We start from the raw sequence: 72,089 nt of genomic DNA, 5'->3' as shown, positions 1-72,089 counted from the left end.
ATGTGCGGTTATCGAGACACATGCTCCGGCGCTACCCGTCCGTCCATCTGCCGCCCACCATTAAGCACCTCGCCGACTGGCCTGCCATCCAGCCGCTATTTAAACACCAGGCCCGGTAACAGTTGCATCTAACCTCCTTCGCTCCCTATATCCTCTTGGCACCACACCTGCCATGGCCTCCTCGAGTTTCAAAGCTAGGTGAGAAAGCCTCTCGCCCGAACAGAACAAGGAGATCGCTGCCATTGCGGCCGGCTTGGAGGCCAGCAGACGGGCGAGCTATTCGGTGGACATTGTCGCGGATGAACCAATGGACGCGCCAGCGCCATCCTCCTCGCCAGCCCATGTCGGCATCACCTTGGGCGAGGCGCAGGCTCACTACACTGACATGGTGTTGGAAGAGCGGGAGGCCGTGGTCCGGCAGGCGCAGGCCAACCTGGCCTACAATCTCTGTCTCCTCGACAAGCACCGACGCGCGGGGGAGCATCTCCCTGCCGCCACGACGATGAAGCTGGCACGTCCGCAAGTGCCGCCAGCAAAGAGAAAGAGTAGAGAATGGGAGGCCGCCGGTGCTCGCGTCCCACGAAGGCCACCACTCCTCCCCTCTTATTGAAGCTCAGCTCGGGGGGGGGGGGGGGGGCTCATCATCGTCATCGATTACCCGCTTGCAGCCTGCAGAGGCGCAGCTTTAGTTTCCAGAGCTCATGGCCGGCTGGCGATCATTTATACCAAGTTGGTTGAAAATCACCTGGTTGAATGTAAAAATTATCCAATTTTCAATGAAATTCATCCGATTAGTTTAAATCTGTATCGAATTTTTTTTTATTTCCATTAAATTGCGTTTAAAATGTCCCCGCACAATTGTGGCTACGGTTGGATGGCCGGCATCAATGTCCGCGGATGGGTCTTCACCGGTCCATGTCCAGTTTGAGGGTCATTGTTGGAGAGGCCCTTAGCGGCGGGTGTGTGGTCGTGGTGGTTACTGTGTGAGTAGCACAGAAATTTGGATAGAAACAAAAGGTCCGGCTGTGAGAGGCAGCCGACCACCAAAATCTTTGTCCTTCTTGTTCGTGAGTGCTACACTAGAAGAGAGGAAGAAGAAGAGCGAATAAGGCCTTTCCTAACCTTTTTTTTTTTTGAAATAAAGGCCTTTCCTAACTGGTTGCACAGCCAGTATCATCGCCGTCGCTGCACGGGGAGCTCCTATTGAGCGCTGTAGGCGCCGCTTTGCGCCGCTGGCACTCGCACGGATGCGAAGTGGGCCGGCCCAGCAACGTGCTACAAAGCAAAAGGAGAATACAAAATGTCACGTTAAATTCGGGGAGACGTGGGACTCGAACTCCAGACGCCCAATAGTGCCCACACCAGTTAACCACTAGACCATGTTTAGTTTCGTTGATTACTTAAGGAAAACAGAGCATTCACATAAACCATGGATTATTTGACTAAAGAAAACATAAATATTAAAAAGCATTCACATAAACAATGAATTAAAAAAAACTTCACAAAAATGGAAAAAGTTTGTGAATTTGAAAATTTTTCATCGAATTTAAAAAAAGTTCATTGAATTTGAGAAAAGTTCACCAAATTTGAGAAAGAGTTCATCGATTTTGATAAGAGTTCATCGATTTTGAAAAAAAAGTTCATCCAATTTGAAAAAAGTTCATTGAATTTAAGATAAAGTTCATGAAATTTGAAAAAAATCATCAAACTTGAAAAAAGTTCATCGAAAATTGAAAAAAGTTCATTGATTTTCATAAAAAGTTCAATGAATTTTAAATGTTCATTAAATTTGAGAAAATTTCATCAAATTTGGAAAATAAGTTCATCAATTTGGAGAAAAGTTCATGGATTGTTGAAAAAACGTTCATTGATTATGAAGAAAAAAGTTCATGGATTTACAATCGCGCATTTCAGAAAAAGAAATAAATAGAAAAAGAAAAAATACAGAAAAATAGAAAAAAGAAAAGGAGATGCGAACTACTCCCTCCGTCGCATAATGTAAGACATTTTTTGACACTACAGTAGTGTCAAAAAATGTCTTACATTATGGGCCGGAGGGAGTAGCAAAGAACAAAAAGGACGGAAGCACCATAAGTTCACGATGGTTCTAGTGGTTAGGTCGTTACACTGAGAACTAAGAGGTCTAGAGTTTGATTCTTTGGCTGGCACCATTTTTGCACTTTAAAAACAGACAAAAGGAAATGCTAAATGGGCCGAGCCCAGCTAAGGAGCCTGCAGGCGCCGGTTTGCAGAAATAGAAGAAACCGGCGCCTGCAGCGCTAAATAGGATTTGCCTCGCTGCACCTTGTGGATCAGCGCGCCCAGGCCCACACCAGGTCCCAACCCATATTTCTCTTCCCCACGTATATGCTAGATTCTCTATGGCCCACTGTACAGCTAGCAGAAGCTGCAGGTGCCTATGCTATCAGCTCTTCAAAACAAAATTGCACTACAAACAAATATGTCACCACATCTTTTTAGTGCTTTTGTGAAAAAATAAATTCATTTATTTATTTGACTTTTTCATGGCGAGCTCTTTGAAACAAGCCCAATATCAACACATTTAAATTTAGAGATGGGAATTACTATATATCAAACACATGACAAAGAAGAAAAGTTTATTGAATTATACCACAATGTTCTTCAGAATTTTCATGCAAAGTGCCAGCTAGGTAAATGTAATATTTCGTAAAAAAAATCTCAATTGGCAAAAATGACCAGCACATTCAACCATAAAGTTTTTTGACTTATACCAGAAAGTTCTTCAGAATTTTCATACTGTGAGCTAGGTAAATGTAAAATTCAATATTTTCCCCATAAACTTTGTCCCTCCTTCCATATATATATAGGGCCTAATCATTTTTCGAGGTTGCCGTTGACTATTGATAAGAATAATAATATATGAGATGTATAATGTGAGAATTATATCATTAGAAGCTCCTTCCACGTACAAATTTGATGGTGTGATTTGTGTAACTTGCATGTCATATATTATTGCTCTAACATGTGGTTAAAGTTAGCCTCGAAAAATATATTAGGCCCTATATACATGGAAGGAGGGAGTAGGATTTGAACATTCACTTCAAATTAGTTATGCATCTTAATTTTGACTGGACTTAACCATACACGTATCTTGATGTAAACCAGACTATTTGAAGATAGATATCGGCATTATGCTTGTGGGCTATACGGAGCCTTTTTTTAGTTTTGTAAAAAGAACTTATTTATTTCCACCTGTAAATGTAGATTTATTGTACATATATTAGAATTTTCATAAGGATGTACATTAATTTTAAGCTACAAAGGATGTTATGCATGTATATCACAAATGAAAGATATATTGAGAGTTCTTAAAAGTACATGGTTCACTTATATATGTACATGAAATGTTTTCGGATATTTTTTACATTTCGTAATACTATTTTGGCACTAAATTGCAAAGCGTTTCATATAGTTAAACTATTATCTGGTTTGTCAAATAGAGCGACAATTCATCCACAGATATTTTTTACATCATAAAACACATATGATATTCCTCGGGCAACAACTTTCCGTCCATGCATCATGCATAAGGACCCCTCTAGTGCTATAGCGCATCACATGTGTACCCAGTAAACTAGTTTGTGATACCTAACATCATACGGTCATACCATGGCAAAAAAAATGTATAGGCTAAAAAACCTAAATTATTGGTGAATGTTCGCGTGACATATGTCTATTATCTCTAAAAAAGTATAGGTTTAAAAACCTAAATTTTTGGTACAATGGAGCAGCGAAAATCCTGCACCTACGTAACTTTTTTTTGCGGATGAAAACTTATACTCCCTCCGTCCTAAAATTCTTGTCTTAGATTTGTCTAAATACGGATATATCTAATACTAAAACATGACTTGCTCATTTATCCTTATGCGTCTGAAGCCTCTACAATGGAAGCATTGGCCATGAAGCATGGTCTGTCCTTCGTTTCTTCTTTGGGTATCAACCAAATCATTGCGGAATCTGATTATTCTGAGGTTATTGATGCTTGCACAAACACTACATGGTGGAATGAAAGTGCTCCAATCTTTGCTGATTGCATGGACTTGATTGCTTCCATTGGGAACGTCCAGTTTTGTCATTGCTTACGGGAGGCAAATTCTGTCGCTCACAAGATTGTTAGGCATAGTTTTGAGAACAATTTTTCTTGTAATTGGGTCGATTCTCGTGAACGATGTAAGCCTTATTTGATTTTCAATAAAGTAAGCCATGAAGGCATTTCCTTTAAAAAAACATGATTTGATATATCTGTATTTAGACAAATCTAAAACAAGAATTTTGGAACAGAGGAAGTATTACGTAACTAACTTACAAAATTTGTCTTAGTCATGCTCTTATCAATCTCTCCCCTCAAATTTCAGGTGGGCCCGCCTTCCCGCAAATCAAGAATTGCCAACTATTCGTAACTATGTTATGTAGGTGTAGCAAAGCTCATGGAGCAGTCATCGCCGGTCGGTGGTGGTCGTTGTGGCTGTGGGCGACGTACAAGGCAGTAGTGGTGGCAGCGGAGCTGATGGCATGCGGCTCGTGCAGCTGCTGGTCGCCTGCACCGAGGCGGTGGCGTGCCGCGACTGCGCACAGGAAGGCGGCACGGCTGCGGAAGGTGCAGGTCGGCGCACCCGTTCACGGCACCGCGTTCCAGCGCGTTGCGTCGTGCTTGGTGCAGGGCCTGGTGGACCAGCTAGTCCTGGCGCACCCGTCGGCACTAGGCCCGTCGAGCATGAATCATTTGTTGAACGTTAGTTTAAAACTCTCAAAAGAGAGTTAGCAACAAATGGTTATGTATGTTGCAGACTTAGAACATCTTCAACAGACGCGCTAAACAAGCGTCGCGCCGTAAATATACCCACTTTAGCGCGCGCGTAACCTGGCGGATGGCTCCAGCAAGCGCGCAATAATCGCGCGCGCGGTATAAGCAATTGGGCGAGCGGCAGGAAGCGCTACCTCGCGCGGCAGGAAGATGCCAAAGTATAGCTTGCACTATATGTCTGAAAATTTTGGCGCGGAATGGGACAGCTGAATTAGTCGTATCGTTAAGACCGAAGCTATCACATGCATCCATCTCTAGTCTTCCTTTTCGTCAGTTTATCACAAAATCAAGGCATCTAATTACCCCCTGCGCCCATGCATGCATCTAGGCAAGGACATTACATGCATCACAGCATCGGTGTGCATGACTGTTTCTTGATCGACAGGGCTAAAGCAGCTGCGTGCCTACCTAGCTCCGGGAAAAGGAGATTAAACTAGCCAAGGATTTGGGCGCTTTCGGCGGAACGTCACCAGGGACGCCATGTCCATTCGTCCGCATGCACAGGCAGTGCACACAACAGCACGGCCACACGCTCCTCGTTAACCTTTTTTAGTTGCCCTCGTTCTGCCTCGTCGACCGACTAGATTTTTATCCATATATTGTACATTTTAACTACACTAATAAAGAGAAAAAGAAACCCATACCACAAGTAACCATTGACAGAGAGGAGAGAGGTGTGCTTACGGGCCGGAGTCGGAAGGGTGATTGTACGAGGCGGAGGTCGATGGTGGAGGCGTCGGCGGACGGCGAGTTCGGCGGAGACGAGCACGACGTTGTAGGTTTGCAGCTGTAGGCCCGATGATTGGCAAGCTAGCAGTCTGTCGATGTAAACCAGATCGATCAGGTTACTGCGTGTGTAGTAGAACGTAGAGCGCCCAAGATTTCTAGCGATCATATGCGTGGAACGAAATGCATGTGCCGTGTATGTGGTGAACTGCACGGATCCATGCATGCAATTGCTTGGCAGGGATATACTTTTTTTTGAAAGCAAAGACTGCTTTATTACTCAATAGACGTGGGCACTATCGCCCGATACAATCACAGCAAGTTCAGCTGGCACATCATCATCATACACATCCACACCCCCCAAAGTGGAGGTTAAGCCTAATTTTGCTAAACAGTGTGCTGCATAATTCACGTCACGGGGACAGTGTGTGATTTCGCACAGTGAGAACCACAGGTTCCTCTGAACCTTGAGATCTTCAATCAGCTGCGCCTCCTTCGAGAAGTCTGGCTTTCTCCGGTTCACCGCCTGCGCTACCAGCAAAGCATCTGTCTCAATCTGCAGCCTGACCACTCCCAGTTTGGCAGCCACTCCCATCGCCATCTCCACAGCTCGCAGTTCTGCACCAAAAGAATCGAAAACCCGAGGGATCCGTCCTGCCCTGGCCGCAACTATCTCACCGTGTTCGTTTCGTGCTATCACACCCCATGCTGCCATAGCTTGATCACAGAGGAAAGCCGCATCCACATGTGGTATACTTAGCAAAGATAGTTAGGACTTAGGAGCGGTTATTGCTGATACAGACGAGGTTTACAAAACACAGCTAAATTAAACTTTGGCCATAAATTAAAGCAACCAAATGTGGGTTATATGTGACAAAATTTATACCCTTGAGGTATATAATTATAAAGCCACACAATATATGTTTTTGATCTAAATCATGATAAAAGTTGGATTTTGTAATGCATGCATGCATGCATACCTTTTTTTTTAGAACACAGTACATGCACACTTTCTTCATTGAAATGGAGGGAGTACTCCAACTGCTGGAGGCGCCAAGCAGTCCAAGCTAGCTGCACTTTGTCCCCCGAAATCTCACAATTGGCCCTGCGTCTCCTTTTGCCTCCCACATCGTTTCCAAAAGGGTGTGATAATTATATTCGTGTTGCTTTCAAAGAATTTTGCAATTTGTTACGACTTGATAATATTTGGCGTAGCTTGGTGCCTGTTACAAACAAAAGTGAGCTGGACGTGCAAGTGAGGGTAAGGTAAAAATTGGCATGTACTAGGTGAAACACCAATTACAACTGACAACCCGTTAAGTAAGTTAAATCCTTCAACTTTTAAGTAACTTGAAATAAAGAAATCATCAAAGTTCCATTCCACGATCCTTTGGTACGTTTGCACACGTACAAGCAGTAGCTTACATTTTTCGTTGCTAATTAAAATGCACGGAGATTTGGTCATCCCTGAAAGAGAGAGAGAGATTTGGTCATCATGTGCAATGGCTGTGCATGAATCCGAGATTTGTTGTCTTGATGAGTTCTCTTATGCTAGTGAAGCAGAAAGTTAACAGCTTATTTAAATGCACTCCATTTGACATTTTTGATTTGGTACGAGTTGGTCCAAAATCACAGCTTTATTTGGCGCGTAATACTACTAGTAAGTTTGCCAATTAGACCCGTCTCGAAGGAATATGCCAAATTAAGTCGTACTTTCCATAAGCATAGAAGCACCTTTCGAGGCTCCGTACCAAGAAGTGTATGAATGTAATGATATTCCAATACTTAATTACATGGATTAAGATACCTTTGCCTAAGTGTATCATTGTGTGTGTGTGTGGGGGGGGGGGGGGGGGGGGGGGGGGCAAAAATATTGTTTGTCAGGGCATGTACAATGCATAGCCCTAGGGTGATGCCTCGCATGCCATGTATCAGGTAAAGTAGGTTCGAATAGGGAAGTGGGATCCTCTGCAGAAGGCGGGTGCTTGGAGAGAAAAAGTGTGGTCCGGTGCCAAAAGCTGAAAAGGTTGGAGTGAAAAGTAGATATGCATGTGTATTAGAGTCTTTATTTTTTATTTCTTAATGAGGCCCACTAGTTGTAGCTTGCATTGGGAAGAAGAAATAAATGTATGTGGCTCAAACTACTTTTTATCATGGGACATATGTATCCATATGCCATCATTGTACATGCCCTCATGTGAACAGTAAAAGATCATGTATGATGACATTTCTTTCTTTCTTTCTTCTCTTGGTCCAAATTGCCTGCAAATATCTATTGCAACTTTTTTTTGAAAAGAAGGTTTATCCCTGGTCTCTGCATCAATTCAATGCACATGCATTATTTTAAAAAAGTTCAAAAGCCAGGATCTTGCAAGTATAGTCACATGAAGCGTTATTTACAACATAGTGCAGATGGTTGATAAATTAGAGAATAATAGTACCTTCTTCTTTTTCTGAAACGACAGAGCAAGATCATGTAGTCCAAACCAAATATTGTACATAGCAAAAATATCTATTATAGGCGAGCTGGCGCTTCTAGAGATATCTTCATACCGACAAAATAAATATTCATTCATATGTATGCTTGGTATATTAAACTTGAAACGATTTTGCTAGAAAATTTTGATCACTGTGCTTAGCGTTAGGATGCAGGGGGGACATCGACCGCCCGTCATTTTCGCTATAGAATTTAAAATGCACATTTCTTGTTACCATGACCATGTTAAGTAAGAATTTCAAAAACACGCAACTAGTCCTATTCTAAAATGTAAAGTAAAGCTAGCTCCAAGTAGTAGCAACAAGCACACGGCCATCACTACTGACGATCGACGCAACTCTCTTCAGCCAATCATGTATTCATATGACGCGAAGGACCCAAACATGCATTGATGCATCATGCATGCATGCATTAGTTAGTCGTTTTTTTTTGTAATTATGCATTAGTTAGTCGTTGCCCGTTGGCATTGTCAACGGATCTATTGATGACATTGTCACTTCAGTGTCACGGTAAACAATACGCATGCGATCTCCCGGATCAACAGTGGACGCATGAGATTCATCCCAAGTTCCCAACAATGCACGGGTTTGCACCTTTACTTGCCCTAGACATTGTGGACCAGCTCCGATTTTATTAATCAAGTACGGGCATCTACAATATACTAGACACTAAGAGCAAGTATAAGGCTGGTCGTAATGAGAGTATTATAGGTAGTATTATGCATGCCAACTAAGCAATTTTGATGAGGTGGCATAGAATTAAATGAAGAGAGAGAGGCTTGAGTATCATATCATGATACTGTATCATATTAAATGATGTGCTACTTTGTGTCATGCATGACAATAAATGTAGTTCTATATGATACCAACATATGATACCATGCATTACGGACATAGTATCATACACTAGTATCATATGCATGATACTAGTATATGATACTCCCATTACAACCAGCCTAATAGGATGACATAAGGGCATCTCCAACAGTTTTGTATGTTAACTTGTTGGTAAAATATGCCATGTCATCAACCAACACCTTAACATACAACAACTTCAATGGGTTGTATCTAATTTGCCCAATAAGATATGAGATAATAAATAAGGTGCTCTCTCATTCTACATTGGAGCTTGTGCAAGAGGTGTTGGTTCATGTACATACAACCTTTCTCTCTTTCCTCATTTATTGTATGACACATCATCAAAAATCCTATGTGGCAAAGTTTACCAACAACTATCTTACAACCATTAGAGATGCCCTAAGCGGGCTATAAGTTATGATGATGTGGAAGAGAGAGGGAAGAAGAGAGAAGAGGGGTGGGTCGTAAACTTGTAGGCAGCTGCAGCACAAGCTCCAACGCACTTTGTGAGAGAAGAAAGTGGGGTCAAGCATTAATTACATAGTGTATAGAGCCAACAACTATTATATGAATGGGCTTTTAGGTTGGCTATAAGTAATGTGGCATAAAGATCGAGCTAGCAGCCGGCTATATTATTATACCAGAAAAAATAAAGATCATAAAATTAATAAGAAACACCTAAGCGCATAGGCTTGCAACGGCAGCCGCTCATTGTGTTTACTAAATTAAACTACCGGGGCGCTTCGAACGGGCACGAAAACACGCAAGAGCCCGATGCATGCTCTTGCGTCGATGCCTAACATAGCACCGGGATTCAACAAATTAACCGCTAATTCGCCGGGAATCTGACCCTGGACGTGCCCTAAAGATAGTGAATAACATAATATCATAAAAAGACACAACTAACAAAGAATCTATGAACTCAAAGTTACACCATAGCATTCTCAAGTCACTAGGCTAGTATGATTTTCAATGCAACTTTGTTTTTTACCGGCCGTTCTGCAGCCAGTTGTCTTTCCATTGTTTCGCATGTTTTCCTTATAATTATCAGATTTATAAGATGCCCTTTCAGTGTGTCACCATCTCTGACTCTATCGGTGGCATCTCAATAGTCTTAAATTTGCCCGATACATAATAAATCATGCATAAGGTTCACTAACCTCGAAGGATTTGAATAGATGCATTAGCCGTCGGCCATAGAAACTTAGACTTCTGAATATGTTGTGTCACGTTCAAGTACATGTCCTACTCCCACAAGGCAAGTTGTCACACCGTTGCTTCACCGACATACCACCGTAAGACAATATCATGGTCAAGAGAAGAAGCATCAGAAAACAAAATGGCAGTGCCCCCCTCCCACTCACGCGCAAACATCGGTGTGAAGATCCTAGCGGCGAGAGGTGGGGGCATTCTACTCCACACAACGTTGCATCCACCATTTAGACACCGCGACCAAAGACACATGAGTAACATACAAAAACTAATCTGTACGTGAAGCAACCATATGAGTTGGTTCCACCCCACCTTCCAGGGGCAAGAAGGCCGCCTAAGATAAGGGTAACTGATGTATGTAAATGGTGGTGGGAGATGTTGGTGGCTAGTTCTTTTACTATTATTTTGCACTAGAATTATTTGGTTATATAGTTCTCATTTCTTTACCTAAGAAAATGATCGGACTTTGTTGGTTAACTAAGAGAGTACATCAGATCAAAGACAGCAAAATACAAGCGACCAACAAATTTTTGTTATCAAACAAAAAGTTACATTAAAGACATTTAAAGTGGTCATCTCTAACTCCACCTTTTGCGATTAATGTCCCTCCAAACCTCCGGCGGAAAGACACTGGAGACAAAAATGCACAAGCAGGACTAGCCTCGAATGCTTCAAATAGCTGCTTGATTCGCTCATCCTAATAGGCGAGAACCTTAGATCGTTGGACCCGCTATGGCTGGGGACAAAACCTTTGCTAGGCATGTGGTCTGTGGTGGGAGACACGCCCCTTACAAGGCAGGTTTTCGAACCGTCGATCGATCACTATACCACTTGGGAAGAAGTTTGCGAGAATAAAACAACAAAAATATGAGAACCATTGACAGAACAAAACTTCACATCACGGACAATACTGCCATCGCCAATACATGTTGAATCGTCAAACGAGAAATGATCAGATCTATGCTTATCGATCTGTGGATCCAACACATCACCGACTTTCCAATATTGATTGTGTTGACCGTGATATTCACAACCAGATGGGATTAGCATCACGAGACTTTTATTCTAGGGACAATTGCATTTTTGCCCCTAGTTGGAACCTACCCACGGGTCTTGCCCTTACTTTTCGACTCTGCTCAGTTTTGCCCTTAGATTTGCCCCCGAGGTCACCCAAATACCCTTTGACCGTTTGACCAATACTTTGAAAATTCATAACAAATTCATATGAACTCGAAAAAAATTCAAATAAGATATCAAAATGTTCAGACGAACATTACCTTTATGTGCATATCCATTGCATTAAGGACAAAAGTATCATTTGAACTAGCCAAGGTTATTAATGTTATTAACATTATTAAAAATAAAAATGTATAAAAATTATTTTTTCAAGAATAAAAATTACATGCAAATGCAGGTGAAGTTTTCTAAACATCTTGATATCTTTTTTTGCATTTTTCTGAGTTCATATCAACTTGTTATGAATGTTCAAACAACTTTGACCATTATTTGGAAACTTCATAACAAGTTGATATGAACTCAGAAAAATGCAAATAAGATATCAGGATGTTCAAAAAATGTCACCTACATTTGCATGTAATTTTTATTCCTGAAAAAAGTATTGTTTATACCTTTTTATTTTTAATAATGTTAAAAACATTAATAACCCTAGGTAGTTTAAACGGTACTTTTGTCCTGAATGCAAATGACATACACATACAGGTAATGTTTATCTGAATATTTTGATATCTTATTTGCATTTTTCTGAGTTCACATCAATTTGTTATGAATTTTCAAAGTATTGGTCAAACGGTTAAAAGGCATTCGGGTGACCTCAGAGGAAAATCTAAGGGCAAAACTGAGCAGAGTCGAAAAGTAAGGATAAAACCCGTGGGTAGGTTCCAACTAGGGGCAAAAATGCATTTGTCCCTTTATTCTACATGACGACGTCTCCAGCTTTATAACACTGGTACTAATAACATATTGATCTAACATGGAGGAATAAATATAACATACTCTAGACGTAGATTTAGGGTTCCATGTTCTAAGACATAACTATATTATAAACGAAGAGAACCAACACAAAGAGAGTAACGGTGGCCTTTCTGAGAAAAGACTCCGAAAGGACATCGCATATTTATCAATGAAAACAGTAGACAATAAGCCGAAGGACAACAAGACACAAAAGTAAAAAAACAAATAACATCAAAATCATATTGATCGTATTCTTCCTTCGATTGTTTATCATCCGCCGGAGCTTGAAAAATTCAGCGAACAAGCAGGAAGATATAGAGCCACCTGCAAATGCCCTTGCCATACTAGGCTTTGAAGATCATAATAGCCACTCAACGGTAACAACGACATCTAGTAGCTGCCTCGCTGACGCTGCTAGGAAAACAAAAACAAAAAAAACATGACCCACTAAGAAAACAACAAAGAGGATTGGTCCCCGCTCCTCTGGGCGTCGGCGTGATCGCCGTAACGGGGACCGAGATGGCGGCATGGAAAAACCCTAGCGACTACAGTTGTTTGTAACACAAGACTGATGGAGCAATACCCGTGGCTAGATCTTGCTAACGGGTTCGGGGACATTATATTGGGTGTTTTACATTTTTGCTTTAGTTGGTTCCCATCAGTTTTGCGCTTCCTGCCTCTCCTCCAAACCCTCTATGCGCTCTCTGGTAGCGCGAATGCGCGCTTTTACCCCTAATTTTCGATTGTGCTCAGTTTTGTTCCAAAACTGTTAGGTGCTTTTATGAAAATACCCTTTCGTGTTGTTTTCATCTGGTGGGAGGCGTTTGACTATGATTGCGCCAAGTTGGGGATTGTGGTGTCCCTTCGTGTCGCTTCAATGACAAAACTATTGTAGTCTTGGTTTTGAAACCTTTCGGAGTAGAGTTGCTTCGAGATTTCGAGCAAGACAAGGCGCTGTTTCCTACTCTTACTCTATTGCGTTACATAAATAGCATGAGTTACTCCCTCTTGACAGGAATGTTCATCCGGCACAAAGGTCTTCAGTTTAACTAACAAAACATAATACTTCCTCGGTAAAAGTAAACGCTCTTATATTTCTTTACGGAAGGAATATTTTATTAAAATATACTACGTTTTAAATTTTGTTCAGCGACAAGTGTAATGATATACTTTTTTACAACATAACACATATATTTCTCAAAAGAAGACGTTAAAATATGTGTCCAACTTATAAACCCGGATAGAGGAAGTACTGACTAATCACCAAGCGTTCGAAATTTATTGGTACACAAGCAATCAGCAGTCTTCTTGCTGTTGTGCCACCATGCGAAGGGCAGGTACGCGCGGAAGTTGCCGACGCACAGCGTGGCGAAGAAGTAGTCCAGGACTCCAGGTGACCATCGTTGATGTCGTCGGGATCCACCACAAGAGGGAGAAGCGCCGAGCTCGCGTATTTGAACAGCGCGATCGCCGCGCAGGAGATCCGCGCTCCGCAGGGCGTCCCACGCCTGCTCGTAGAAGAACTCCATTTGCCCGATGAACGCGAACACCTCCACGGCGCCCACCACCACGTACACTGCGGCACTTGCCAGAAGTGAAAGTGTTCCGAAAGCGGCCGGGCGGCGAGCAGCAGTGATCGGCGTCTAGCATTTCCAGCACGAGGCGGCGATGACTGGCTTGCCCTTCCATCCAAGCACGAGGCATCCCTTCTCCTCGGCCACGGTGTATCCGCTGCCGCCGGCGTTCTCCTCCAGCCACTCCCGCGCCTTGGCCGCCATCTTGAAGGGCATGGCCTGGAAGCCCGCGCGGCTCATGCGGCGCCGCCACTGGTCCGCGCGCTCGTGGCGCTCCACGCGCGCCGCGCCCTCGCACCCGACCACGTTGCGGATCTCGGCGCCGAAGTGGAACTGCTCGACGCGCGCGCGCCGGGCGTCGTAGCGCGGGAGCGCCGCGTCGAGGGCGTCGAACAGCGCGGCGTAGTAGTGGAGCGCCTCCATGAACCGCCCCAGGAAGAAGGGCCCGTTGTGGCCGGCGTCCTGCTCCACGAGCACGAACGCCTTCGGCGAGAGCTTGCGGATGGTCTGCAGCACCGAGTTGAGCGCACCGCGGCTCTCCTTCACCACGCAGTGCAGCTCCAGGACGCTGTTGATGGCCACGGCCTCGTCGGCCTCGACGCCGAGGTCGTCCACGTGGAGGCTCTCCAGGGTGCGGTCGACGGCCATGAACTCGAGGGTCATCCCGAGCTCCTCCGCGTACGCCTCGAGCTCGCGCCCGACGGCTCTCATGGTGTCCACGCGGGCGCCGACGCCGGTGACGCGAACGCGCGCCGGCTTGCCGCAGGCCCGTGTGGCAAGGCTGTCGAGCAGGGCGCGCCACTGGTGGCCGCGGTTCAGGCCCATCGTCATGCCGAGGTCCACCACGTGGACGTTGGTCTCTCCCTCGAAGGCTTCCAGGATGGACGTGTTCGCCACGAAGTGCGCGAAGCGCAGGTACGGGCACAGCTCGTACGCCACGGCGAGCGCCTCGCCGCGCGCCCCGTCGAGACACGACGACCGCGGGACGCAGAACGCCATGCTCGCCGGGCCCAGGGCCGGAGGGTGCGCCAGGGCTAGCCGGTCCGCCAGGCCCTGCACGAAGCACGACGCGACGCGCTGGAACGCCGTGCCGTGCACGGGAGCGCCGACCTGCAGCTCACGCAGCAGCGCCGCCGCCTGCGCGCGGTCGCGGCACGCCACGGCCTCGGCGCAGGCGACCAGCAGCTGCACGAGCCGCATGCCATCAGCTCCGCTGCCATCACCACCGGCCCGGACGTCGTCCACGGCGACCACCGCCTCACCTTGTTCCTCGAACCCGCCACTGCCGACCGGCGATGACGACCGTTCCATGGCCTCCATGGCTTCCACCTTCTGCTTGCAGGTCTCAAGAACGTCCCGGAACTGCTTCGTCTTCCTGACGCGCGACGACTCGAGGTCGGCCTGCGCCGGTGGCCAAGACGCCTGGTACGGCGAGCTGAGGTAGTCGACCCTGGTCGCCTTGTGAGCCCGGAGGCCGAGCTCCAGTTCGTCGGCGTCCACGGCCACCTCCTCAATGCCGAAGTAGTAAGGATGGTCGTAGTCCAGTTCTTGGTTAGTGCAAATCGAGGACGCATGTTGGTGTGATTGCCATGAGGAGGAGGTGGTGAAGGAGTTGGGCAACATCGGCATTTTCGCGTGTGGTGTCTGATGCACTGGGGTTAGTATAGTTAATTAGATCTTGTTGCAAGGCAAATGAGCTAATTAACTTGGTAGTGGGTTCAATCTCAACCACTATATATAGAGCTAGCTGGGTGGCATACGACGGCATTAGGGCTGGAATTCGAGCCGAGTCGAGCCAGACTCGCTAAAGCTCGTATCATTAACGAGCTAACTCGACTCGACTCGTTACTATAACGAGCTTGAATCCAAGATTGGCTCGACTCGTATAACTCGCGAGCTGGCTCGTTTAGCTTGCTAAGCTCGTTAATGATATGAACATAAAAGCTTGCAAATATGGTAAAAATGATTACTTGGGAATGTAAAATATACATATTAAACATGTACAATGTTCACAAACAAGTGTAAGCATGTACGAGTTTAACTTACAATTGTCAGTACCATCAAGTCAGTACCATGTACATGACCATTGACCAGAAATAATTGTACATGACCACAGTGATCAACAAGTTAGTAACATATACATGACCAAATAATTGTAATTTCCTTTAACATCTAGGCGTTGTGTTGTGCGCATGGAACGAAGGGTGCTTGGGTGACCTTTTGTACCGAGTCTAACGAGTTAGACGAGTACTCGTGAGATTGGCTCGTTTAACTCGTTTTATAAACGATCTTAAATTAAAGCTTGGCTCGACTTGTTATTTTTCGAGTTCGAGTCGATTCGAGCCGAGTCACGATCCACTCGTTTAGCTCGCGAGCTTCGAGTTTTTTTTCCAGCCCTAGACGGCATAATTATTAGTTGATTAACAAGGGATCTCGTCTGTTCCGCTAATAAACTAAAAATGTCTTTGTCATACAACTCAATCAGGTCTTGCCTAGTCTCTATTTACGTGTTCTTATTTCTGCGAGGTGTGTCCCTCTTTTTCAGAAAATGTGTTTCAGTACACATCATCGGCCATGAAAATCTTTGTTTCATTATTCATTGAGAGAAGCAAGAGTGCACTTGTTGCATTTTCCCTGATTTGTAAGCATATTAACTGCTTCGAGAATTAATGTTCAGAAACGTCAATGTGCACACGGGCGCCATACACACTTTCGATGGTAACATTGTCTCCCACTAAAAGAATGATCGTCCTTAACCAGACACTTAGGGCCTGTTCGGAGCCCCTCCGCTCCGCGAGGCCGCTCCCGGAGCTGACAGAGTTCTAGTTAAAAAGTGGAGAGCCAGCGAAACAGTACTCCCGAGATTCTCAATTTTCACGAAGCGGGCGGACTGCCGAACAGCGCCTTAGCATTTGTTAAACCTATGGGTTGATTCGTAGTGGACTAGAGGTATGACCATCCTCATAATCATCTGATCACATGTTGTAGTATGTTTTTTTTTGTAATTCTTTCTAAGTTTAGTACTTCCACTTTTTAAATTTGTGATAGGAACGGCGAAAAAGAGAAAGTGCTATACTATTCAACTACGACGATACAGATCCTAGAGCCTAGTTAATTTTAAATAAAAACAGTGTTTAAAAGTCTCAAAATTATCTGAAAGAATTTACATGTACATAAAAATGTGATCTATGTACTTTAAAAGTTACATCTTAATTTTTTTCCTTGTTGGGCTAAACTAATTTCTCATTGTACCTTGTAAACCAAACATATTTTATAATAGGTGGTCACAGTAATGTATAACCTTCTCTACATATGGGAAAAATGAAAAGGAGGGAATTTTGCCTCATCAATTAATTAAGAAGAAGAGAATTGCCTAGTTAATTTACGGAAAACCGAATGGATGGACTACAAGCGGACTACATAATGTTGCTCGAGAACTAAAATGTCACTCTCTGTCCAAATACTCCTACTTTATATCAATATGTGTGTATTGAAGGTTTATGCGGTAGTACAAATTAAAATGCACAAACATGTTATTGAAAGTGAATGTTCAAACCTTTACATTTACACTTGGAAAAACAAAGGAGGGAGGTTCATATTAAATTATTGCGAAAGAATTAGCAACGAATCCTTCCATTGGAAAAGCATGGAAATGTTGTAAGGGGATGCTTTCTCATTGTGTATATCGACGCTTAGTCTGTGTTGTTCAATTTGATGTGCTAAACTCACTGTTTGAAGAGTTGGCGGCATTTCCCCCCTAACTTCCACCTGATATTTATGCCATTGGATTTAGATCCAAGGGTGCACCTATCTTCTTCCTCTAACTCTTCTTGTTCCTAGTGAACCGCCGCCGCCGTGATCCAACCTAGACTCTAGCGGAGTGGCAATGCCACCAACTTCACATCATCATTGTCTTTAGCTTCTCATATCAGGTTGTGCTCCACACGAGCTAATCAGGATCGCAATCTAAGCCGCAAGGGTGTGAGGTGCGCATATAGCTACGGATGGAAAAAAGAGTCTCTTGATGGATAAGTAGTATGTTAAAAAAAAATCAATAACCTGCTCTGGACGAACCAAAGTTCAATGTTACAAGAATTACAATGTAGTGCCGGTGCGGGTGAAGAGGTTGTAACACCAAGACATAGTGTGTTGCAAGTTATTGGTTCCAAAGCATGAAGTCAAGTACAATGGTGAGAATTGTGACTCGTTGTGGAAAACTTTACCATTGGGTGAGTCCCAAAAGAGGATGTACAGGAGGAGCGGTAACGTCCTAAACCTGCCGAACAGAGGTCGGTGCAGGTAACCCTAACTACCCCGTACTTGCTCAGACCGCGGAGAGGTGGTGAAGAGTGGATTGTGTTCATACTTTACAAATGCTTTTCCAATTCAATGAAAGTTGTTTAAATGTTTGAACTTACAAATCTAGCTCTCACCTCAAACTTTTGGCCGCCACACAACTTTTATCCTAGGTCCGTGCCAACTGTATGCTTACCCCTGTTTGTTTCAGCTGCAAGGACCAAAATCAACGTTGAAAAAGCTGAATATGAAACAAACAACTATTTCGAACCAGCTTTTCCAGTGAAGCTAATTCAAGCCATTTTCAGTGTATTTCCTTGAAGCATGTCCCGGTGTACTTCAGTGGCAAAGATGATTCTGCGGATCAGGTTTGCCAGTGAAGCGAGTCCACAGCTAATTCGACAACAGAAATTGAAACTGAAACAAGCAAGGCTTATAAAGGTGTGCCCACAGTTTCCTTTTTCTTTCAAGAGAGTTGCATGTGCTATATATTTTTCTCTTAGTTTAGCACACGGATTTACACTGCCTTTAGCGAGCCCTGCACCAAAAAGCGCAAGTGGGCGACGGTAAGCTACAAAAACAGATGGCGGGATGGCATTTGTCCCAGGAAAGGTGCCCGGGATATTAGTCGGTTTTTGCTTGGCTGGAGAGATAAGCTGGCAGAGCATATAGCCTAGCGGCATAGATTATAGAAACCTAAACCTATCGGGTTAATTAGCGCCGGATGCGACAGCTGAATTAGTCGCATCGTTACGAGCAAAGCTCGAATCCATCTTTAACTATCACTTTTTCTTCTTCCCGAAGCGTCTCTGATCAGCTCGTGCGTGCGCACCGCGGCCGTATGCGTACGTACACCGTGCGAGGCGACTGTTTCGTCGCGCGCTAGCTGCTGGTTCAATTGATCGGGGTGCGTCACCGACAGGGCTAGCTGCCTATAGCTCGGAGAAGATTAAACAACTGGAGAAGATTAAACAAGTAAATTAGGCAAGGACATTTCATATTTGGAGCCTTTCAACAAAACGTCACAAGGGACGCCATGTTGGCTCGTCTGCACCGGCACAGCACGATCAGGCGGCGAGGAAACCCCCGTGTTCGATCGTCGACAGTTAATGCTTTACTTCTCTCCCTCCATCGTGGACAAGAGCAAAGCATCCTGTCGATGTAAACGAGAGCTGCTAATATGCCGTACGACGTACGTACGTATGCAAAATGCATGCATGCATGCATGCATGCCAAGCGATCATGCCTGGGAAGGAAATGCATGTGTGGCGTACGTATGTGTTGAAGTGGCCGGACACGTACTACTACGAGTACTTTAATAATTATTTACTCCTACGTACAACGATGGTACTCCTACACGGTTTTACGTAGAGTAGTGTGAAGTACAGGTGCTATAGAAGGGCTTTGCTATATATATCTACGTAATAGTCCAACATAATCTTACGTGAAAGCTAGTTTGGCATGATACGATTGGATGAAAATATGGCCCAGGCTCCACCCGCGAAATGGGGGTAGGGTGGGGGGCGGCGAGAGAGAAGTAGATTAAGAAGGTTACGTAAGGTTAAGTAGATTTTTTTTTTGCCAAAGACTTTTCCCCTAGGGTTACCTAGGGTCTACCTTGTCCTCCGGCGGCGCCGTCGGAGTCCACGTACTTTCACCACCGATCTGCCGAGTTCTCGCGGGCGTGGGTCTCCACAACCGGGGCCTTCGAGTTCGGAGGCTGCATGGGCGATTCAGGAGGAGAGTTTCCTGTGGGAGGGATGAAGGAAGCGGGGAAGGAGATACGATCTGATGAGGAGGTCGCTGGTAGAGGGAGATCGGGGCGTGACCAATCCACAGATGCAATCGGTGGGGAGGCTGGGGGACTGCAGGGGAGCCAGGCGGATGAGGATCTGAAGGAGGATGACGGGTTGGGCTGGGATTACTTTGCCCCTGAGCCAACCATAGAAGACGCGTTTGAAGGCATGAATCTGCATGGAGAGGAAGAAGAGGATTTAGACCTATCGGGGGAGGTTGATGATCTGATCAGGGAGGTTCGGTGGTTGGCCTTGTTTAGGGTTCATACCTTGAGAACCTTTAGTCATGATGCTCTGCTAAACTCTATGCGGAATGCTTGGGCATGTGCACAAGGGGTGACTTTCAATATTAAGGGCCCGAATCTATTTTTGGCTCAATGTCATTGTCTTGGTGATTGGAAAAGGGTGATGGAGGGAGGGCCATGGCAGTTTCGAAGAGATCCAGTTGTTCTTGTGGAGTACGATGGTTTTACAAATGTTGCTGAGTATGCACTGGATATGTATCCATTATGGGCTCGTATCAAAGGATTACTAGATGGTCTCACACGGAAGAAGGAGCTGGCGGAGAAGGTAGCAAAGAAAGTTGGAAATCCCCCATTCACTGTTATTGTTAATGAAGGGAAGATAAATCCATCTAACCACCTTCGGGTGAGAGTTTTTGTGAATGTTAAGGAGCCACTCGTGAGGTTTGTGCCAATTACTTTGAAGGAGAGGAAGAAGTACCCTGTTAGTTACGAGAAGCTACCGGATTTCTGTTTTTTCTGTGGCTGTATGGGACACGTGGTGGAGGAGTGTGGGGATGGTATTCATGATCCCAGGTCCTGTGAATGGGGTGATTGGCTGCACTGGAGTAATGAACCCACTGGGGGCGTGGGTGCTGGCAGAGGCGGGAGTTGGGCGGGGTCTGGGAGGGGAGGGGGAAATACAGGAGCAAGGGGTCGCGGTGGTAGAGGAGAAGGAGCGGGGGCGGAGGTAGAGGTGGCCGGACTTCAGATATGGGGCAAGGGAGTGGAACAAACAATGGGTTCACGAGCGTTGCCTTTGGTCAAGAAGCTGTGAGAGGAGATGGAAAGAATGTGCGGAAAAGACTGATAAATGGTGATGGATCTATAAATGTCAGAGGACAAGAAGTACCCAATCTGAAGGGCAAAGTGTCTAACACAGTCTTATTGCTTGAGAATGGCACTGTAGTGGGGACTTCTGAGGGTACGGGAGCTGGTAACTCAACTCCTGGGAAGGTTCCAATAGTCAAGAGACGTCAGGCATGGCGTTTATTGACTAGACCGGACAGCTTGCGTGCCCAGGTTCTAAAGGCTAGATATTACCCCCATGGCAACCTTGAGGACACGGTTTTCTCAGGTAATGCTTCGTCTTCGTGGCAAGCAATAAGTCATGGGCTGGACCTTCTGAAGAAAGGCTTAATTTGGAGGGTTGGTAATGGACGCAGTATAAGGGTGTGGAGAGACAATTGGATCCCAAGACCGTACTCTTACAAACCAGTGTCGCAACAGGGCCGATGTCGCATCCGGTTTGTGTCCGGCTTGCTTAATGACAATGGTTCTTGGAATTTGGAGATACTGCGACAGTATTTTGTTCCAGCTGATGTGGAAGAAATCTTAAAGATAAGGGCGTCGCCCAGGCTCGGAGAGGACGTGATTTCATGGGGCCCTGGAAACCACGGAATTTTCACGGTCAAATCAGCTTATTCTTTGGCCTTTGATGAAGCTAACAGAGATAGGGCAGAGGCGTCCAGTTCATCACCGGACGGTAGTAGACAATGCTGGCAATTCATTTGGAAGTGCAAGGTACCCCCTACAGTGCGTAACTTTGCTTGGAGATTGGCGGTTGATTCTTTATCGACGTGGAAGAATAAGCATAAAATTGGTTTGGAGCATCACGGTACATGTCCTGTATGCGGCATGGAGGAGGAGGACAACTTCCATCCTTTTATTCGTTGTCAGTTTGGACATGATCTATATGTTTCAATGGCTGCGAGTTGGCGCATCCCTGCACTGGAGTCTATACAGAATGTTGGGAAGGAATGGATTCTTCATGTTTTAGCCCCGCTGGATGAGGTTCAGAGATGCATGTTGCTGTTGATTTTTTGGAGAAGTTGGTTCGTTCGTAATGAGGTAACACATGCGAAGCCTGCTCCACCGTTGGCAGTATCCGTCAGCTTTCTTCAGAGGTATTTGGACGAGTTAATTGGAGTTAGAACTAATGCCCAGTGTGATCCAGTAAAAGGAAAACTAACTATTTCTTATGACCTAGTTAATCTTAAAGGAAAGGCTCCTGTACAGGAGTCAGCCTGGGTCCTGCCGCGCCCTGGATGGGTTAAGCTGAATACTGATGGTGCTTTCTCGTTGGTCGATGGAGCAGGTGCTGGGATGATCTTACGTGATAGTGCAGGCAGTATAATTTTTTCAGCCTGCAGATCCCTGTTCTCTTGCAGGGATGCATTGGAATCGGAGCTATGCGCATGTATGGAAGGATTGTCTTTTGCGATCCAAAGATAGGACCTTCTGATAGAAGTCGAGATGGACTCAAGTACTGCAGTGGCTATGATCACAGGAGTGGAGACGGACCGGTCGATCTATGCTTCTCTGGTGGCAGAAATTAAGTACTTACTTAGTCTTCGGATTTCTTGTGTTACTCTTGTTCCTCGGTGTCAGAATAAGGCGAGCGATAAACTAGCTAGTTTTGCTAGAGCCGAGGGTCGGACAATTACGTGGGCTGGGTCAGGCTCGGATGAGGTAGTGTCGATTGTCCGAGATGATTGTAAGAACTTTATAATTGAGTAATGCAAGTGTTTTTCCCGCACAAAAAAGTAGATCTTTACGTAGATGTAGGACTACTGGCTGTAGAATGCTTATCGCTGGTACTATTACGATTTACGTGGGAGGACTGGTGGAGTAGGACAAGAGAGCTTTCACGCAAACATAAAAAAAGAACTAGGACAAGAGCATCCGTGCAGTTTCTTATTGGCCTCGCACATCGTTTCCAAAAGACCGGGCCTGGTAATTCCATCGTGTTGCTTTCAAGGAATTTTGGGAATTTGGTATAGCATGATGCGACATGCATGGCAGTATGGCACATGCTAAGAGCACGAGTGAGGTACGTGGACGTGCAACCATGGGGTAAAAAATGACATGCACGTCACTGAGTGAAACAAACATCAACACCGGCAGATAGATATGGTGGGAATATGGCAAATCATCGGTGTAAAATTATACAGCCGCGACCCGGTCGATTGCGCATGTACGTACGAGAACGCACGGAGATTTGGTCGTGCTTCCAAGCACACGCACGCCCGGAGAGGGAAAGGTTTGGTGGTGCATGCATGGCCGTGCGTGTGCATGAGTCCGAGATTTATTGTTGTCTTGATGAGTTCTCTTATGCTAGTGAAGCACAATTTTCATGGCTTTGTTATAAACTAGTACGTTTGATTTGGTACGAGAATTGGTCCATTCACGACTCTATTTGTCATCATGTATCACAGTGTACTAGTTTTAAACTTTTCCGATTCGACGCAGGGTCTCCACAAAATATGACAAAGCGGCCGAGCTACTTTTGTCGGCATAGTAAGCATCTTTCGAGGTTGTACAAGAAGAAGAAGAAGAAGAAGAAGAAGAAGAAGAAGAAGAAGAAGAAAAATAAAATCGCATGCTATGTTTGAATGTGATGCGCTTGACGTTCATTAGGTTATGGTATGCCTTCCACCAATGCTACGCCCGTGTGTATGGAATAAACTTGGTATGGGGCACCTTTGCTCAGACGGAGCGTTGTATCCATGATGGGGGGAGACATTTTGTGTTGTCAGGAGATGACTCGCCGAAGCGATAAAGCCCCTAATAATCCATAGAACCCGCCAAACTCTTATGCTTCTTCTATTACCGACTCAACAAATCAGTCGGGGGAGAGCGTAAGTTTGTGCTAGAGGAGGGTGTTAGTTAAAAACACAATAGCTATATGTAAATTGATTGAATTTGCAATTTGGATATGTTAATTTTGTGAAACGAAGAAAGTTGGAGAAAAAAGAAAGGGTGACTATTGGATCTTAATATAATGGCCCAGAAAAGTGGCTTACCTAAAATAAATTTTCTCCGAATTTACATATACCTGGTCCTGTTTAAAATTCAAGGGGCAGGGGGGGTGCGTACATGCAATCCTATAACCTCTTTTTCGCGACTGTAGCATTACCGATTCAAGACCATACTCGTCTCATTAGGGAGATCTAGCAATAGCCAAGCTCTTCTTGCATCTACCAAGTTGAATGTCCCATGTTCCAAAACCATAGGCTTCATTCGGACTTTGGTCAGATCACCTTGTGTTCACCGTTTTCCACAACCCACCAATATTATTGTGTCTTCTTTGTCAGGTCGTCACAAAGCGGTAAGTTAAACACACTTATGACACAGGTGGTGCAATACTTGGGGTATGGTGGCTGAGCCACAACTTCCATTAAAACCATTTTGTCACCATGTACCCCCCCCCCCCTCCCCTCCTGTCTTTTGCTCAATTTAGCATCAGTTTTTAAAACCTGCCCTTATTCATTATTTCTTGAGTAACAAGTAGCCCATGATATTTAGGGCAAAAGTACTTCCTCCGTCCAAAAATTAGTGTCTCAACTTTGTACTAACTTTAGTACAGAGTTGTACTAAAGTTGAGACACTTATTTTGGGATGGAGGGTGTACATTAATAAAGGCTCAACACCTCTTTATGTCAATTAAAAGAAACCTGGGCAGCTGTCACCGAACAAGATGGAGTATTTACAAGGGTTGATAAGTTGCAACATGGCTTTCTGATATATGTATTTGGGTCATCCTTGATGATGGCAGCTTGATCCACATTGGCTCTAGGCAAATGCATAGTCATTTCTAAAGAGCATGTGTAAGATCTCATATGCATTTCAACAAACTTTGCACCAACTCCAAACTAGTAATCTGAACAACACAGTGCACTAAACAGAATACGACATCATGCTGCTGAAAGTGACAAAAATGGAGACAATGGGCCATCTTATTGTGATTTGGATGAAGGAATTATTGTAGAAAGTTCCAGTTAAACTTCGCTAAGTAGTGCACTCATGTCATACACCTCATAATCCAAAAATCCACTTCGATGGGAAACTCGGGTTGAGAAATACATTTTCAAGAAAAATCTAGTCCACATGATCATAGACTTTAGACAAATGAAGTTTGTACTTTAAGCACATTGAGATGTATTGGGGTTTCTTTTTGTACTGAATATGATGGATAAAATTGAATGCAATGAGCATCCTTTCAGAAGACATTCTCCCCGCTATAACAACATCGATTCTTAAAGATGAAATCCATCAACATCAGTCGGAGTGGGTTGACGGTTAATTAGTTATATATGACGCACATTGTTTTACCGTGTAGACAGCGATCGATCGACGTAACGTTATTTTCATCCATGGTTTTTATTGAACTAAAGAACAAGATTATCTTGTGCAAACCAAACACATATTGTGCACGAAAAAATTGTCTATGCGAGGCTCTAAAATAATATATATGCAAGGCGAGCTGTCATTTTTATATACAATGTCTTCATACTGGCAAGAATTACATATGTAAACTTGTATATTTAGTAAAAAAAAGTCTGCTATTTTGGTCACCATGTTTAGAGTTTTGGAGGCAGGACAAAATCGACCTGGTCGCTTTCAGGATATAATTAAAACTGCGTATTTCTTGTTAGCATGACTATATGTAATTCATAAACACGTAACTGATCCTTTGTGTAAATAAACTAAGGCTAGTAGCAACAATCACACTGCCGTCACTAGTGACGCTCGAAGATCAACTATGCAGCCATTCGTATGCCTCAAAAAGGACCCAACCATGCAAGCATATGTTCGTTACTAGTTATCCGTTGGTACCACCAATGTAAGCAGTTTATTTTTATGGAATCCGTCTGAGTTTCTGACCTCGAACATTGCAGTGCAATGTCACAGTAAGCACAGCCCTTGGATCACAATTGGACGCATAGGACGATACCAATTCGATGCAATATTTCCTTTAGGCACTTAAACTCATTGAGGCCATTTCAGTGCACCATTTACTTGTACCCAGTGGCGGACCCAGGAATTGTTGACGCCCCAGGCGAACAACTAATGGCTAAAAACTACCCAGAAAAAACTTCAATTTCAAGGCATACAAGAATCAATCTATGTTTTGCATAACTAATAAGAAACCAAACATGATATTCAATGGCAGCATTTGTTCCATAATGGGTCAACTAATAAAGCAAGACAAATCAAAAGACAATATGTGGTATAGATAAATGATACAGAAGATTGATACCAAATTAAATGATTGGTTGATCCGAACCTCCCATGACTACATCTTCAAGAGCAGACATCGCTAAACCTTCAATCATCAATTTTGAAATGCGAATCAGTGCATAATATAGCAGGCAAAACTAATTAACAATAGATGCAAAAAGTGAAAACTTACGTGTAGGACGAGGCAAAACACCTTTACGTGTGCGATAACCTTGAAATCGCTCAATGATCTTGGATTCTTCGATACTAACAAATACATCTCTCTCAATGTAACATACCATTCTATGATTCATCCAATCATCACCTATTTTGTTCCTCAATCCGGTCTTGATAATGCTCATTGCTGAGAATTCCCTTTCCACGGTTGCGGTTGCAACAGGTAAAATCAATGCTAACTCAACCAGACGGTAAACTAAGGGAAAAGTTGTGTGCATATCACTTTTAACCATATTCATGGCAAGATGACCAAGATCATTGCAATTCATCAAATGTGGATCACCTCTTGCTTCCCGAATGAATGAGTCTAGTTGGTTTCTAAGGACAAAAGTAACTTCATATGTAGAGAAATCAGCAGCATACATATTAGCAAGATCTACTAGCTTGTCTTCATTATAATTGGCAAATGAATTCTTGGGGTCAAGACAAGCAATGCATCTCAACAATTGAGTAGACCTTTCAGCAAAGCGGTTGTTCAACTCCACAATAAGCTGATCATGCAACACATTGAATATTTCAAATTTGAAATGATGGTTGTAAGTTACCATTTGCCCACCCCAAGACCTTGAACGGCCATTAGCAGTTCTTGTATCTTCCATATTTGGCACTACAATGTTGAATTTGACACAAAAGTCTGTTACCTCTTTGAAGAGCTCATCCCAACCATTCTGCCTTATCTCTTGAATATCCTCCAATGTGGTTTTAATCAATCCCACAGCACGTACAATATTTTGATTTTTCAATTGCAAGCATTGTGACAGATTGTTAGTCTTGCCCAATAATCTAATCATAAGATGCAATATGAGAAAAAATTCAAAAGACTCCATGTGCTTTATCAACCCCGCAGCTGTGGTTCTTTGGGCAACATTATTTGCATCATTGTGTAAATTTTCTAATACCTTTAGAACTGGTTTCCACATCTCAACAAGACGACACAATGTTTTATGATGTGATCCCCACCGTGTATCACCAGGTCTTGCAAGGTTAGTTAGTTGGTTTTTCCCTTTTCCCTCAAGAAGTTCCCCGGACTCTATTTGGCGTACTATTTCATCATGTTGCTCTTGGGCTAACTGATCATGTCTTTTACAAGAAGCATTAACAATGTTAACAACCATGCTTGTGTACTCAAAAAAATCCCTTACTGATGAACAACACTTGGCAACAGCAACAACCACTAATTGTAACTGGTGGGCAAAACAATGTATATAATGAGCATAAGGATTTTCCTCCAAGATCAATCTTTGCAACCCATGAAATTCCCCTCTCATGTTTGAAGCCCCATCATAACCCTGCCATCTCAAATTAGACATAGATAAGCCAAGATTACCAAGCATACCATCCAAAGCTACCTTCAGTGAAGTTGCTTTAGTGTCAGGAACATGCTCAACTGCCATGAATCTCTCAATCACCTCCCCTCGTTTGCCGAGATACCTACAAAAGACAAAGGACCATGATTAATATATAAGAACTTTAAGAAAAATACACCTATAAGGCTACAATAACACACACACAAGCAAATGTACTGACCTCAAACACATAGCCATTTGCTCCTTCATAGATGCATCTCTGGACTCATCAACAAGTAATGCAAATTTACTATCTCCAATCTCCTCAAGAATGGCACTGGTGGTCTCTTTTGCACAAGCCTTGCATAAATCCTTTTGTATCTTATGTGATGTCAGCTTATGGTTATCTCCCGCATCCCCAAATAATTTTGCCACCTTTGGGTCTTTCTTTATGAACAAGTCCAACAACTCTTTAAAGTTACCCTTATTCATTGAGCTAGTAGACTCATCATGACCACGAAAAGCAAGAGCTTGTAGTATCAAAAATTTGACAATACCCAATATAATCAAGAGACGGGCTTTGTATTCTTCTTCTTGCTTCTGAGAACCCCTATCAAAGACATGTGAAAGATTTTGTCTTTGATTTTTGAAATCCTCATAATGTTGCCTAGATTTATTATGAGCACTATCATGCTTGCCAACATGTTGATTAAAAACTTTAGGTCCATCCTTCCAAGATTTGAATCCATTTCTCGTGAATGCTTCAATACCATAGTTTTCAGCTCTTGGTTGCTTAAACAGAAAACAATAAAAGCAAAAGGCTGATCTTTTTTCAATGCTATATTCCAACCAGCCGCGATGATCATTGAACCAATAGTTATGAAAGCTCCTACCATTTATCTTTTCATATGTATGATTAGTTGGTTGGCAAGGACCCATACTAATGTACTCCCTTCTAGCAAGATCTCTAATGTCTGGATCTAACTCCTCAATTGGTATTCTCTTACCGGGGTCAGATTCAACATCACCGGGTTTGAGTTCAGCTCTAACATTAGGGGAAGATTCAACATCAGTTGTTTGAGCTGAAGGACCCGTTTCTGCGGCTTCGATGGTTCGAACTTGAAAAAAAGAATTCAATGTCTTGTTTCTTTTGCTCATCTTGAGCTCCTGTAAAAATTTAGAGAAACAAAAATTTCTCAATGTCAATATTGGTATCTATCAAACATCTAACAAACAGACAAACAGTGGCATTTAGCAACTAAAATCATCATCATCCAATCAAGACAATGGCATCTATAAACAAAAAAAGGGCATCAGGCCATCAAAATTATACTGAGAAAGTGACTACCTCGCTGGACACCGGGCCGGGCAGCCTGCAGGCTGCAGCTTCGCACGGCCGCGCCCTAGCCGGGTTCGCTGCCTCGCGCTCTCGCCGCCTCCCAGGACGCCGGACACGGCGAACTGCACAGCAGCCGCAACCCGCAGCGCCGCAGCGGCAGCGGCACAACCGAGGGGGCGGGGGAGGGGGGGGCTGAAACGGGGGGCGCTCGAAGGGGGATCCGTGGGCACTGCCGGACGGAGGCAAGAAGCTGACCGGCGATGACGGGTGGCGACCGGCGACGGCGGGCGGCGACCGGTGATGACTTAGGGTTCATCGGGTCCAGAATGAGTCGGGGGCAGAGCGTCTGGTCGTGCGGCCGTGCGGCGGTGCGGGCGAGTTGGCCTGGGCGGCCTGCCGGCTGGGCCTTTTCGCCTGGGCTGCCTGGGCTTGGACCTGGGCTGCGCCCCAGGCCAAAGTTTTTTTTAATTTAGGCCTACGATTTTTTCCACGCCCCAGGCAATGGCCTGGGCTGCCTGGGGCCCAAATCCGCCCATGCTTGTAGCCGCTCTTGTAAGTTTGCAGGGTTTATCGACCTTACATTTTTCTCCTAATTTGTTATTCTCACTTTTATTCGTCTCAGTCAACTGATTAAATTTTGAGGTATATTAAATCGCCAATGGTTAAAAGAAAGTTGGTCAATGCATGTAAGTGTTTCTAATCATTTAGTGCCCATGCATGCATGCACTGCGGTTTTTGACCATACAAGCACGCTAATTGGGTAGTTACGGAAACTATGAAATTTGTTCCCCCGGCCGTGATCATCTTGGTTGCTGAGATTTTTATTTGTATAGGCCTAACAAACCAGAAAAGGTGAAGCAGTACCAAAATCATATCCTTCACTTACTCGATCTAGGACTAAGATTTAAGAAGATCCGACAATCATGTGTTTCGAGGGATTTTATTATAATTCTTAGTTTTGAAAATCGAACTTGAATCTCTGGGTTTTCTTAAAGCACGTGCATTTATTATAAAACTAAGAATTACAATCAAATCCCTCAGAAACAGCTTCTCGACGGTAATGTGTTTTGGAAGACAAAATTCTTCCAAGGCTTCAATAAAGACACCACAATTGGATCAGAGCGCTAACCACTCGGACACTTGCACAGACTTGATTACTGATAGAGCTCGAGGGAACCCCTTGAATCACTAACCTAAAAAGACATACTTGGGCTAGGGATGATCCCCTAGAAGTGCATGTTGTCGACACAATAACTTTGTCATATTGCTGAAGAAATATTCTAATTCACAAAAAATCAAACCAAAGAGGCATGACGACATACTGACGAAAACTCAGCAAATCCAAAAGATCGTTTCTACAAGGACACAAATATAAATTCCACACAATAGCAGTTGCACCAAACATACAGAGAAAACATAGCTCTGCCTCCTTACGTAGCATTGACCGGTAGAGCATCGCCGCGCCAGGGGAAGAAACATATGACCGCATGTAGACTGTCGTTGAGGACCACACAAATCATCGAAAAAGACTACTAAAAATCATATAACGGGCCTAACAGTTCACTGGTAATAAAAAGCCTCTCGAACTGAGCCCCCCCAAGTCGTCCACATATGTTCGGGCTGTCTGCAAACACCAAAACTCATCCCATATGTAGGAAGAAAATGGGGATATCCGGACAGCCCATCATGTCGGACCCAGCCCACCCCGACCACTTTCTCTCTTTCGTTTTTCTTTATTTTCTCTCTGTTTCCATCCCACCAATCATATGCATTTTCCAGACAATTTAGGGACAAAGGGCGGTACACTTTGTGCACGCGGACAAATGAGGCTTGCGCGGCATGTTTGTCAGTCTGTGGGCACAACTTTGAGGTAGTTGGGGGTCAAAATGGCCAATCAAATTAAACATGGGGAAAATTTTGTTTTTGCCACTCTAGATTTTGCCAATTTTTCTTATGCCACTCTAGATTTTGACATTTCACTTTTGCCACTCTTAGATTTTGACAATTATCGCAATTGCCATTTTATGGCAAAAGCAAAATAATTTTATTTCATTTTTTCTATTCTTAGTTTTTGACAATTATCACAATTGCCACTGAAAATTTTGCTTTTGCCACGGGAATGGCAATTGTGATAATTTCAAAAAGTAAGAGTGGCAAAAGTGAAATGTCAAAATCTAGAGTGGCATAAGGAAAATTGGCAAAATCTAGAGTGGCAAAAACAAAATTTTCCCATTAAACATGTTCTAAAAAATTCTACTAATGAAAGAAGAGAAACATTTTCTCTTTCGTCTCAGCTTTTTCACATATATAAGTATCTGCCGAGATGAACCAACAACATGATGCGCCGTTTTGTGACAGAAGAAGTGAAGTTTGCTAACCATGTATGGCATGTGGTAGAAAGATCCCATCTTTTTTCTCTCTTTTTCGAGCGAAATACAATCGAACTTTATTAATCACTGTTTGATGTGTTTGTTGGGGAACATAGTATTTCAAAAAAAATCCTACGATCACGCAAGATCTATCTAGGAGAGCATAGCAACGAGTGGGGAGAGTGTGTCCACATACACTCGTAGACCGAAAGCGGAAGTGTTTAGTAACGCGGTTGATGTAGTCGAACGTCTTCGCGATCCAACCGATCAAGTACCGAAAGCACGACACCTCCAAGATCAGCACACGTTCAGCTCGGCGACGTCCCTCGTACTCTTGATCCAGCTGAGGCCGAGGCAGTGTTTCGTCAGCACGACCGCATGGTGACGGTGATGATGAAGTTACCGACGCAGGGCTTTGCCTAAGCACTACGACAATATGACCGAGGTGGAAAACTGTGGAGAGGGGAACCGCACACGGCTAAAGATCAACTTGTGTGTCTATGGGGTGCCCCCCTCCCCCGTATATAAAGGAGGGGAGGAGGAGGTCGGCCGGCCACAAGGGGCGCGCCAAGGGGGGGGGGAGGAATCCTACTCCTAGTAGGAGTAGGTTTCCCTTTCCTAGTCCAAGTAGGAGAAGGGGAGGAGGAGGAGGAGGAGAGAAGGAAGGAGGGGGGCGCCACCCCTTCCCCTTGTCCAATTCGGATTGAGGCAAGGGGGGGGGGCGTGACACGTCTCCAACGTATCTATACTTTTTTTTATTGTTCCATGCTATTATATTATCTGTTTTGGATGTTTAATGGGATTTAATATGCTTTTTATATTATTTTTGGGACTAACCTATTAACCGGAGGCCCAGTACCAGTTGCTGTTTTTTTGCCTATTTCAATGTTTCACAGAAAAGGAATATCAAACGGAACGAAACCTTCGTGAGGATCTTTCTTGGAACAAACGCAATCCAGGAGACTTGGAGTGAAAGTCAGAGACGCAACGAGGCGGCCACGCGGCAGGAGGGCACGCCCAGGGGGGTAGGCGCGCCCCCACCCTCGTGGGCCCCTCGTAGCTCCACCGACCTACTTCTTTTGCCCATATATACTCTTATACCCTGAAAACATCCAGGAGAGCCACGAAACCAATTTTCCACCGCCGCAACCTTCTGTACCCGTGAGATCCCATCTTGGGGCCTTTTTTGGCGATCTGCCAGAGGGGGATTCGATCACAGAGGGCTTGTACATCAACACCATAGCCTCTCCAATGATGTGTGAGTAGTTTACCATAGACCTTTGGGTCCATAGTTATTATCTAGATGGCTTCTTCTCTCTCTTTGGATCTCAATACAAAGTTCTCCTCGATGTTCTTGGAGATCTATTCGATGTAATACTCTTTTGCGGTGTGTTTGCCGAGATCCAATGAATTGTGGGTTTATGAACTTAATTATCTATGAATATTATTTGGTTCTTCTTTGAATTCTTATATGCATGATTTGATATCTTTGCAAGTCTCTTCGAATTATTGGTTTAGTTTGGCCTACTAGATTGATCTTTCTTGCAATGGGAGAAGTGCTTAGATTTGGGTTCAATCTTGCGGTGCTCGAACCCAGTGACAAAAAGGGAACCGACACGTATTGTATTATTGCCATCGAGGATAAAAAGATGGGGTTTATATCATATTGCTTGAGTTTATCCCTCTACATCATGTCATCTTGCCTAATGCGTTACTGTGTTCTTATGAACTTAATACCTTAGATGCATGATGGATAGCGGTCGATGTTTGGAGTAATAGTAGTAGATGCAGAATCATTTCGTTGTACTTACACGGACGTGATGCCTATAATTATGATCATTGCCCTAGATATCATCATAACTATGCGCTTTTCCATCAATTGCTTGGCAGTAATTTGTTCACCCACCGTAATATATCCTATCATGAGAGAAGCCACTAGTGAAACCTATGGCCCCCGGGTCTACTTTACATTATATAAGTTTCCGATCTATAATTCTAGTTTACTATTTATTTTGCAATCTTTATTTTCCAATCTATACAACAAAAATACCAAAAATATTTATCTTATTATCTTTATCAGATCTCATTTTTGCAAGTGGTCGTGAATGGATTGATAACCCCTTTATCATGTTGGTTGCAAGGTTCTTGATTGTTTGTGCAGGTACTAGGTGACTCGCGTGTAGTCTCCTACTGGATTGATACCTTGGTTCTCAAAAACCGAGGGAAATACTTATGCTACTTTGCTGCATCACCCTTTTCTCTTCAAGGGAGAACCAACACATGCTCAAGAGGTAGCAAGAAGGATTTCTGGCGCTGTTGCCGGGGAGATCTACGCTCAAGTAAAGACATACCAAGTACCCATCACAAACTCTTATCCCTCACATTACATTATTTGCCATTTGCCTCTTTTTTCCTCTCCCCCACTTCACCTTTGCCGTTTTATTCGCCCTTTTTCGTTCGCCTCTTTTCGCTTGCTTCTTGTTTGCTTGTGTGTTGGATTGATTGTTTGTCACGATGGCTCAAGATAATACTAAATTGTGTGACTTTTCCAATACCAACAATAATGATTTTATTAGCACTCCGATTGCTCCTACTACAGATGCTGAATCTTGTGAAATCAATACCGCTTTGTTGAATCTTGTTATGAAAGATCAGTTTGCTGGCCTTCCTAGTGAAGATGCCGCTACCCATCTAAACAACTTTGTTGATTTGTGTGATATGCAAAAGAAGAAAGATGTGGATAACGATATTGTTAAATTGAAGCTATTTCCATTTTCGCTTAGAGATCGTGCTAAAACTTGGTTTTCTTCTTTGCCTAAAAATAGTATTGATTCATGGAATAAGTGCAAAGATGCTTTTATCTCTAAGTATTTTCCTCCCACTAAGATCATCTCTCTTAGAAACGATATTATGAATTTTAAGCAACTTGAGCATGAGCAAGTTGCACAAGCTTGGGAGAGGATGAAATTAATGAAACGTAATTGCCCTACACATGGTTTGAATTTATGGATGATTATACAAAATTTTTATGCTAGTTTGAATTTTGCTTCTAGAAATCTTTTAGATTCGGCCGCGGGAGGCACTTTTATGGAAATCACTTTCGGAGAAGCTACTAAACTCCTAGACAATATTATGGTTAATTATTCTCAATGGCACACCGAAAGATCCACTAGTAAAAAAGTTCATGCTATTGAAGAGATTAATGTTTTGAGTGGAAAGATGGATGAACTTATGAAATTGCTTGCTAATAAAAGTGTTTCTTCTGATCCTAATGATATGACTTTGTCCACTTTGGTTGAGAATAATAATGAATCTATGGATGTGAATTTTGTTGTTAGGAACAATTTTGGTAACAACACGTATAGAGGAAATTTTAATTCTAGGCCGTTTCCTAGTAATTCCTCTAATAAATATGGTAATTCCTACAACAACTCTTATGGAACATTAATAACATGCCCTCTGATTTTGAGACTAGTGTTAAAGAATTTATGAATTCGCAAAAGAATTTCAATGCTTTGTTTGAAGAAAAATTGCCTAAGATTGATGAGTTGGCTAGGAACGTGGATAGAATTTCTCTTGATGTTGATTCTTTGAAACTTAGATCTATTCCACCTAAGCATGACATCAATGAGTCTCTCAAAGCCATGAGAATTTCCATTGATGAGTGCAAAGAAAGAACCGCTAGGATGCGTGCGAAAAAAGATTGCTTTGTGAAAGCGTGTTCTTCTAGTTTTCATGATAATAATGATGAAGATCTAAAAGTGATTGATGTGTCTCCTATTAAATGTTTGTTTCCAATATGAATCTTGATAAAGATGGGACTGGAGAAGAGTCAACTTTAGTTAAAAGGCGTCCCAATGATTCGGAGTTTTTAGATCTTGATGCAAAAATTGGTAAAAGTGGGATTGAAGAGGTCAAAACTTTACATAGCAATGAACCCACTATTTTGGATTTTAAGGAATTTAATTATGATAATTGTTCTTTGATAGATTGTATTTCCTTGTTGCAATCCATGTTAAATTCTCCTCATGCTTATGATCAAAATAAAGCTTTTACCAAACACATCGTTGATGCTTTAATGCAACCCCATAAAGAAAAGCTTGAATTAGAAGTTTATATCCCTAGAAAACTTTATGATGAGTGGGAACCTACTATTAAAATTAAGATTAAAGATTATGAATGCTATGCTTTATGTGATTTGGGTGCTAGTGTTTCTACGATTCCCAAAACTTTGTGTGATGTGCTAGGTTTCCGTGAATTTGATGATTGTTCTTTAAATTTGCATCTTGCGGATTCCACCATTAAGAAAACTATGGGAAGGATTAATGATGTTCTTATTGTTGCAAATAGGAATTATGTGCCCGTATATTTCATTGCTCTTAATATAGATTGCAATCCTACATGTTCTATTATTCTTGGTAGACCTTTCCTTAGAACAATTGGTGCAATTATTGATATGAAAGAAGGAAATATTAGATTCCAATTTCCGTTAAGGAAAGGCATGGAACACTTTCCTAGAAAGAAAATTAAATTACCTTATGAATCTATTATGAGATCCACTTATGGATTTCATACCAAAGATGACAATACCTAGATCTATTCTTGTTTTTATGCCTAGCTAGGGGCATTAAACGATATCGCTTGTTGGGAGGCAACCCAATTTTATTTTTGTTCCTTGCTTTTTGTTCCTGTTTAGTAATAAATAATTCATCTAGCCTCTGTTTAGATGTGGTTTTATGTTTTAATTAGTGTTTGTGCCAAGTAGAACCTTTGGGAAGACTTGGGTGAAGTCTTTGCGATCTTGCTGCAAAAAACAGAAACTTTAGCGCTCACGAGATTAGCTATAATTGTTTACTGGAGACTGCTTTTAGGTTGATTATTTTTGAATATAATTAATAGACAAATTCCTCACGTCCACCAATTTATTTCAGAATTTTTGGAGTTACAGAAGTATACATTTGATTGCTACAGACTGTTCTGTTTTTGACAGATTCTGTTTTTCGTGTGTTATTTGCTTATTTTGATGAATCTATGGCTAGTATCGGGGGGTATGAACCATAGAGAAGTTGGAATACAGTAGGTTTAACACCGATATAAATAAAGAATGAGTTCATTACAGTACCTTAAAGTGGTGGTTTATTTTCATACACTAACGGAGCTCATGAGATTTTCTATTTAAGTTTTGTGTTGTGAAGTTTTCATGTTTTTGGGTAAAGATTTGATGGATCTTGGAATAAGGAGTGGCTAGAGCCTAAGCTCGGGGATGCCCAAGGCACCCCAAGGTAAAATTCAAGTTCAACCAAAAGCCTAAGCTTGGGGATGCCCCGAAAGGCATCCCCTCTTTCGTCTTTGTCTACCGGTAACTTTACTTGAGGCTATATTTTTATTCACCACATGATATGTGTTTTGCTTGGAGCGTCTTGTATGATTTGAGTCTTTGCTTTTTAGTTTACCACAATCATCCTTGCGGTACACACCTTTTGAGAGAGATACACATGAATCGGAATTTATTAGAATACTCTATGTGCTTCACTTATATCTTTTGAGCTAGATAATTTTGCTCTAGTGCTTCACTTATATCTTTTAGAGCACGATGGTGGTTTTATTTTATAGAAATTATTGCTCTCTCATGCTTCACTTATATTATTTTGAGAGTCTTTTAGAACAGCATGGTAATCTGCTTTGGCTATAAAATTAGTCCTAATATGATAGGCATCCAAGATGGGTATAATAAAAAGTTCCATATAGAGTGCATTGAATACTATGAGAAGTTTGATACTTGATGATTGTTTTGAGATATGAAGATGGTGATATTAGAGTCATGCTAGTTGAGTAATTTTGAATTTGAGAAATACTTGTGTTGAGGTTTGCAAGTCCCGTAGCATGCATGTATGGTAACCGTTGTGTAACAAATTTGAAGCATGAGGTGTTTCTTTGATTGTCCTCCTTATGAGTGGTGGTCAGGGACGAGGGATGGTCTTTTCCTACCAATCTATCCCCCTAGGAGCATGCACGTAGTGCTTGGTTTTGATGACATGTAGATTTTTGCAATAAGTATGTGAGTTCTTTATGACTAATGTTGAGTCCATGGATTATACGCACTCTCACCCTTCCATCATTGCTAGCCTCTTCGGTACCATGCATTGCCCTTTCTCACCTCGAGAGTTGGTGCAAACTTCGCCGGTGCATCCAAACCCCGTGATATGATACGCTCTATCACACATAAGCCTCCTTATATCTTCCTCAAAACAGCCACCATACCTACCTATTATGGCATTTCCATAGCCATACCGAGATATATTGACATGCATCTTTCCACCGTTCCGTTTATTATGACACGCTTCATCATTGTCATATTGCCTTGCATGATCATGTAGTTGACATCGTATTTGTGGCAAGGCCACCATGCATAATTTTTCATACATGTCACTCTTGATTCATTGCCCATCCCGGTACACCGCCGGAGGCACTCATGTAGAGTCATATTTTGTTCTAGTATCGAGTTGTAATCCTTGAGTTGTAAATAAATAGAAGTGTGATGATCATCATTATTAGAGCATTGTCCCGTGTGAGGGAAAAAAAGAAAGGCCAAATAAAAAAAAGAGAAGGCGCAAAGAAAAGAGAAAGGCCAAATAAAAAAGAGAAGGCCCAAAAAAGAGAGAAAAAGAGAGAAGGGGCAATGTTACTATCCTTTTTCCACACTTGTGCTTCAAAGCAGCACCATGATCTTCATGATAGAGAGTTTCTTACTTTGTCACTTTCATACACTACTAGGGAAAACCTTATACATGGAATCTTAGCAGCAGCGCGGTACAAAAAGAGGCGCTACTACTAATTAGCAGTAGCGCGCATCCAAAAAAATCGCTACTGATACACAGTTAGCAGTAGCATGTGCTGGCGGAACCGCGCTGTTACAAAAATCGACCGACAGTACCCACCAACCTAAGTTTAGCAGCAGCACGGTGTCACGACACGCGCTACTGCTAATGCAATAGTAGTAGCACGCTTTTTACCCCGGTCGCTGCTGCTAATTTTAAAATTGGCCACATGGTTGGCCCCGCTTAGCAGTAGCGCGTGTGAGGAAAGCGTGCTGCTGCTACGCTCTTATCAGTAGCACATTTTGCCGCCCGCGCTACTGCTATGACGCGACACAGTACCACCTTTTCCCCCTCCCCTCCCCCATCTCCTCTCTGTAACATCCCAAAATTCTAAATTTTGGAATGTTATATTAAATAGATAGATTTGATTGATTGTTTGATTGATTGTGTGAAATTGAGTGAAATTTGAAACTTTTTGAAAATTAAATAAGAGGGAATAAAAGGACTTTCCCAAACTTTCATTTTGCATTTATGATCTCCGTGAATTCAAATTCTTTTCATCGCAAAACCCTGGAGAGAAGATGACATGACTTCTTCCATTTATTTAAATGAAAATGGTTGTTGAAAATATTTGAGTTTCATTTGAAAATATTTCCAATTCTGAAACTTTAAGCAACTCAATGATTTTCATGAGAGAAGATAAAATGACTTCTTCAAAACATATGAAATATGAGCTGGAAGTTTAAAAGGATCAAATTCAAAGTTCTTTTGGAAATTATTTTCAATTTGGAGTTATTTGGGTTTTATTCAAATTATTTTTCTCCAAAAATAAAATATATGGAAAATAAGGTAACATGATTCCCTACATCAAAAAATTGGAGATAAATAAATTTGAAATCATTTTTGGTATTTTGTGAATGATTTTTATTGGATTTTAGTAGGGCAGTTGCACTCTTTGAATTATTTGAATTTTTCTCGATTTTATTTGACTTTACAAAAATGTCCATGTTGTTGGAAATCTTTTTCTGAAAGTTTTGATATATTATATGCCTATCTAATTTTTTTATCGTTTTAATTGTCTGTGTTAAAAAATGTGTTTATAAAAAAAAGAAAAAAAACCTTCCGAGCCGACAGGGCCGGCCCAGCTTCCAGGCCGCGGCCCAGGCCCAACCGCCCCGTGCCTGACCTCGCTCTAGAGGCAGGATCGCGCACGACATCGCCGCCGCCTCGGCGTCCGAGCCGTCCCCGTCGCGGACTCCTCTTCGCCGTCTCTCCTTTGCCCCTCCTCCACGCCCTTTGGCCTTTAAAAGGTGAGACCGGCCCCCTCTCTCTCCTCGTTTGCCGCGCCGTTGCCACATCTCGCCTGAAGCCGCCACTGTCGGTGTTAAAACCGGCGGATCTCGGGTAGGGGGTCCCGAACTGTGCGTCTAAGGTGGATGGTAACAGGAGGCGGGGGACACGATGTTTACCTAGGTTCGGGCCCTCTCGATGGAGGTAATACCCTACTTCCTGCTTGATTGATCTTGATGAATATGAGTATTACAAGAGTTGATCTACCACGAGATCGTAGAGGATAAACCCTTTAAGCTAGCCTATGGTTATGATTGTTGTTGTTGTCCTACGGACTAAACCCTCCGGTTTATATAGACACTGGAGGGGGCTAGGGTTACACAGAGTCGGTTACAAGGGAGGGGACTAAACCCTCCGGTTTATATTGCCAAGCTTGCCTTCCACGCCAAGGAGAGTCCCACCCGGACACGAGACGAAGTCTTCAATCTTGTATCTTCATAGTCCAACAATCCAGCAGAAGTATATAGTTCGGCTGTTCGAGGACCCCCTAATCCAGGACTCCCTCAGTAGCCCCCTGAACCAGACTTCAATGACGATGAATCCGGCACGCAGATTGTCTTCGGCATTGCAAGGCGGGTTCCTCCTCCGAATACTCCATAGAAGATTTTGAACACAAGGATCGTGTCCGGCTCTGCAAAATAAATTCCACATACCACCGTAGAGAGTATAATATTCCACAAATTTAATCTGCTGACAAGTTTCATAGCGTGACATCACGTCACGGCCCGGTCATTATTCGAATCATTTTTCTCAACCAGCTACTGCACATATGGCGAGGCGGTTTTCTTGGCACGTCTTGTCAAAGCAGAGATCGTGTCCCCTTATCACGGGATTCTCATCAATACAGGTGTGGGTAACCCAACCGCGCCATCAACCACGACGCTTGGGGAATAAGAGAGTTTACCAGGCAAGTGGGGAGGTGCAAAATCTCTGCTGCCTTTATAAGGGGATAAGGACTCCCTTTCGCACCCACGCTTTCTTCTTCCCAATCCATTCCCCTTCGCTCGAGCTCTAGCGCCCCAAGCGTTCATCTTCTCTGCCCACAAAGGCCTTCCGAAAATGTCCGAATCCGGAGCAGGAGGCAAGTGGATGGCCTCTACCGTCCGGGAGAAGGATATCAAAAAGCTTCGGGAGGCCGGGTATTTGGCCAAGAAAATCAGCCACCGTCTCCCGACGGTGGGAGAGATCGTCCCTACTCCGGAACCCCACGAGAGGGTTGTATTCCTCCCTCACTTTGTCCGCGGGCTAGGGTTTCCCCTCCACACGTTCGTTCGTGGCATCATGTATTATTATGGGATCGATCTTCACGATCTGTCCCCTAATTCCTTCCTCAACATCTCGGCATTCATTGTCGTGTGCGAGGCTTTTCTCCGCATCTCGCCACACTTCGGCTTATGGCAGAAGATTTTTAATTTGAAGCCCAAGGTAGTGGGCGGTGAGCACGCCAAGTGCGGGGGCACTATGGTGAGCAAGATGCCCAACGTCGCATGGCCAACAGGCACCTTTAACGAGCCGTCAAGGAGTGGCAACAACAGTGGGTTTACATCACCGAGCCGCGCGGCACGGAATGGGCCGCTACTCCCGAGTTTCGATCCGGAGCCCCTCTGCGGCTTACATCTTGGGTCAAGAAGGGCCTGAACTGGTCTTCGTCCGACGAATTGTCGGTGCTCCAGACACGCGTTAAAGATATGGAAGACAAGAGCGTTGAACTTGTCAATGTAGTCCAGATGATGTTAGTTCCCCGGATCCTGCCTTGTCAACACCGGACTTGCCATTTATGGGAGTTCGATCTGGCCAAGCACCAAACCCTGCGAGAGCTTTTTGGCTCCTCGCACAAAGACATCTGGAAGGTGCTTTTCAAGTCCAGCAAATCATGGCCGGACTCCGCCGAAGACCGCGGGTACCAACTGTGCCGCCCTGCAAGTTCAGTAAGTCATCATACTTTTTATCCGCATAACCCAAAGGAAGCGCTTAATGTGTTTTCTACAACTCTCCTAGGGCTGGACGAAGAAGGCGGAGCGGATCCATTGTCCAGCCCCGCTGCCCGAAGAACTGGCCGTCCCACTTCTGACGAAGATGCTGGTCCCGGCGCCTTACAAGGTGCCGAAGAAGACGGCCGAGAAGGAGGCCAAAAAGACCCGGGGCGGCCTTCGTCGCCGCGACACTTCGGACACAATATCCGAAGGCTCTAATGCCCGTTCCGCCTCCGAAGAGGATGATGATGAGGAGGAAGGTGAATCCCCCGCGGGGGGAAGAAAGAAGAGGACGGCCTCCGCACACACTACAAAAAAGACACATCCGTGACATTTTGGGCCGAACGAATTTTTTTCTATCATACATATGACACTTCTATGACGATAATTGTGACAAAACCCGGTATCATCATAGATGTGGTGGGCTCCTACTTCTATGACAAAAAATCATGACAGAAAATGGGCTTTTCGTCCTGGGCGGGCCGGAGACGTAGCTGCATGACATTCTTTGGGCCGTCCATGACGAAAAAATCGTGGTAGAAGCGAGGGCGAGGAAAGTTTCGGGGAGTTTCCGGTTACGGTGGGAGGTCAGCGGCCGAGCGATGCGCGTTTCTCTCATACACGTACGCGCGTGTGTGCGAGGCGTTGGCTCTAACTGAACCCGAGTGAGGCGTTGGGCTCTAACTGAACCCGAGCGATTGCACTGCAAGCTACGCGTTACTGAACCCGAGCGATCGATCAATGGCTGTTAAATGAACCCGATCGAGCGATTCCTACGCTACTGCTGCTAACTGAAGCCGATCGATGCTGCCTCTGGGATGAACATTGAGCATTGCGGGGGGGGGGGGGGGGGGGGGGGGGGGGGTTGGATGAACAGTGAGCGGTGGCGTTGCCTCTGGATGAACATGACCCCGTGGTGTGGTGGAGGGCTGGATGAATAGTAGACGGTGGAGGGGTGCCCGTGGAGGGGTGGTTGAATAGGACCCTGTGGTGTGGAGGGCTGGATGAACAGTAGACGGTGGAGGGGTGCCCGTGGAGGGGTGGTTGAACAGTAGCCGGTGGAGTAGCGCGCGGTGGAGGCTGGATGAACAGGAGCCCGTGGAGGCTGCAGGAGGTCGACGGTAGCCCGTGGAGGCTGGAGGAGGTCGACGGTGGAGATGAACAGTATCCCGTGGAGTCCCGTTTTGCGGTACGCCACACCCCTCCCGATGAATAGGACCCCCGTTTCGACCGTAGGAGGTCCGTTTCATCCGTTTTGCAGTACGCCACACCCCTCCCGATCAACAGGACCCCCGTTTCGACCGTAGGAGGTCCGTTTCGTCCATTTTGCGGTACGCCACACCCCTCCTGGTCAACAGGACCCCCATTTCGACCGTAGGAGGTCCGTTTCCTCTGTTTTGCGGTACGCCACACCCCTCCCGATCAACAGGACCCCGTTTTGAATGTAGGAGGTCCGTTTCCTCCGTTTTGCGGTACGCCAGGCCTCGTTTCCATCACCTGTTCCGTCCAAGCCCTCCCGATGAACACGACCACACATTCCGTTCCGACCTAGCCGGTTGGCTCCCACGCGTTCCGTTGCCTCCCGATGAACACGACGCATTCCGTTGCCTCCCGATGAACACGACGCATTCCGTTGCCTCCCCATGAACACGACGCATTCTGTTACCTCCCCATGAACACGATGATGACGCTGTTTCTCCGTTCCGACCCAGCCATGTACACGAGCCCTGGCCATACGTATGCGCGAGTAGGCGTTTGAGACCCTGCCCGTATGTACACATACGTGGCCGTATTTTCTTTCTTGCACCCTGGCCGCTGTACGTACGTGTACATGCTACGTGCGCGCCTCTACTACGACACGTGTGCGCCTCTACATTGACCAGTATGTACATACACGTTCGCGACTAGAATGACAACGCTACATACGCTTCGACCAGGTGGGTCCCGACTGTCAGGCACTTCCTTGCCTGTGAAGATGTAGCTGGTGGGTCCCAGCAGTCACGGGGGCGAATTGTTTTTTTGCCTGGACGCACTTCTTTGCGTGCGAAGGTGTAGCTGCTGGGTCCCAGCAGTCAGGGGGGCGAATCATTTTTTTTGCCCGGACGCACTTCCTTGCATGCGAAGGTGTAGCTGGTGGGTCCCAGCAGTCAGGGGGGGGGGCGAATCGTTTTTCTTTCCGGACGCACTTCCTTGCGTGCAAAGATGTAGCTGGTGGGTCCCATCAGTCAGGGGGGCGAATGGTTTTTTTACCGGACGCACTTCCTTGCGTGCGAAGATGTAGCTCGTGGGTCCCAGCAGTCAGGGGGCGAATCATTTTTTTCACGAAATACGGCGGCCCGTCTGGTGGGTCCCCGCTGTCAGGTGGAGGAATAATTATTTTGCGCGTAATAAGGAGGCACTTCCTTATGGCTGCCGTGGACCCAGCTGTCAGCCTCTCCACATACAGTCCACGTCCGATGGAAGTCGTTCCTTGACCATGTTGACCACGCCGCACCGAGAGCACCAGGGTGGTGGACGACGGCGAGGCCTAGGAAGGGGACGACGCGGAACCGGGGAAGACGTGGCAGTGGATGCACACGCGGAGAGGAGTACGAGGGTTCACTGGTTCGGCTGCGCTGCCGTTGCCGCAGAATAACAGGGGTTGTGGGTGAGTGGAGGGATGGCCTGGCCAGCGGTGGGAGTAGTAGGGGGCGGTGAGGCCTCCGCGGCAGCACAGCAGGCCACGGGAGGCAGGAGCAGGCGGCACGACCGGCGCTGCTTTGGGCGGCTGGAGCAAGAAGACCAGAGGTGGAAGAAGCACGACGGCCGTTGGATGGACATCGTACGGTCACTACAGCTAGAATCGTTTATATTGACTAAGTTGACAAAGCCCTTGGTACGTCAACTTAGTAGGCCCACAGGTCAGCTTCCGAAACGGTGCGCCCCAGATGTCAGGGGGAGGAATCATTTTTTGGGCGGGTGAAGCTAGAATATCCGAGATTGAAGAAGAAGCACGGCATCCGTTGGATGGACATCCAACGGCCACTGCTGCTAGAACCGTGTGTTGACTATAAGTTGACAAAGCCTTGCATACGCGTCAACTCTGTTTTTAGGGGACGCTTCAACTTAGTAAGGCCAGAAGTGTCTGGCAGAGAACTTATAGCCCATTTGAGATTTGTAAGAATGTGTAGCCCATTTTTGAATTCTAATGGAATTTACTACAGCCCATTTACAGTTTGTTAAAAGTATAGCCCATTTCAACCAACCGTTCAAAACAGAATTCAATAAAATTTCCCACATTTTGACGGGATCCGAAATATTTTTATCTCAAAATTTCTAGTCAGATTAAATACAATTTCAATATAATTTTTTATTACGTAAAAATCCAACGAAACATTGCGCTCGCAACAATTAATGAAATTAAAATTTTCAATATCCAAAAATAATATTATATATAGTAATCACGTGTTTGGTGCATTTTTTATAGTTACTGCCTAGTTTTTATAATTACATCCCATTTATTATTTCTTAAAGCCTATTTTCTTGTTAAGCCTAATGCATCCCTCCGAGGAAATATTTGCAGCCCAGCGGGGCGGAGAATAACAACTTGACATTGCCTGGGTATTCCTAAAAAAGTATAGCTAGCCTAGCCATTTTCAGCTTGAAAAAAATTAATATCTGGGCTGGATATCTGGCCTGGGCTAGACGGGCCACAGCCCGCCTAATTAATACCTACATCAATGTTTTCGTTGTTGTTCAGAGGAGAAAAATTAATATCTGGGCTAAACATCGAAAAACTATGCAGTGCTCACACCTCAAAAACATAAATACTGCTCGAGCTGCTTGGTCCCAGCTGTCGGCCGCTTCTTGTGCAATTCTCTCGTTTATTGGCTACTGCATAGGTTGACAATGGTGTGGGACCGTGATGTCAGGAAACCAGGAGGAAGCAAAATAAATTATAGTTACATATATATAAAATAAGGAGGCACTTGCGTACGTGAGGCTATGGACCTGGTGGGTCCCCATTGTCATCCTCTCCAAGTATAGTCATCTCCTCGCCCGCGCGCGCATTCCGCCCAAAACAGTCAGCGCCGCTCGCCCCGCTTCCCGGTGCAGGCGATTGCTCCGCCTTCAAACGACACAAGTGCCGTCCGTCCATCCATCTGCCGCCCACATTAATGATACGCGGTTGCCGAGGCGGCTACCTCGGCACCACACGTCCGTCCCTCTGCCCGCCCACCATTGCTATATAAACTGCTGGGCCAGCCATAGCCGCAGTCATCCGCATCCGTTCCCTTTCTCCTGTCCACACCACCACTGCCCACCATGGATTCCTCGCGCTCCAGCGCTCTTCGGGACGGGCGGACGATGGACCACAAGGAGATGGTAGCCATTACCGCCGACCGGCTGGCCGGCAGGCAGCCGGAGGACGACGACGTCCCAATGGAGAACATGGTAGTCGACGATCCGGCGCCAACCCCCTCCTCCGCGCCATCCTCGCCGGTGCATTGCACCATGACCATCGGCGAGGCCCGTGCCCAATATATGGACAGGGTGAGGCAGATGCGTGAGGAGAGTTCCGGGAGGCACAGGTCGACGCCGCCTACAACCACCATCTCCTCCAGGAGCACTTGCAAGCGGAGGAGCAGATCGCTGCGGAGCAGGCGGAGCAGGAGGCGCTGCTCGACTCGTACCGCTCCGCCCGCAAGGGCCGCCTCGAGCGCTGGCGGTACCGCATGCGGGTGGCGGAGGCCGCGGCCGCCTACAAAGAGGCTAGCAAAGAGGGAAATGAAGCGGGCGAGGTGCTGTTTGGCGAGATCAAGGACGAGGCAGAGGACAATGCCGGCTCTGACGAGTGCCCGCTCCGCTGGCGTCGATGAGGCCCTGCTCCGCCAAGGCCCCGCGGCGCCAACAACGAGGCAGAGGACACCGCCGGCTCCGCCGAGGCCCCGCGGCACCAACAACGAGGCAGAGGACACCGCCGGCTCCGCCGAGGCCCCGCGGCGCCAACAACGAGGCAGAGGACACCGCCGGCTCCGCCGAGGCCCCGCCCCGCCAACAATGAGGTAGAGGACATCGCCGGCTCAGCCGAGGCCCCACCCTGCCGGCAACGTGGGGGAGGATTTCCACCGCTTCGCCGAGGCGCCGCCTGCCGGCAACAAGACAGAGGACATCGCCGACTCCGCCGAGGCCCCGCCCCGCTGCCAACGAGGCTGCGCCACACAGAAAACGAGGAAGAGTAGAACACGGTAGGTCGCCGCTGCTCGGCTCCAAGTAAGGCCACCGCTGCTACCCTCCAGTTGAAGCCAAGCTAGGCGGGTTGACCATTAACGGCCGGTTAGCTTCTTGGCGGTGACGTGGAGTCAGAGAGCTGCGCTGGAGAAGAACGCTACTTCTACTTAACTGCTGGTGTAGTTGGCTGACTAACACGTGTTCCCAACAGGCCACATGTCAGTTAAGCAACTGCACCTGCAGTTAAGTCACTGAAGCTTCTGTTCGGCTCAGCAGGACACAGGTGGGTAGCTTCGGTTAATTAATTATACCTCCAGCGCAGCCCTTTTTAGTTGAAGAATGTATGAAATGTAATGAAATCCGGCATGTTTATATGAAATCCGACCGTGTATGAATGAATTTATTTCGATTAGTTCGAATTCCTGTATCACTGGCATTGGATGAACATGCAAAACAATACGTACTAGCATTATTCCCAAGGTGATCACCTCGTTTGCAGCAGTTTCACATGTACTCCCTCCGGTCCTTTCTAGTCTGCATACAAGTTTTGTCTGCAGTCAAAGTATCTCTACTTTGACCAATCTTATACAAAAAAGTATGCACTTTCATAATGTGCAAAGTAAAAAGGAACAGAAGGAGTATAAAGAGTTTGAGCAGCTCTTTAGCGTTTCTGTACATTGCAATCAAACACACAGGCCTGGCAATTCATAGAGAACATTCAAAACAATCGATGATTATGCATCTCAGCGACTCACATGTCAGAGGCAATATTTAGTTCACAACTAAAGATTAAAGAAAAAATTGATCGACGCTGCTGACAGCAAAGGGCGTCCCATTCGAAAATATCAAACGCATGTCTTGCTAAAATCAATGAGCTGACAAGGTTGTCCCATTCCAAAATATCAAATGCCTACGATTGTGGAATGGGAAGGGTTTGCCATCAGTTCGGACATTGACATGGCACCTCGTGCTAAATAAACAAGCTGTTCTTTTTGTGCAGTTCCACCAAAATCAACCAAATTTGCGCGTAGCTTGTATGATTTCGCCCTTATATGTTGCAACGCCTTGAACTTATTGGCACCTCCTTTCTTGTGGTGGAAATGAATGATTCGATGTATTCATGAACATTTTGTGCATTTCCCATTGAAATCAAGCTGAGCACCCCTGTTTGCACAAATACAAAAAAGTGATTAGTATAAAGCAAACTGTACTATGAATTGACAGTTTCAATAGGCACATACATGGTCCATGTAGAGCACACTTTTAGAAAAATGGAACTCACCAGAAAGAATCCTAGAACAACATTGTACTCGCGCATCACAGCAAAAAAATGGAGATTTGTCAGTCCTTCTGAGCTGAAGTTAGTTTGGTCTTGTGGGGAGTAATGTAACCATCCTTCAACTGCTCCTTCTGATGAGAAGATAGACATGGCTGCTTCATCCTGGCATAATCGGAACTAGTCACTTCACGTACTCCATATTCTTCTTCAGAGGAAGATGATCCTGTTGTGCAAAGACAAGAGGACTACTAAATGCTAGCATCCCTGTTTGCTCGAAACAAGGAAAGAAAATATTTAAAACAACACAGATGAAGCACTTCTCAAGAACAATACCACTTTTTCATGACAGTATCTAAACAGTAGCACAACACCAATAGAGATGACAAAGCTCAATCATATGGATGAAATCAGTGGGCGAGTACCAACCTTTGTCAGGAGGCTTATTGTGTAGAGCATACAGATGAAGCACTTCTCCGGAACCATCTGTTGCTATCTACGGTGGTGGCCATGCTTACTATATACTCCTCGATTAGTTTAATGTTTCCAACATCTTCTTGTGCAGTTCCACTAAAATATATGGTATCTTCAAAGAAGATCCCTGTTTGCACAAGTAGAGATAATTACATATTACATTAAGAGTGGCATCAAATCAGTGGCAAAACAATTGCTTGTTCCAGCCATAGCAATAAATTAAGATGCAAAACTATATCATTACTTGTGTCATCACAGTTCCAGTGCTTCATTGCAGCACCGGGAGTTGATTTTTGTTTTTCTTCCGCTTGTTCTTCCCCTTCATCACTTGGTTGAATAACAGACAAGCTTCACCTTCAATGTAAGATTTGGCATGTCAATTAGGGAGCACAAGTATAGTACTAAACTTAATTTTCTGATGAAAGTGGCAAAATACAGGCCAACAGTTGTGAAATATCCTTATCTTACCTCAATGGGATATTATGGTGCACATACAGATTGGAAGTCTTGTCTCCATTTGTGCAGTTCACTAAAATCAAGCAACATTATCATACAAGTAGCACAACATATGAAAGCACACTGCAGAATCATGTGAAAGAAGGCTAGTACTGACCTCTCATGATGCGGAATTCAAACAACTCACAAGAAGAAGATCTGAACCAAATTCGCCTTAACGGATAGGAAGTAAGATCTCCTCTTGTGCAGTTCCACTAAGATCAAGCAATCAAGCAACGTTGTCGGTGTGACATTTTGGTTGAACTGCACAAAACACTCTTAAAACAAAAGTGTTTTGTGCAGTTCAACAAAAGGTCACAATGGCAACGAGGTGAAGTAGATAACCCTGTTTACACAGAGGTGCAAAGGAAACAATTAGTGGTCAATAACGGTTGATGACAGAGAAGCCAACAAAAAGAAGCATCTACCTTATCTAAATGGGAAAGAAAGCAAGACAGTAGCATTTCTCAAACGGTGGCATTGATTAGTATTAACATAGAGATTATATTAACAATAAAATTCGTTAAACATGTAATCTGCTTTTAACTGTGGCATTGCATCAATTTTCCAGCGACATTATTAGAGGGTGTTTGTTTACAGGGACATTTTGGTGTAGGGACTCAAAAAAACTCCGTGTCAGTCCCATCTAAACCAAACAGGAGGGACTTTTAGGGACTAAAAGTGGGCATTTGGGACTAAAGAAAGAAGACCCCAAGGGAGTCTTTTTGGGACTTTATCCAACAGTTGCCCCTGCCACGCATCGCACCTTGTCTCTATTAGTTCATTACTAGGGGTAACATGGTCTTTTAGCATGTCATTTAATAACCTCTAGTCCATGTTTAGTCCCTGGAACCAAGCAGGTAGGGACTAGGGAGTTTTTAACCAAACAGGGCCTTAAATTAACAACAACTAATGAATTGCATGGGACAGTGGACGCACCAGCACCATGTGCATCTACCGATGTACTGTGTTCATGCACAGTTTGTTGCAACAAAGAACAAACAACCAAGGAGCATATTTGTGTTGGTCTCAGTTTTGTTATCTTTAGACACCTTTCCCTATGTGAGCGCAACAAATCTAGTCCTGCTCAAACTCTATAGCCTTGTCCCTTCCTTTCCTTTTTGAACTAGTACTTTCTCCCCTTCCTTTCCTCTTTGAACCACGTCCTAGATTTATGCGATACAACTTTCCCCCATTCCTTTCCTCTTTGAACCATGTCCTAGATTCATGCTACACAACTTTCCCCCTTCATTTCCTCTTTGAACCACGTCCTAGATTCATGCTATATACAACTTTTCCCACTACTTTCCCCCATTCCTTTCCTGTTTGAACCATGTCCTAGATTCATGGTATACATGCAGCTAGAGCAATGCATGTGGAGTAAGTAAATTATACCTTAAGGTTCTTGGGGCGTGGTTCGGGTGGGCGACATGACAGCGGCGAAGAAGAAGGGGTCAGAGGCCCTCCCGCGACGCCGCTGGGTGGAAAGTGAACAGCTGCGCCGGTAGTCCCTCGCCGACGGCGACAGCGTTAAGCCTCCTTCCCTTCCGGGCGGACGGATCCTATCGGCTCTTTGAGCAGCTGTGAGGGGAGAGAGAGGCCAGCGAAGTCTTGTTTAGATCTGGAGAGGGCGAGAGAGTGTGAAGAGAGCAACTACAAGCACTGAGGCTCCAGTGGGAGAGGGCGAGAGAGTGTGAAGAGAGCAACTACAAGCGCTGAGGCTCCAGCGTGTATATATATACTGGAGAGAGAGTGTGAAGCATGCAAACCCTAGAAAACATTTTGACCAGTCAAATAATCCTCCTGGCACAAATTATGCTCAAGTGTAGTTATCGAACCCGAGACCTCAAGTTTGATGAGTGAACAGGCTAACCAGCTACACAACCCTCCCATTATGTTCAACGAGAGGGAAATAACCTTTTATACATTCCTGCATTCGTGTGACAAGCATGCCGTGTTTTTTTGTGTGTGTGGGAGTCATTGGGATTTCAATCATAATCGTGTCATGTGGCTTTGGTGGTAAGACTATCCACAGTGGTGCAGAAATAATCACTACTAGAAATCCGCATATTTCCGACGGTGAAATCTAATAGCCGACGGGCCATCGGCCATTACTGCAATAGCCGACGGTCTTGATAGTGGCCGACGGTTATTGCACACGCAAGGGTATGACTACTAATAACCGAGGGTATACTAAAATACCTGATGGGGAAAACCCAATTCTCGTTTATGCAATTTAATGCTCGACGGTTCATTGTAATATCCGACGGTTTTTGCTGTACCCACGGGGATTACATGTAATACCCTACGGTGAAATTTAATAGCCGAATGTCAAAACAAACCTTTCGGCTATGAGTAGAAATGACCGACGGTCGATATGTCACTCTCGGCTATTTGATTAGATACCCGACGGGAGATAGTAATAACCGATGGTTGACTTTCACCCTCGATGATATGTTTCGATAGACGAATGCAATAAGCATGTACATGGCTGATGATTATATTGCAAATAATTTCCATATAAGTACATTTCCCACAATTAGATTCTAGCAGTGCTATAAGTTGCATTGTTATTTACCATTAATTAACATGATGATTCAAAATTTTGGTCCCAAACAATGCAAATATGATAGTTTAAAAAATGTTCACTTACAAACTATCACATGGAGAAACCCCGTTAAGGGACCAGAAGAGATCGCCGCCCAGAGTAGATGAGGCAAAGGTGCTCAGCGTAGTCTTGTATATACATGTCTAGGTTGGGTCTTCACCATGTGGCACATGGCGTCTTGCCGAAGTGGAGTATGTTGTCGATGTAGTCCAAATGGTACTAGTTGCTGGCAATCTTATTTTGAGCATGTAGCTGGAATATGATTTAGTAAGCTCAATTTGTTCCTTCTCCCGAGATGCTCCGCACTCGTTCCCGTGCTTTCAAGGTTTGGACACTTTTAGCCATCCAACGGGACGCACCAAACGCCCGTCGACCAGTCCGGACCACCAAAATCTGCTAAACATGAAGCAAATCTGGGGAGCTTTGGGGGAGCCCAGGCAATCCGCTTGTCTTAGTGTTGGTTTGACAATATGTCCTCACTGCCCATGTGATTTTCTTTTAGGTCCGCCTAGCCAACGCTCGACCCACTCCTACTCTCCGGATATGATTATGGTTGGATAACCGACTCCCTTTGCGTTGTTTGTGGACACATCCGGACATTTCCATGGACATTTGAAGCGTCTGTTTTAATGTATAGCTTTGAGTTGACCTAATCCTCTCACTCTCAGCACTAGTCGCTGCTTAGATATGTCACCGGTCACCGCCTAATGTATCAGCCGTCCTCACTTGACTCGCCTCCCTCTTCTCTGCCACTCTTGTATTGGGATTTGACCCCGAATGCAATCTCTCAAGCGCCAGGAAGCAAAAAGCCATGAGCTGGCTAAGGAAGCCCGGTTCGGTGGCCGGCAAGCCCGCATTGACACAGAAGACCGACGAGGACAAGCCGCCCGAGAGGTACCACACGCAGTTTGGCAGCGCGTTTAGTCTAATCCCACTGCTTGCAAGCACAAAACTTATTTGACGCCGTTTTGCAGCAGTCACACCCTCCTCTTGCAGCGGCGGTGGCTGGTGGTGCGTTGCTCCCAACCTTAAGCAATGAGGCCGCTACAGATGAGGATTGTAGCAGCAGCGACAACCACATCATCCACGTGCAATGGCGTGAGGGGTTTGAAGTAAAGAAAGGGGCAATTGGTAGCATGCCGATTAAGCTATTAGGCTGGAGGAGAGCGGTGTGTGGGGCCCCTGGGACATGTATCAAGCGAACAAAGTGGTCGACACGTGCTTGTGATCCATCGGGTGATAAAAAAATTGTTCTTAATTTTATTTGAGTTTAAAATGTTGCAAAGTATATTTCAATATCATACATTGAATTTACTACATTGTATTTATTTTTATTCTATTTTTTGTGAAATTACTACATTGTATTTAAATTGATGAAATATAATTATGATCAATGTTTTGATGTACAGAAGAATATATAAGAGGAATATATTAGTTTATAGAGGACCGTATAAGAAGTAAAAAAATCAAGTCATATTACACGCGCGTTGAAAGTTTCAACACACACAAGCGCGAAACGAAAAATTCTAAATAGCCTACTCGGCACGAACTTGCAGTCGCTTTCATCTAACCTCCCCTGGTAGCCGTCGTGGCCTATCCTCACCTCGCCGCCATAGACCAGCCCTCACCTCCCCTGCTCCCCACCGCCTAGCTTCAGATCGACTCCTTCCATCACCTCCACAGCAGCTATGGCCGGGGAGGCTGGATACGTTTTGCTCCTCTCACCCCTTTCTATCATCCCGTAATGTGCAAGTGTACCCAGATCTCTCGCTAGTTCTGGCAGCGTCGTGCAACACCCGTGGGCTATGTCAGCGTCCCTGATGAGGCCGGCCCGCAAGACAGCTCCAAGGATCCCGTCTCCACGGCCCCGCATGCGGCCCGGCCCAGGAAGCCCAACCCACGCGTCTCCGGCCCAGCATGGGTTAACTGAAGCCCGTCCGGAAGCTACTTAAGGAGAGGGGCGGCGGCGACCTAGGGTTATCCAGAGGATCACGGCTTCGGCGGCTCGGCTCTATCCCCTTCCTCCTCCTCTCCGCTCATGAACCCTAGTTACCCATTCTTGTAATTTCCCCTGTAATCGCTACCGATCGAATCCTGAGAGTGGAGCTTGCTAGTAATCGAGAGAATCCACATCCACCCTCACATCTGGTATCAGAGACCAGCAATTCCCCACCACCGCGCCACCCTGGCACAGATCATCGAAACCAGAGGCCTTCGTAAAGCTCGTACGCATCTCGTCGCCATGGATCCGACCATCGAAGCCTTCCTCGACAGGCTCGACAACACCCTCAAGGCCTAGAACAAGGCCATCGCGGAGATCCAGGCCTCCATGGCCAAAATCGACGACCTCGTCAACTGGCGACCGGATATGGAGAAGCGGGTGGCAGATCTGGGTGACGCGGTAGCGGCGCTCCAACTGGCGCAGCCACCCCCGTCCAGGACGAGCGAGGAGCCTATAGGTGTGAATTCGAAGCAAGGCCCTTCTGTGACGACCGGCATCCTCCCTGGGGCCGGTGGCGGCGCGGGCAACGATCCCCATGGGCCCGATGGCCACAGCATCTTCAACTTACCACGGGGGAACGTGCCGCCGCCACCCCCGGCAACAGGTCCATCCTCCTCCCTCGCAGCAATCTCCACCCCACCATCATCGTTCGCGCACGCAAGTCAGCTGCTGTCTGGTCTAGGCCAAACTCACCCATCTATCACATTTCCACAATTCACGGGTGATAACCCGAATTTGTGGAAAACTATGTGCGAACAGTATTTCCAGATGTTCGGCATCTTGCCTTCGTTCTGGGTACCCATGGCGGCCCTGAATTTCTCCAGGTCAGCCGCTGTGTGGCTGCGATCCATACAGAAGCGTCTTGCTGAGTTCGATTGGGATACTTTCACTTCATTACTTTGCACTCATTTTGGACGCGATCGGCACCAGACGCTGATCAGACAGTTTTACACTGTCCGGCAAACGTCCTTTGTAGCACACTACATAGAGAAATTTGAGTTAATAATCAATCATTTATCATCTTATTCTGACTCGATCCATCCCTTTTACTTCTTAACTCATTTCGTCGAGGGGCTGACCTGGATACGGCGTGCGCGCTGGCATTACTCCAGGAAGAGGTGGCCGATGGCGCTTTCGGCAGCCCAGCTCGTCCACCGGAGCCACCCCCGCGAGGAGGCACTCCCATGCCGCTTCCTCCCCCTCCGGTGCGATCGGTACCAGCGGCGCCGGCGGCAGATCGCCACGGCACGGACGCGGCCCGCGCAGACACAGCCAAGCTCAAGTCGCTCCGAGACTACCGACGAGCTCGAGGTCTGTGTTTCAAGTGCGGCGAGAGGTGGGGGCACGACCATGTGTGCCCCACCACCGTCTAGCTACATGTGGTGGAGGAACTGCTGGACGTCTTCGGCCTCGACAGCTTCGTCGACACACAACTGGGTCACGACGAGCCACCACAAGAAACAACCATGGCCATTTCGCTGTCTGCAGTTACAGGAGGAGTGTCAGCCAAAGCTTTCCAACTCAGGGCGTGGCTGCAAGGCCGTGAAGTTCTCATGTTAGTGGATTCGGGCAGCTCCAACTCGTTCGTCAATCAGCAGCTCGCCCAGCATCTTTCAGGAGTCCAACCCCTCGCCAAGCCCAGCCGTGTGCGAGTGGCAGACGGAAGTGAACTACTCTGTTCAGAAGTGGCCACACAATGCGCCTGGTATGCGCAAGGGCATGAATTCTATACGGACTTGAAAGTTCTGGCTCTGGGCATGTATGATGTCATCTTGGGCATGGATTGGCTGGAAGAACACAGTCCGATGCAGGTTGACTGGCGCGCGCACTTCTTGGAGATTCCTACTCCAGTAGGTCCGCTCCACCTTTGAGGACATGATGCAGCATCGACAACTTGCCAATCCATCAACAGTCTGCAACTGCAAAACTTGTGCAGCAAGGGCTCTGTCACACATGTCATACACCTTTGCGTGGTAGCACCTATGCCTGAGGACTTGGAGCAAACTCTATAATGCATTCAGGAAGTGCTGAACCAGTTCCCTGACGTGTTTGAAGAGCCAACCGGACTCCCACCTAGGAGGGCGTGCGATCATCGCATTCCTTTGATTCCAGGGGCGCGACCAGTCAACGTCAGGCAGTACCGATACAAACCAGAGCAGAAAACTGAAATAGAAGCTCAAGTGGAGGCACTGTTGAAATCAGGGGTGATTCAGCGTAGTAACAGCCCATTCTCTTCACCGGTCATTCTTGTGAAGAAAAAGGACGACACCTGGCATCTCTGCATCGATTACAGGCAGTTAAACGCAATCACGGTGGTCGGCAAGTTCCCAGTGCCAGTAATTGAAGAACTTCTCGATGAATTACATGGGGCAGCATGGTTCTCTAAGTTAGATTTGCGAGCGGGCTAACATCAGATCAGATTAGCCCCCGGGGAAGAACACAAGACAACATTTTCAACTCACCGGGGGCACTTTGAGTTCAAGGTCTTATCCTTTGGGCTAGCTGGAGCCCCTCCCACTTTCATTGAAGGGCTGACAACAACTCTCAAGCCAGTGATTCGCGTCTGTGTTCTCTGTTTCATCGACGACATCTTGATTTTCAGTGCCACGTTGGAGGATCACAAATGCCATGTAAAGCAAGTGCTGGAACTTCTCCGAAGGGACAACTGGAAAGTGAAACGCAGCAAGTGTGCTTTCGGGCAAAGCAAGGTCTTGTACTTGGGACACGTTATCAGCGCGCAAGGGGTTGCAACAGATCCAACAAAGGTGGTTGCGGTGGCAAATTGGTCTTCACCTCAAAATGTCAAGGAAGTCCGGAGTTTCTTGGGACTCGCAGGTTACTATCGTCGCTTTGTGCGCAACTTTGGAGTGATCGCCCGACCCCTCTTTAACTTGCTGAAGAAAGGCGCCCCATTCCTTTGGACGTCCATCGCAGAAACTGCCTTTCAAGTCTTGAAGCAGCAGCTCATCTCGGCGCTAGTTCTGGCATTGCCCAATTTTGCTCAGCCATTCACAGTGGAGACCGACGCGTGCGACCATGGCATTGGGGCGATTCTGCAGCAACAGGGGCACCCAATCGCCTTCATGAGCAAAGCACTCAGCCCGAGGTATCAAGGACTATCAACCTACGAGAAGGAATACCTAGCAATCATAGTAGCAGTGGACCAGTGGCGCCCGTATTTACAACACGCAGAATTTGTTATTTACACGGATCAGAAGAGCCTCACGCATCTCGAAGAGAAACGCCTGAACACCCCGTGGCAACACAAGGCTTTCACCAAGCTGTTGGGGCTCAGGTACCGGATCAAGTACAAGAAAGGGGCCAATAATCATGGCACAGATGCTCTGTCGCGAGCCAACCAAACAAAGACACTGCTAGTGGTCACATCTTGCCAACCAAGCTGGCTGGAAGACGTCATCAACAGCTACAATGGCAATCTGCACGCGCAGAAACTTCTGGAACAACTGGTAGTGCACGATGACGCCAAAGGACGGTTCACGCTTCAGCAAGGCATCATCAGGTTTAGAGGGAGGATTTGGCTAGGGGGAGGAACACAGATCCAACAACATATCATCCAAGCCTTCCACGACAACCCGATCGGTGGTCATTCAGGATTTCCTGTCAGTTACAGACGCATACGGCGTCTGTTCGCGTGGCCCAAGATGAAGGTGCAAATCAAACATTATGTGCAGTGTTGTTCGGTGTGCCAGCAGGCTAAGCCGGACAGAGCGGCCTCTCCAGGTCTGTTATCTTCGTTGCCCATTCCCAACAAACCATGGGACATGATTACTATGGATTTCGTGGATGGCTTGCCACAATTGAGCAGATTCAACTGTCTGCTGGTGATCGTGGATAAGAGAACCAAATTCAGTCATTTCTTGCCTCTGGCGCACCCGTACACGGCAGCTTCTGTAGCTCAACTCTTCATTCAGCAAGTCTACAAGTTACACGGACTGCCCGGGGCGATCGTATCAGATCGTGACCCTGTGTTCACTAGCCATTTCTGGCAGGAGCTGTTTAAGGCCACGGGCACTCAACTCAGACTCAGCACAGCCAACCATCCTCAAACGGATGGGCAGAATGAGTGAGTTAACCAATGCGTGGAAACCTTCCTGAGATGTTTTACACAATCATGCCCCCGGCGGTGGAGTTTCTGGATACCATTGGCTCAGTTTTGGTACAACAAGTCTCACCATTCGGCCATAGGCATGACACCCTTCAAAGCTATGTTCGGGTACGAGCCACGACACTGGGGCATAATAGCAGAAAACACCTGTTCAGTGCCAGCTCTTAGCTCGTGGCTAGAGGAAAGGGATACGGTGCAGGAGCTGTTACAGCAACACTTGAACAGAGCAAAGCAACTGATGAAAAGCCAGGCGGACAAGAAACGATCATTCCGTCAGTTTGAAGTGGGCGATCAAGTCTACCTGAAGCTGCAACCATATATCCAAACTTCCGTCGCACCAAGAGCAAATCACAAGATGGCATTCAAGTACTACGGCCCTTTTCCTATCATCAGCAAGATCAACGATGTCGCCTACAAGCTGCAGCTTCCGTCGCATGCAACAATCCATCCAGTCTTCCACGTCTCGCTCCTTCGACGCGTCCTGAGCACGGGTACGGCTGTTGAACCTCAGTTACCTCATTGTTCTGATGAGCTCGCGGTCCCCGTGGCAGTTCTGCAATCAAGATGGCGCCAGGAGAAGGGCAAGATGCGGGAACAGGTGCTCGTCCGTTGGTCCAATTCAGAGGCGCTCGGCGAGACTTGGGAAGACAAGGCGCGAATCAAGGAGCGATTCCTGCTCGCGGAGGCTTGGGGACAAGCCTCTGCTGAAGGAGAGGGGGATGTCAGCGTCCCTGATGAGGCCGACCCGCAAGACAGCTCCAAGGATCCCGTCTCCACGGCCCCGCGTGCGGCCCGGCCCAGGAAGCCCAACCCAGGCGTCTCCGGCCCAGTGTGGGTTAACTGAAGCCCGTCCGGAAGCTACTTAAGGAGAGGGGCGGTGGCGACCTAGGGTTATCCAGAGGATCACGGCTTTGGCGGCTCGGCTCTATCCCCTTCCTCCTCCTCTCCGCTCATGAACCCTAGTTACCCATTCTTGTAATTTCCCCTGTAATCGCTACCGATCGAATCCTGAGAGTGGAGCTTGCTAGTAATCGAGAGAATCCACATCCACCCTCACAGGCTACGATGCTAGGTCAGTGCCTCCTTTCCCTTCCCCGGATTTCCTCTCTCCTCTTAGTCTCTCACCTTGTCTCTTCTTTCTTCTCTTTCTGCAACAACAGTACGCTAGCGGTGGTGGCAGGCAATGGCGAGTGTGCTGATGGTCGAGCGGCAGCGCGGGCTAATGGGTTCAGCTCTGTTCTCGTTCACCATTTACTATATTGTACTACTCAACAAGTTAAGGTGTCTTGCATCCCCATCTATTCTAGTCTGATTGATTTCTGATGTCAAATCTTAGATAGCTAAGATGTCAAAATTGGTACGATTCACACAACTATGCTGGAAATACTACCACAAGGGAATAGTATTAGTAGCTTCGCTTAATTTGTACCCCTAGTTATTCAGGAACAAAGTAAGATGAGGAAATACGTGCATATCTAGATGACGCAAAACATTGCCATGGTTTGTGCCACACTAGACTATTTGAATCTTGGTATGGTACCAGAAATATCTTCCCTGATAACAGAGGCCTAATGAACGCAGGGTGGATTCAGACTGATGAGGCTGTCCAAGATCGCTCGGAACAAGGCAAAATTGGTGAAGCACGAAGCCCTTGTCGACGGCTTCAGTGAATCCAGTTTCAAAAACAATAAAATGAGAAACATTCAGATAAGGCTTCACTGACAAACATATTATACTCTTCTGCAATTTAGGTTACTACACTGTGGTTGTCTGTTTGAGCTGTACATAAATGAACTGTTCAACCGGAGCATCAACACATAAGCCTTGCTTCATCCTTTATGGATCAGTCTAACTTTCTGTTCCGTATGTAGTTACTATACATACGTAGGCTCTCGTTTTCTGTTGTCCTTGTAAAGTGTTTGATGAATTCCTTGCCTGTCAAAATGATATCCTTGGAACCTGAAGGTAGCTTGTGCCCCAGATCCCTCTTGGCTCTCCAAATTCATGGCAGCCACATCCGTTATCTTCGAGAAATCTAGTATGATTTCATCTGCCATTTTATTGGCTTTTCCATTAATCGGCAGCTGTGTAAAGGTACAACTACATATTCAACAATTAGGAAAATAGTACCACAAATAACTGAATGTTCGGATGGGTAAATAGATTTTGTCTTGCGTGAATACACAGAAATACATGGAAGTATATTTAGAGGTCAAAAAGTACTAGTCTGTAGCCTTGTGGATAAAAGATGCAAAATAGTGAACCAGTTTATTTTTACTGTTAGTGTGTATATTTAAGTTTCTATTGCCCAGATGCATGGTTTGGAAAGGAATGAATTACTGGTGTAACACGAGTAATTGTCGACGTACACTGAGTTCCTAGTTCCCACAATAAGACGTGATTAGCTATATATCTCCATGCATAGATGTTTCTAGAACAATTACTTTTGTTCTCTGTAGCTTCCCTAATTTTTTTTATTCCTTGTAGCTCAATCAAATTTCATTTACATTGCATTGTTTTTCATCTCTTTTACAACTAGTCTTGTTATTTCATAGGGAGTGTCAAGCAATATTAGAAGCGGTCTGAGCTATTAGAATGATCATGACATTGATGATGATGAGGATGACATCTATGGCAATGAGGGAGATGATAGCTGTGGCGATAAGCATATGATAAAGTAAAGATCTGAAGTTTTTTGAAAATTTAGCTTATGCAAATTGTCTGGACCTCCCTGATACTATTTTGTTTTGATTCGACACTTCCTAGATGGGTTGTTATTGTAAATGTAATTCATATGCAACTCATTAGGTTTGTAATACCTAGATTATGCTAAATGTTCTTTTGGTCATGTGTGGTTGTGTAATTATGAGATGTATCGGAAATGCCAATATTGTGAAATATTGTGTAATATATCGCACTTCCCTCTCAGTGAAATTAATCAGTGAGGGTTGACTAATGGCCTATGGCACAACAAACATCTTGGGTAAAAAAAATCCATACATGCACTTTAGACAGTTGGCGACTTTCTAAATTGAAGGTGCGAGCAAACCTTTCAACTAAAGGAATCCCCAAAGGGGTGTATGCACCATCAGTAATTACACTAACCGATGGTTTGGCTCTCCTCTCAGTTGTGCATAACCCCGACGGGTTGTATATACCGTTGGCTATTAAGAAAACCGACAGTAAACAATAACAGTCGGATGATAAACACTCGACAGTGAACCGTCGGCTATAAGCGCATTCGATCTACTGGGAGCCAGGTGTAGGCAACAAGATATCCGACGGCTCACCGTCGGCTTATTACCGTGGGCAAAGATGTAATATGACGGTACCGTTGGTTATTAGTACAATGGCCGACGAAGCATAGCCGAAGGGAGATGGCCGACGGCGTACCGTCAGTTATAAGAGTCTCCGACGGTGAACTTAAATATCCGACGGTAATTGGACCCTCGGCTAAAATGGGAAATCTAGTAGTGAATGCAGCCTTAGTCACCTTACCTCTCTCCACGTAGTACGTTGGGTCCCACCAGTCAAAGGGTGAAACAAACAAATTAATAAGAAAAATTAAAAGTTCCAGCGGTGTATCTTACCTCCCACATCTCGCTACTGCTCGGGAACACTGTCCAATTGATCCCTTTGTTCGCTCACGTACTATTTTAAGTGAATCCTTATTATAACATGCTCACAAATTTTGGGCACTTGTATTCGACTTAAGTCAGTGTGCCACCGTATCTCGTATACTTACTACTCCCTCCGTCTAGGTGTAATAAGTCACGTTAGAAGGTGCAATGGGACCAAGGTGCGTGCGTGCGCGTGTGTGTGTGTGTGTGTGTGTGTTTAACAGCATCTGTGTGTTAGAGAGAGCGACAGATCGACCTACTCCTATAGAGATATGTTGTGTAGTGTACGATTTTAGCCGCGAGAGTCGGTGCATCCTCTCGTTTCCGGGTGTGTCCGGTAGGGACATGCAGACAGCTGCCACGCCCGCTCCAGACCAGCCAGGCCCACCCAAAGCCCCTCCATCGCCCGCGTGCGCTTCCCTCCCAAAACGGTCAGCGCCTCTCCAAAGAATCGGTGCCGCATTCATGCCCGGGCAGAGCGGATGCGACCTCTCACTGGCGCAAGAGTGATGGTTGCTTCGTCCGTCCAACTTACTGCTGGGTCTATGTGATTTGACGGCTCATTGGTCTTTATTACTGAGGTGGTAGGACTGTTGGATGTCCCATGCTTTCGGCAAAAGGAGGTACTACTACTAGATTACAATTTTCTCCATTCTTACAGCGGAGGCGTGCAAGAGCAGTGAAAACACGCAGGCTCAGTGATTACATGGCCCACCTCACACTATCACCGTGCAACACCTAACTCTTTACATAGTACTCCCTTCGTTCCTAAATATTACTAGATGAGTCCCCGCGCGTTGCCGCGGAACAGCGGTATATCTCTCTGCGCAAAATTATCGATTTCATAGAACTAAAAAAACTCTATAACCTCATGAAAAATGTGGTAGCCAAACTAAATAAACTCCCATCATCATTTAGATCATCCCATGTAAGGAAAAAAGATCAGCCAACTCCTACTGCATAATGGGATTATATTTTTCTTTTTGACATGTTAATGGGACTTAAAAGCTCACTTACATGCATGCTACCGGTGCATGCTTGCATGCAGACATGTTGATGTGATTTAAAACCCACTCACATGCATGTGCCATGGTATTTCTGCATGCTTGCATGTGGCTTAGTGCGGAGCCTCTCAACGTCTAGATCAGACGGCTATTATGGACTGATTTACTTCATCTAACGGCTACATCAATTTTGATGATGTGGCTCAAGGAGAGGATAGAGAATTCCTAGTAGTGGGGGCTAGCTATTACTAGTAGATAAGTCTTTGTAGAGATTCCACTACATACGGAACAAAATGAATGAATCTACACTTAAAATGCATCTATATACATCCGCATGTGGTTCATGGTGAAATCTCTACAAAGACTTATATTTAGGAACGGAGGAAGTACTAGTATAGTACGTACTGTAATTTATCAGCGAGATAAATTTGTACAATGCTATGAAGCTTCCAGCTTCTGTTACATGTATCTTGCGTCCAAGGTTGCCCGTTGCAACATTTCATCAAATACAAAGGAGACTAACATGCATGCTATTGCATCTCAATGATTGACAGATCATAGCAAATATGTACTCCCTCTGTTCCAAAATAAGTGTCTCAACTTTGTGCAAACTTTATTACAAAGTTGTACTACTACTAAAGTTGACACTTATTTTGGAACAGAGGCAACTAAAGAAAAAAAACGATCCATGCAGTCCCTAGCCCTTGAACCGTGAACCCTGACCAGGCTTCAATTTGCTAGCAATGTTCGAGCTTCCTAATAAATGAAGTTTGCAATCTTTTGACCATCGAACCATTTTGTGCAGTTTCAGCAAAATCGAGATGAGCATCCCTGTGGCAAAGAAATTGAAGAAGTGTGATTAGAATAAGATTACTGGGACTAGTTGATGAGACATAAACTCATCACAAATACAGTATGTAGAAGCCAGTAGAGGTATGTGCGGGGCAAAGAAGTACATAAATATCCACAGGGAGTGATGTGGGCAGCTGGAGCAGTGGTGCAAGCCGGCTGTAAAGGGAGTTGTACCTGAGGGACGTAGCTCAACCTTGAGGAGGGCGGTGGGAGGCGGCAACTGCCCACGTCGCGGTAGTGAGCAAGGGACGAAGGCAACCTCACTGGTTTTGTGAGAGAGAACGGTGGGGACCCCTTATCGGGACGTGCCGATAGTGGGTTTTCGCCGTCGGCGACGGCCACCGCATCTACACTAAGCATCCACCCCTTCCCCAAGCGGACGTGATCCGCCGGGATGTTAGAGATGTGGCCACAGTCGTTTTGTGCGAGAGAGTGTGAAGAGAGCAACCACAGCAAGCAACCGTGTAGGCTGGCCCGTCCTGACTATGTATATAGTGGAGCGGTTTCCTTTTCTCTCCAGATGAACCTATCATATTGCGTACGTGCCAGTGAAGAAAAAGAACTTTATTTATAAATGACGCAGCACCTACTACTCGTTCTCCTATAACCTTGCGCTTGGCGTCTCCAAAATATTAACCTTGCGATTGGCTCTTCGCCTCTTCGGGAAGTCGAGCAATAATGGTAGTGCAGTATATCGTTTTGGCTATATGAGACCGAATGAATTGCTGCACGTCCACCACGTGGGCGAGGGTCGAGCGGCGAGGGAGAGTGCTACATACGGAGCAAAATGAGTGAATCTACACTCTAAAATACGTCTATATACATCAGTGTTTGGAGTATGTACTAGTAGTTCATATTGAAATCTACTAAAGGACATATATATTGCAAACAATATGATATAATCTCTATAACCAAGGTAGTAGGGACGAGGAGTAAACAGAGGGAGTAGTAAATTTTTCTCCTCGTCCTGCGAGCCACCGGGCGCATGGGCGAGGGAGCGGGCGTAAGGCGGAGCAAGCTTCACCTCATCCTACGAGCCACCACGCCCGTGGGCGGGGGAGACGGCATACTAAGCAAGCTTCTCCTTGTTCTGCGAGTTGACAGGACACATCAAAAGTACTCTAGTGTATAGAGCCTTGCCTCTAAGGTAGGTGATATGTCTCCAACGTATCTATAATTTTTGATTGCTCCATGCTATATTATCTAATGTTTTAGACAATATTGGGCTTTATTATCCACTTTCATATTATTTATGGGACTAACCTATTAACCGGAGGCCCAACCCAGATTTTCTGTTTTTTGCCTATTTCAGTGTTTTGAAGGAAAGGAATATCAAACGGAGTCAAAACGGAACGAAATCAACTAGAGAAGTTATTTTTGGAAGGAAAGCTACCGGAAAAGCTTGGAGTGCATGTCAGGAAAGAAGGGAGGTGACCAAGAGGGTGGGGGGGTGCCCCCTAGGGCGCGCCCCCTGCCTCGTGGCCCCCCCTTCGGTCCACCGACGTACTTCTTTCACCCATATATACCTACGTATCCTAAAACTTCCAGAATGGAGAATAGATCGGGAGTTCCGCCGCCGCAAGCCTCTGTAGCCACCAAAAGTCAATCGGGACCCTGTTCCGGCACCCTGCCAGAGGGGGGAACCCTCACCGGTGGCCATCTTCATCATCCCGGCGATCTCCATGACGAGGAGGGAGTAGTTCACCCTCGGGGATGAGGGTATGTACCAGTAGCTATGTGGTTGATCTCTCTCTCTCTCTCTCTCTCTCTCTCTCTCTCTCTCTCTCGTGTTCTTGATTTGGCACGATCTTGATGTATCGCGAGCTTTGCTATTATAGTTGGATCTTATGTTGCTTCTCCCCCTCTACTCTCTTGTAATGGATTGAGTTTTCCCTTTGAAGTAATCTTATCGGATTGAGTCTTTAATGATTTGAGAACACTTGATGTATGTCTTGCCATGCGTATCCGTGGTGACATTGGGATATCACGTGATTCACTTGATGTATGTTTTGGTGATCAACTTGCGGGTTCTGCCCATGAACCTATGCATAGGGGTTGGCACACGTTTTCGTCTTGATTCTCTGGTAGAAACTTTGGGGCACTCTTTGAGGTTGAATAGATGAATCTGAGATTGTGTGATGCATATCGTATAATCATACCCACGAATACTTGAGGTGACATTGGAGTATCTAGGTGACATTAGGGTTTTGGTTGATTTGTGTCTTAAGGTGTTATTCTAGTACGAACTCTAGGGCTGTTTGTGACACTTATAGGAATAGCCCATCGGATTGATTGGAAAGAATAACTTTGAGGTGGTTTCGTACCCTACTATAATCTCTTCATTTGTTCTCCTCTATTAGTGATTTTGGAGTGACTCTTTGTTGCATGTTGAGGGATAGTTATATGATCCAATTATGTTATTATTGTTGAGAGAACTTGCACTAGTGAAAGTATGAACCCTAGGCCTTGTTTCCTATCATTGCAATACCGTTTACGCTCACTTTTACCACTTGTTACCTTGCTGTTTTTATATTTTCAGATTACAAAAACCTATATCTACCATCCATATTGCACTTGTATCACCATCTCTTCGCCGAACTAGTGCACCTATACAATTTACCATTGTATTGGGTGTGTTGGGGACACAAGAGACTCTTTGTTATTTGGTTGCAGGGTTGTTTGAGAGAGATCATCTTCATCCTACGCCTCCCACGGATTGATAAACCTTACGTCATCCACTTGAGGGAAATTTGCTACTGTCCTACAAACCTCTGCACTTGGAGGCCCAACAACGTCTACAAGAAGAAGGTTGCATAGTAGACATCAGTAGGCCCCACATGGTTTGCCTCTTTTTTTAACATAACACGTCAAGTCGCAATTTGTTTGTTCACCCGTGGTAGACGATCCTCCCTCCACCAAGTGGACAACCAGTACACGTGCCAAATTACCACGTGGGCTGCCTTTTTCGTACAAAAATGAGCTCCACCGTGTACCGGCGCGGGTGTGGTTGGGAAAGAGACGGGAGTACGTGCACCGTGCATGCACCTCTTCTCTTCGTGCACGTCCCCCACCTATGTGGGTGTGTGTGGGAGATACAAACCGCGTTCGTGAGTGTTTTTTGTTTTGGGGTGGGGGTGGGGTGGGGGGTTGATTTCGTGAATTATTTGTGGGAATATGTGTCCATGACATCTCACACAAAATTTTGCATGCAATGTGTGTGAAATGGAGGCCTATCCATATCATACATAGAGGGTCGGGCAATCCATGAGAAGAGAGGGAGGGGTCATAGCTATCGATAGAGTCGAAGAGAGGATCAAGTGGGTGGGTGCGAGATCGATGAAGAGAGCCATCGAAATTGTGTGTGTGTGCAAGTCAAAGATATAGGGCGACTGGCCTACCGGAACGTTAGAGGGCACATGTCAAGTTTGTGTGTGGCAGGGAGACATGACTAGAGCGCTCGATGTATCAATGTGTGTGTGTGGGGGGGGGAGGGGGTGGGGGGAGGGGTAGGCAGAGGCCTAACTATAGAGGTAGAACGACTCGTATATGTGTTGAGAAGGAGAGATCCATCTATGTCTTGAGGGAGATCGGTCGACATCCATACATAACTGAAGGACGGGAAATATGACGGGACAGAGAGAGAGAGGAGAGACGGAGGGAGGGAGATGGAGGGAGAGGGGTAGAGTGCTGGATGGGTGATGGAGTTGCTTCTCGAAGATGGTGGGAGAGTCCTACTAGACAAACTGAGGGTGGAACTGCAATGTTATCAATAAGAGTGGGGATGTGTTTCTATGTGTGCCTGTGCGTGATAGATCTGTCAGGACGCATCCATGGATGATGAAGGGGAACCATGTGTTTGGTAAGCAAACCTAACTAGATCGGTAGATCAATTGTTGTTTGTCGGAGGAAGGGAGAGACACATCTAATGAGGTAGATTGATTGACGTGTGGGTAAAAACGATTTATAAGGACCTAGCTAGCTATATGTATAGCGAGAGATCGGTCGGTGTACGTCCATTTGTTAGAGGCAAATAAGGCCCAGCGAGATGGATAGATAGAGAGAATAGAGCTAGGAGGTGGTGCGAGAGGCCCAACTACTAGCTAGATAGGGGGAGGAGTGTGCGGTTGTGAGATCGATGAAAAGAGGGGCAAGAGTTTACACGTGTGTCTGACCGTATAAGAGACACGAGGCAAGGACACATAAAGGAGGAGATTGAAGGTGTGTGTGTATGTTGTAGGCAGGCATCGCTGGAGAGGTTTATCGATCGGTGTGTGTCGGAAAGGAGTTGTGGAGACTCTGGGAGAACGACCTAAAGAAAAAAATGAATGTGCCCGATGGATAGAATGCCGAGGGAGGGGGAGGGCGAGGAGGGCGTGTGCATGCACGAGAGAAAGTTAGTGGTAGCTACAAAGGTTAGAGGATTGTGTGGGTGTAAGAGACTAACAAAGATCATAATTTGATATGAAAGCGGATTCATATATTTGAATAGGAGATCATAGTGTTTTAAACATTGCATGCATGAATATAGCGGTGATACACGTGCTGTGCACATGTTATACCATAATGTGATAATGCATGGCGTTTGCAACTCACAGCTAAATGCCGAACAATCTAAACCATACTATACATCAAACAATCTCACATTTTATTTGAATTTGTGATAATGTGTGGCGTTTGCAGCTTACAACTAAATATCGAAAAATCTAAACAATACTATATATCGAACATTCTCACATTTTATTTGAATTTGTGGTAATGTATGGTGTTTGCAACTCACATCTAAATACTTGTAGGCGTAGGGGGCGGGGCACCATACATAATGTGATAAACACATTATACATATGAGACATGGTTTAGATTATGAAGATCTAGCTAGAGCTAGAAATGTAATGTGATTTGAAATCAAAATAAAGTGGATTCAAAAAATCTAGTTCGAGTTCATATAGTACACATAGTTCATATGTAACTCGAGACTAATCATGTGGTGTGCTGTGAAGATAATACACAAACGATGGTTTAACTTGACAATAATGATGATTGTATATCTTATTAAAATAGAGAAACGAATTCAAATGCTTTGACTCCACAAAAATCATTACTGTAGATCTTATTCAAATAGAGAAACGAATTCAAATTTAGTTCATATTGAAGCGGTAGTATATACGTTTGGAACGCACTAAAACGTTCATTTGAGTAGTAGGTTGCATGCATTATACACGTAGCGAAATATTTTAATTGAATATAACATGAATTCAAAGTTTTGAATGACATTTGTAGTGCGCATTGATTTGGTACAGTACACGTTAGGCTTGTACGGAAATTTCAACCCGCGCCTTGTTAGCCCGAAATATTTAAGATATATCTTTGTCTCGTTGTGCTCCGACAACTCCCTCCATCTCAACCCGCGCCTTGCTATTCCGAAATTACAACGCGCGCGAAAACTCCCACCTCCTGTGAAATCCCGACACGCGAAATGCCCGTGGTACCCCTGAGCTGAAAGAACTGCCTTAAATCGGTGGGGGTACTTTCATAACTTACCCCACATTTCGGACAAGCGCGTCTCTAAGCCATGGTTCCCCACTGCCATCCCATCCGCCCACCCATTCATACACCGAGGCTGCGAAAACCCGCGACGAAACCCCACACCCTGCTTAGTCCGCCACCCAGCCGGAGCCTCTTCCCCGGCGACGTCGTCCACAGCAACACCTCGACGTCCCTCATCCATCGTACCGGATGAGGACCCGTCATCGATCTCATCGTCCCGCCGGTTCAGCCACCCCGTCCTCCACCTCCAAGGAGCTGCCCCGACGTTCCCCTTGTCTTCCACGCCACCTCCATTCCCACAACGCCGTCTTCACCTGCACCATCGGAAGAGAATCATCATCACCGTTTCCTCGGATGAAGCTGCGGCCTAATCGGCACCACCAAAGAGGTTGTACACTAATCGCCGCATTTTCTTCTTGATTCGATCTCACGGTGCTGCCGGCGCTCGGTCTCGAGCCGACACGGCACGGCTCCATCCACGGCGGCGTCGCCGGTCACTTCCTCCATGGCGTCGCTCCCTCGGCGGCGACGTCCACATCAGTAGGAGCTGCTGCTGCTTTAGCTCTCGCTCGCGCTGCTGCTCTGCTCTTGCTCTCGGTCCCCTGTCTGGTCTGCTCTTTCTATTGCTCTTGCTCGCGCTCCTGCTCTCGCTCTTGCTCTTGCTTGCGATGCTGCTCCGATATAGCTACACTTCAGTCGACTGAATCGACTTTTGGGTCAGTCGATTTTCAGGGGGGGCTCGCTGGGGTGAAGGAAGAACCAGCCGCAGCGGGGAGGGGGGCTCGCCGGAGAGGTACCCCACTATCTATCTTAGGGTTCAGGATGGGGGCGGTGGTCGCCGGCGGTGGCGGGGCGTTGGCGGGGCGGTGTGATGTCTACTACGCAACCTTCTTCTTGTAGACGTTGTTGGGCCTCCAAGTGCAGAGGTTTGTAGGACAGTAGAAAATTTCCCTCAAGTGGATGACGTAAGGTTTATCAATCTGTGGGAGGCGTAGGATGAAGATGGTCTCTCTCAAGCAACCCTGCAACCAAATAACAAAGAGTCTCTTGTGTCCCCAACACACCCAATACAATGGTAAATTGTATAGGTGCACTAGTTCGGCGAAGAGATGGTGATACGAGTGCAATATGGATGGTAGATATAGGTTTTTGTAATTGGAAAATATAAAAACAGCAAGGTAACTAATGATAAAAGTGAGCACAAACGGTATTGCAATGCTAGGAAACAAGGCCTAGAGTTCATACTTTCACTAGTGCAAGTTCTCTCAACAATAATAACATAATTGGATCATAACTATCCCTCAACATGCAACAAAGAGTCACTCCAAAGTCACTAATAGTGGAGACCAAACGAAGAGGTTATGGTAGGGTATGAAACCACCTTAAAGTTATTCTTTCCAATCAATCTGTTGTGCTATTCCTATAAGTGTCACAAACAACCCTAGAGTTCGTACTAGAATAACACCTTAAGACACAAATCAACCAAAACCCTAATGTCACCTAGATACTCCAATGTCACCTCAAGTATCCGTCGGTATGATTATACCATATGCATCACACAATCTCAGTTTCATCTAATCAACCAACACATAGAACCTCAAAGAGTGCCCCAAAGTTTCTACCGGAGAATCAAGACGAAAACGTGTGCCAACCCCTATGCATAGTTTCATGGGCGGAACCCGCAAGTTGATCACCAAAACATACATCAAGTGAATCACGTGATATCCCATTGTCACCACAGATACACACGGCAAGACATACATCAAGTGTTCTCAAATCATTAAAGACTCAATCCGATAAGATTACTTCAAAGGGAAAACTCAATCCATTACAAGAGAGTAGAGGGGGAGAAGCAACATAAGATCCAACTATAATAGCAAAGCTCGCGATACATCAAGATCGTGCCAAATCAAGAACACGAGAGAGAGAGAGAGAGATCAAACACATAGCTACTGGTACATACCCTGCGCCCCGAGGGTGAACTACTCCCTCCTCATGATGGAGAGCGCCGGGATGATGAAGATGGCCACTGGTGAGGGTTGCCCCCTCCGGCAGGGTGCCGGAACAGGGTCCCGATTGGTTATTGGTGGCTACAGGGGCTTGCGGTGGCGGAACTCCTGATCTATTCTGTTCTTCGGAAGTTTTAGGGTACGTGGGTATATATGAGTGCAAGAAGTACGTCGGTGGAGCTTCGGGGGGCCCACGAGGCAGGGGGCGTGCCCTAGGGGGTGGGCGCGCCCCCACCCTCGTGTCCACCTCCCTTCTTTCTTGACGTGCACTCCAAACTTTTCCGGTAGCTTTCCTTCCAAAAATAACTTCTCTAGTTGATTTCATTCCGTTTCGACTCCGTTTGATATTCCTTTTCTTTGAAACACTGAAAGAGGCAAAAAAACAGCAATTCTGGGCTGGGCCTCCGGTTAATAGGTTAGTCCCAAAAATAATATAAAAGTGGATAATAAAACCCAATATTGTCTAAAACAGTAGATAATATAACATGGAGCAATCAAAAATTATATATACGTTGGAGACGTATCAAGCATCCCCAAGCTTAATTCCTGCTCGTCCTCGAGTAGGTAAATGATAAAAAAGATAATTTTTGATGTGGAATGCTACTTGGCATAATGTCAATGTAATTCCTCTTAATTGTGGTTTGAATATTCAGATCCAAAAGATTCAAGACAAAAGTTCATATTGTCATAAAAATAATAATACTTCAAGCATACTAACTAAGCAATTATGTCTTCTCAAAATAACATGGCCAAAGAAAGTTCATCCCTACAAAATCATATAGTTTAGTCATGCTCCATTTTCGTCACACAAGAATGCTCTCATCATGCACAACCCCGATGACAACCCAAGCAATTGTTTCATACTTTAGTAATCTCAAACTTTATAAACCTTCACACAATACATGAGCGTGAGCCATGGATATAGCACTATGGGCGGAATAGAATATGATGATGGGGGTTAAGTGGAGTAGACAGAAAAGGAGAAGGTCTCACATCAACGAGGCTAATCAATGGGCTATGGAGATGCCCATCGATTGATGTTAATGCAAGGAGTAGGGATTGCCATGCAACGGATGCACTAGAGCTATAAATGTATGAAAGCTCAACAAAAGAAACTAGTGGGTGTGCATCCAACTTGCTTGCTCACGAAGACCTAGGGCACTAGAGGAGGCCCATCGTTGGAATATACAAGCCAAGTTCTATAATGAAAGATTCCCACTAGTAAATGAAAGTGACAACATAGGAGACTCTCTATCATGAAGATCATGGTGCTACTTTGAAGCACAAGTGTGGTAAAAGGATAGTAGCATTGTCCCTTCTCTCTTTTTCTCTCATCATTTTTTGTTTTCTTTTGTTTGGCCCTTTTCTCTTTTTTTATGGCCTCTTTTTTTCTTTTTTCCTTTTATTTTTCATCTGGAGTCTCATCCCGACTTGTGG

At 45.4% G+C, this 72,089-nt stretch overlaps 2 protein-coding genes across 2 annotated transcripts; both read right to left on the bottom strand.

Moving 5' to 3' along the window:
- Positions 1-13,315: 13,315 nt before the first annotated feature.
- Positions 13,316-15,340, bottom strand: LOC125548912 (GRAS family protein RAD1-like). Its single transcript, XM_048712435.1, has one exon. It carries the CDS (start codon positions 15,310-15,312, stop codon positions 13,753-13,755), a length of 1,560 nt encoding a protein of 519 aa, XP_048568392.1. The 5' UTR covers positions 15,313-15,340; the 3' UTR covers positions 13,316-13,752.
- A 10,796-nt stretch (positions 15,341-26,136) lies between these two features.
- Positions 26,137-27,594, bottom strand: LOC125548911. The gene has a single exon (XM_048712433.1). It carries the CDS (start codon positions 27,562-27,564, stop codon positions 26,218-26,220), a length of 1,347 nt encoding a protein of 448 aa, XP_048568390.1. The 5' UTR covers positions 27,565-27,594; the 3' UTR covers positions 26,137-26,217.
- Positions 27,595-72,089: the final 44,495 nt, after the last annotated feature.

Source organism: Triticum urartu, chromosome 3 (assembly GCF_003073215.2).
Source record: "Triticum urartu cultivar G1812 chromosome 3, Tu2.1, whole genome shotgun sequence".
NCBI lineage: Eukaryota > Viridiplantae > Streptophyta > Magnoliopsida > Poales > Poaceae > Triticum > Triticum urartu.
This window is presented reverse-complemented; position numbering and strand designations above follow the sequence as displayed.

What these genes read in the sequence shown, in the direction of transcription:
- LOC125548912 (XM_048712435.1), bottom strand. Translation starts at nt 15,312, where the DNA reads ATGCCGATGTTGCCCAACTCCTTCACCACCTCCTCCTCATGGCAATCA.
- LOC125548911 (XM_048712433.1), bottom strand. Translation starts at nt 27,564, where the DNA reads ATGAGAGGGGAATTTCATGGGTTGCAAAGATTGATCTTGGAGGAAAAT.